Source organism: Hibiscus syriacus, unplaced genomic scaffold, assembly GCF_006381635.1.
Source record: "Hibiscus syriacus cultivar Baekdansim isolate YM2019G1 unplaced genomic scaffold, ASM638163v2 tig00111758_pilon, whole genome shotgun sequence".
Lineage (NCBI taxonomy): Eukaryota > Viridiplantae > Streptophyta > Magnoliopsida > Malvales > Malvaceae > Hibiscus > Hibiscus syriacus.
In genome coordinates this window covers 1645261-1717349 of record NW_024063170.1, presented here as the reverse complement: position 1 = coordinate 1717349, position 72089 = coordinate 1645261, and the positions used below count along the sequence as shown (strand labels likewise).

At 34.2% G+C, this 72089-nt stretch overlaps 6 protein-coding genes and 2 pseudogenes across 8 annotated transcripts; 6 read left to right on the top strand and 2 right to left on the bottom strand.

Moving 5' to 3' along the window:
- The first annotated feature begins 12934 nt into the window (after positions 1-12934).
- On the top strand, positions 12935-14478 carry LOC120169281. The gene is made up of 3 exons (XM_039177468.1): positions 12935-13226; positions 13445-13679; positions 13765-14478. The coding sequence occupies exons 2-3, from the start codon at positions 13617-13619 to the stop codon at positions 14113-14115; spliced, it is 414 nt and encodes a 137-aa protein (XP_039033399.1). The 5' UTR covers positions 12935-13226; positions 13445-13616; the 3' UTR covers positions 14116-14478.
- A 4942-nt stretch (positions 14479-19420) lies between these two features.
- Positions 19421-20926, top strand: LOC120169346. The gene is made up of 2 exons (XM_039177509.1): positions 19421-20207; positions 20289-20926. Exons 1-2 carry the CDS (start codon positions 19421-19423, stop codon positions 20924-20926), a joined length of 1425 nt encoding a protein of 474 aa, XP_039033440.1.
- A 14234-nt stretch (positions 20927-35160) lies between these two features.
- Positions 35161-37897, top strand: LOC120169370 (methylthioribose-1-phosphate isomerase). The gene is made up of 9 exons (XM_039177523.1): positions 35161-35317; positions 35470-35525; positions 35610-35768; positions 36133-36232; positions 36341-36483; positions 36626-36731; positions 37084-37222; positions 37307-37575; positions 37673-37897. The coding sequence occupies exons 1-9, from the start codon at positions 35222-35224 to the stop codon at positions 37754-37756; spliced, it is 1152 nt and encodes a 383-aa protein (XP_039033454.1). The 5' UTR covers positions 35161-35221; the 3' UTR covers positions 37757-37897.
- Positions 37898-39241: 1344 nt separating this feature from the next.
- On the top strand, positions 39242-42129 carry LOC120169372 (proteasome subunit alpha type-6-like). Of its 3 annotated transcripts, XM_039177525.1 has the most exons (10): positions 39242-39422; positions 39513-39607; positions 39716-39797; positions 40018-40114; positions 40548-40606; positions 40797-40879; positions 41147-41242; positions 41356-41391; positions 41632-41655; positions 41897-42129. In XM_039177525.1, the coding sequence occupies exons 1-10, from the start codon at positions 39347-39349 to the stop codon at positions 41987-41989; spliced, it is 741 nt and encodes a 246-aa protein (XP_039033456.1). In that variant the 5' UTR covers positions 39242-39346; the 3' UTR covers positions 41990-42129. The 3 variants fall into 3 exon arrangements, with proteins under 3 accessions (XP_039033456.1, XP_039033457.1, XP_039033455.1); XM_039177524.1 differs by lacking the exon at positions 41356-41391 and having other exon boundaries at positions 39243-39422; positions 41596-41655; XM_039177526.1 differs by lacking the exons at positions 41356-41391; positions 41632-41655.
- Positions 42130-42238: 109 nt separating this feature from the next.
- LOC120169371 lies at positions 42239-43784 on the bottom strand (annotated as a pseudogene).
- A 591-nt stretch (positions 43785-44375) lies between these two features.
- On the top strand, positions 44376-46898 carry LOC120169345 (annotated as a pseudogene).
- Positions 46899-50810: 3912 nt separating this feature from the next.
- Positions 50811-52900, top strand: LOC120169262 (guanine nucleotide-binding protein subunit gamma 3-like). Its single transcript, XM_039177455.1, has 5 exons — positions 50811-51310; positions 51701-51753; positions 51852-51896; positions 51992-52036; positions 52171-52900. The coding sequence occupies exons 1-5, from the start codon at positions 51161-51163 to the stop codon at positions 52769-52771; spliced, it is 894 nt and encodes a 297-aa protein (XP_039033386.1). The 5' UTR covers positions 50811-51160; the 3' UTR covers positions 52772-52900.
- Positions 52901-53364: 464 nt separating this feature from the next.
- Positions 53365-56119, bottom strand: LOC120169300 (subtilisin-like protease SBT1.8). The gene is made up of 2 exons (XM_039177477.1): positions 54420-56119; positions 53365-54215 (listed from the first exon to the last, which is right to left on the bottom strand). Exons 1-2 carry the CDS (start codon positions 56035-56037, stop codon positions 53545-53547), a joined length of 2289 nt encoding a protein of 762 aa, XP_039033408.1. The 5' UTR covers positions 56038-56119; the 3' UTR covers positions 53365-53544.
- Positions 56120-72089: the final 15970 nt, after the last annotated feature.

Genomic DNA, 72089 nt, shown 5'->3' with positions numbered 1-72089 from the left:
AGCGGAAATGTTTCGTTTGGAGATGATTCCACAATAGCAGTGAAAGGGAGAGGTAACATTCTTATTCGTTTGAAAGATGAGAGACATCAATTTATTTCAAATGTCTACTATGTGCCCAATATGAAAAGTAACATCTTAAGTTTAGGGCAACTGGTAGAGAAAGGTTATGATATTCATATGAATAATTATAATCTTTCTATAAAAGATGATAAGAATAACTTCATTGCTAAAGTACCGATGTCAAATAATAGAATGTTCTTGATCAACATACAAAATGATGTTGCAAAGTGCCTGAAATCTTGCTACAAAGATGCATCATAGCTTTGGCATCTTCGATTTGGGCATCTCAATTTTGGAGGTCTATAGCTGTTATCTAAGAAGGAGATGGTGAAAGGACTACCTCGCATCAACCATCCTGACCAGCTCTGTGAAGGGTGTCTAGTCGGGAAACAATTCAGGAAAAGCTTTCCAAAGGATTCAGAGACAAGAGCCAAGAAGCCACTTGAGCTCATCCATACCGATGTGTGTGGACCGATCAAGCCAAGCTCTCTCGGTAGCAGTAACTATTTTCTTCTCTTCATTGATGATTTTTCAAGAAAAACCTGGGTATATTTCTTGAAACAGAAGTCATAAGTTTTTGAAGTCTTCAAGAAGTTCAAAGCAGTAGTGGAGAGAGAAAGCAGTAGAAAGATCAAAGCCATGAGATCTGATCGAGGTGGAGAATTTACTTCTAGGGAGTTTCAAGAGTTCTGTGAAGAAAATGGAATTTTTCGACCAATGACAGTTCCTAGATCCCCCTAGCAAAATGGTGTGGCAGAAAGAAAGAACAGAACAATCCTCGACATGGCACGAAGCATGCTCAAAAGCAAGAAACTACCCAAAGAATTTTGGGCGGAAGCAGTATCGTGTGCAGTATACTTGTCAAACCGATCTCCAACAAGAAGTGTATGGGGAAAGACACCGCAAGAGACATGGAGTGGAAGAAAGCCTGGCATTTCCCACTTGAGAACCTTTGGAAGTATAGCCCATGTTCACGTACCAGACGAGAGAAGAACGAAGCTTTATGATAAAAGCGAGAGTTTTATCTTCATCGGCTATGATGCTAATTCGAAGGGCTACAAGTTGTATAATCCAAACAATAAGAAGTTTGTGATTAGTCGATATGTGGTCTTCAACGAAGAAGGAGAATGGGATTTTAACTCTCATACAGATGACTTCAATTTCTTTCCTCAGTTTGAAGAAGATGAGCAGACAATGAGGGAACAACTAGATGAATCTCAACAAGAGCTTGCAACTCCACCCACTTCACCAACATCAACCACTCAAGGAGACTCATCACCTTCTTCATCGTCAAGTGGGAGTCAAAGTAAAAGAGTTGTGCAACGTACAAGAAGCCTTAGAGATCTCTATGAGGTAACTGAACGACAAGATAATTTTACATTATTTTGTCTGTTTGCTGATTGTGAACCAGTGAGCTTTCATGAAGAGGTACAAGAAAAGAAATGGAGAGATGCGATGGACGAAGAAATCAAGGCCATCGAGAAGAATGACACATGGGAACTTACCTCACTTCCCAAGGGACATAAGGCGATAGGTGTCAAATGGGTGTACAAAACAAAGCAAAACGCCAAAGGAGAGATTGAAAGGCACAAGACGAGGCTAGTTGCTAAAGGCTATTGTCAAAAGGCTAGAATTGACTATGATGAGGTATTTGCTCCTGTTGCTCGATTGGAGACTATCAGACTAATCATTTCTTTGGCAGCTCAAAACAAGTGGAAGATACAGCAGATGGATGTAAAGTCTGCCTTCTTAAATGGAGTTTTTGAAGAGGAAGTTTACATTCAACAACCATTAGGCTACGAAGTCAAAGGGCACGAAGATAAGGTGTTGAAGTTGAAGAAGGCTCTTTACGGGATAAAACAAGCACCAAGAGCATGGAATAGTCGAATCGACAAGTACTTCCAAGAGAATGGCTTCAATAAATGTCTCTACGAGCACGCTCTATATATCAAGATCAAAGATGGAAATATTTTGATCGTGTGCCGCTACGTGGATGATTTGATCTTCACCGGAAGTAACCCAAACATGTTTAAAGAATTCAAAGATGTGATGATGAAGGAATTCGAGATGACAGACATGGGACTCATGGCATACTACCTTGGCATTGAAGTTAAGCAACAAAATGATGGAATTTTTATTTCACATGAAAGCTATGCAAATGAGATACTGAAGAAGTTCAAGATGGAGAACTGTAAGCAAATAAGCACACCGACAGAATACGAGATCAAGGTGTCCAAACATGAAGAAGGCAAAAGTGTAGATCCAACATTCTTCAAAAGTTTGGTGGGAAGTCTACGCTATCTAACTTGCACGAGGCCTGATATTCTTCACGCAGTTGGATTGTGTTGAGTTAATCGATTGACGAATATGGCCAAGAGGGGGGTGAACTGGCAATTAAAAAATTTGGTGGAAGCTTTTGCAGAAAATTGAAAGAAATTGCACAGCGATTTAGAGTGGTTCGACTTTATCAACCAAAGTCTACGTCCACTACCTTAGCTATCCACACTAAGGATTTTCCAACAAATTCACTAATTTGTTCTTTCTTTTGAGGCCAAAGAGATAACTTTACAACTCCCTCAAGAATATACCCCAATTCTTGAGAACACTCTTTTATCAAAGAGAAATACAAATTTGCAAACTTACAGGAAAAACCTCACAAGGTAAGATGTTTGCACAATTCTAGAACAAGAAAAGAACACTCAAAGATAATTACAAATGAGCACAAATGGTGTTCTTGAAAGCAAAATAAATATTGAAAGGAAAATTGGCTTGATTTGCACAAACTTGGTGTTTGATGCTTTCTCTCTTGTTTCTCTATGATTTCTTGTTGATCAAGGGCTTCAGAACTTGTTTAAATACACCTTGAATCACTTCTGAACGTTGGGGATGATTAGTGAAGATCATATAGCCGTTTTAGTGTGAAAACAATTAATAAAACAGCTTGGAGCGTGGGGGGAATCAGTACCCCCTATGGGGAATCGGTTCCCTAAGTGTAAAATTTAAATATTTCGACCGTTATACAATGGGGGAATCGGTACCCCCTGGGGGGGAATCGGTTCCCTCCGAGCATACTGGAATTCTCAGAGCCAAACCATTCAGGGGGGAATCGGTACCCCCTTAGGGGGGAATCGGTTCCCTCTGAGCAATCTATAATTTTTGGCTTTGAAATGGTTCGAAATACTTTGTAAAATTGTTTTGAAATTGTTTTAAGATTAAAACTTAATTTTACACTTTGAGTAAGAATTAAAAATGATCTTTGAAAGATTTGGAGTAATGTTTTGATATTCGAATAATTCTATCGAATATACTTAGAAAATCATTTGGAAAATCTTAAAATTCATTTAACTTAATTTGTTATATCGAAATATCAAAATGTTTACAACAATCTCCCCCTTTTTGATATAACAAAACATTTTAGTAATTTTAAGATTTTGAAATCAAGTTTTGAAATTACTCCCCCTTACTTTAACACTTCTCCCATTTATCATTTAAAAACACTTTTAACACTTCTCCACCTTTTTATTAAATCAAAAAGACATTTTAAAGAATTTAAACAAGGTTTTGAAATCATTTAGTCAATTGATTATATATAATATAAACTGCTAAGATCACAAGCAAGTGAAACGTTAGCCATTATTTTCATAATCAATATTCATAATTAATGTGAAATGGCAAAATTGGTCATATATCTAATCATGAAGTAAATGATGCAATAATGAATAAATTTAATCACACCAAATAGATAATTTCTAACCATTAATGAATCCAAACAAATTCAAAGTCAATCAATCCACAAATTCAAACATTCCAAAATATTCAAAATGTTAAAACAACAAGTTTGGAGTTCAAAGCAAAACATTGAATCACATATCCGGATTAGGAGGAGGAAAACGAGCTCGCATAGCGGCCATTTCGTTAGTGAGGTCATTAATACGTGCGTTGGTTGCTTCATTATTTGCACGCATTTCCCGAAGAATTTCTAATTGTTTAGCTCTCATTGTGGATAAATGGGACTCTATAGAAGTAAAGCGCGAATCCATAGTAACGTATCAAAAATTGAATGTCTCCATAAAGGATTGGAAATATGGAGGCATTGGATGCGTTTGTTGTGCTTGCTCTTCGGGCTGCTCCTCGGGCTGCTCAGGTTCATCTTCAGCTTCATCGATGTCTCGCATTAATTGCTCAAGCTCGAGATCTTTGTCAGCTTCGGGTGGAGCTTGTGAAGAACTAGCTCCCGGAGTATTTGTAGAAGATCGAACCTATTCATCGGTTTCCTTATCCTTAATCCATCCCGCTCTCGTTAAGGAAAGAAGGTTAATTTGTTTCTTAAGGGGAAAAACGGCATCTAGACCGACTCTAAGCCCAGCTTTGGAAAACAGATTACTCAAAATGAAACCGTAAACAAGAGATGAACATAGTTTTTTTGTTAGGAACAAGATTTACGGTTTCAATAATTTCAGCAAAAATAATCTGAGGAAGGTTGATTTTAATATTGTTTTCGAAACAATGTAACCACCAAAGATCTAAGGCTCTAAGAGTAGAATAACGACCTCCGGATGGTCAAAACCACCAAGAAATCATTAGATGAAGAAAACGTTCATGAAGGTCTAGGACACTTGCACTATCCCTTCTTTTATGACGAGATCCTAAAACCTATTTTTCATTTGAAATCCCATCATTATCTAATCCGAATGTATTGGCTATGTAAGCCGAGTCAATATATAAGAATTATCCTAGAAGGTAGGAACGAATTCCTATGGTTTCGGTTTCAGTTTGGTTTTTAACACAAACGGCATTAGAATAGAAAATACGAACAAGTTGATGGTAAACGATGGGTTCAAGGTCAAAGAGTTTATCAAATTTCCACTCTTGTAAAAGAGGAAGATATTTAAAATTGATAGCTAACATAGCTTGATGAGAAGGAATACGTTCTTCCCGGATTTTGTAAGAGTCGAAATATTGATAATACCAAAAATGATGATTTCTAGGACCATGATGATTGAAACACGAATTTTGGATAGTCAAATTAGGATCAATAGGATTAGGATTAGAAATTGGAATAGGTGGAGGATTTGGAGGTGGATTTGGTTGACGGTGTGAACGACTAGATGAAGACCTAGCACGTTTAGGATTGGACATGGTTTAGGAAATCGAAATAGAATTGATAACCTGCAATTTAGAAAACACATGTATGCAATTCAATCAATCCAAAACTCAAATGAGTTCTCAATATTTCAAGGTTCTCTAAATCAATCCTAATGGGCAAAGTTTTTTGAAAAACTTTTGAAAAATATGGTTTTGAGAAACAATATATGTATAGTTTTCATAACAACAACATAATTTAATCAAAACACAATAATTTGAAAATTAACATTTTTTTAAAAAAAATTTGGAAAATTCTTGTGTTTTTGATGAAATTGGTTGTAATATCTAGTTTCTAATCACTAAACAATCAATGTCCGATCTAAAGTTCATCCTAGAACTAATTAAAACAAGTCCTATGTTCAAAATCAATAAAATAGGGAGTTTAGAAAATTTTACCTTGAAGGATGAGATTGAGTGGATTTTGATGTTGTTTGCACGATTTTAATGATGATTGCAAGTTTAGGAGATGATATTTGAAGTGAATTCCGATTAAAATCGATGATTTGAGGCAATAATGGAGATATGGAGAGAGTTGAGAGGGAACGGCGGAAGAGAGAAAAATAAGAGAGGTTTGAGCAAATATTGGGTTCTGCCCGTGTTAAAACCAGAACCCTAGGGGGTATCGATTCCCCTGTGGGGGGAATCGGTTCCCCTTAAAAGGGGGAATCAGTTCCCTCAAGGGGGGATCGATTCCCTCTGCACCAAAATGCTAAAATCCGATTTTAAACACCCAAAATGCTAAATTAATTTCCTCTAGTGGTATTGGCAACTCATATATTGAAAATTAATCATGTTCAAACAATTCAATTAATCTTTAAACGATATTTGAACATAAAATTAATTTTTTATCAAGAATCATAAACTCCCCCTAACTAATAGTGATGAATGCAATCAAAAATTACTATTATAAGCATTTTTCATTTATTATTAAAAGTGCTAAAATTATTTTAAACACTCAGTGAAGATAGATTGGTCAAACCTAATTCTCTCCTAAGTGTCCAAAATCGTTCCTTGTCTAAAGGTTTTGTAAAGATATCCGCTAATTGGTGCAAGGTATCAACAAATTCTAGAACTACATCTTCCTTAGTGACATGGTCTCTAATGAAGTGATGTCTTATTTCAATATGCTTAGTTCTAGAGTGTTGGATGGGATTTTTAGTGATACAAATAGCACTAGTATTGTCACACTTGATAGGAATGGTACCTACTTCAATTCCATAATCAAAAAGTTGTTGTTTCATCCATAAAACTTGTGCACAGCAACTACCAACTGAAATGTATTCAGCTTCGGTGGTAGATAATGCAACACAATTTTGTTTCTTTGAAAACCAAGAAATTAGCATATTTCCAAGGAATTGGCAAGTACCGTAGGTGCTTTTCCTATCTAATTTGCATCCTCTATAATCCGCATCAGAAAAAGCATGCAAGCTAAAGCCAGCTAGGATACCAAAGTCCTAAACTAGGAGTGTCCTTAAGGTATCTAAAGATTCTCTTAACAGCTAGTAAATGTGATTCCTTAGGGCATGATTGAAATATAGCACATAAGCAAACACTAAACATAATGTCCGGTCTACTTGCAATTAGATAAAGTAGAGATCCAATCATTGACCTATATAATTTAACATCTACACATTTACCTCCTTCATCTAAGTCAAGCTTTGTTGAAGAGCTCATTGGAGTGTCATGAGGTTTCCCATTTTCCAGTCCAAACTTCTTGAGCATATCTTTGACGTACTTAGCTTGATTGATGAAGATGCCATCTTTTCTTTGCTTGATTTGGAGTCCCAAGAAAAATGAGAGCTCCCCCATCATGCTCATCTCAAACTCACTTTGCATTAGCTTAGAAAAATCTTGGCAAAGAACATCATTAGTAGAACCAAATATTATATCATCAACATAAATTTGAACTACTAATAAATCTTTACCTTTATGCTTCAAAAACAATGTAGTGTCAACCTTCCCTTTTGAAAAACCTTTTTCAATTAAAAAATTTGGCAATCTTTCATACCAAGCTCTAGGAGCTTGCTTTAAACCATAAAGTGCTTTTGTCAATTTTAAAACATGATCCGGAAAATTTGAATCTTCAAAACCTGGAGGTTGTTCCACATACACTTCTTCTTTTATAAAACCATTTAAAAAAGCACTTTTAACATCCATTTGATATAATTTAAATTCATTGAAACATGCAAATACTAATAACATTCTAATTGCTTCCATCCTAGCTACGGGAGCGTATGTTTCATCATAGTTTATGCCCTCTTCTTGAGTATACCCTTGAGCAACAAGTCTAGCCTTGTTTCTCACTATATTACCACTCTCATCAAGCTTATTCCTAAATACTCATCTAGTACCTACAGTAGATTTATTACTAGGCCTTTCAACTAATGTCCATACTTTACTTCTCTCAAATTGATTTAACTCTTCTTGCATAGCCATAATCTAATGTTCATCATTTAATGCTTCTTTAATATTCTTAGGCTCTATGCATGAGATAAATGCAACATAATTACAAATATTTCTAAGAGAAGATCGAGTTGTTACCCCTTTTGATGGATCACCTATAATTTCACCATCCTTGACATAGTTGTACTCTCTTGGATAAGATACTTCCCTTTCTTCAATGGTTGGATTCTCAAGAGGATCATGAGTTTCCTCATTTTTCATTTCTTTCTTTGATGATGGTTCTCCAACGTCATGTCTAACATCATTTGTATTTATAACACCTACATCATCATTCACACAAGAATCCTTCCTCGGAAGGGGATTATCATCGAAAACAACATGTATAGACTCTTCTACAACTAAAGTTCTTTTATTAAATACACGATAGGCTTTAGAATTTAAGGAATAACCCAGAAAAATTCCTTCATCACTTTTAGCATCAAATTTGCCAAGGTTTTCTTTACCGTTGTTTAAAACAAAACATTTACATCCAAAAGGATGAAAATAACTAATGTTAGGCTTTTTATTTTTGAAAATTTCATATGGAGTTTTCTTTAAAATTGGCCTAATCATTACTCAATTTACAACATAACAAGCGGTATTTGTGGCTTCCGCCTAAAAATATTTTGGTAAATTATTTTCACAAAGCATGGTTCTAGCCATTTCTTCTAAAGTTTGATTTTTCCTCTCAACAACTCCATTTTTTTGAGGGGTTCTAGGTGCTGAAAAATTATGGCTAATACCGTTAGAGTTACAAAATTCAGTAAATCCAAGATTTTCAAATTCAGTTCCATGATCACTCCTAACACTAGTTATAGAGTAACCTTTTTCATTTTGGATTACTTTTGAAAATGTGATGAATTGTTCTAATGCTTCATCTTTAGTATTTAAAAATAGAACCCAAGTATATCTAGAATAGTCATCTACCAAGACAAATGCATATTGTTTTCCACCCAAGCTAGTAGTTCTAGTTGGCCCAAAAAGATCTAAATGGATCAATTGTAAAACTCTACTAGTTGATACATCATTAATGGATTTAAAAGAAACTCACTTTTGTTTTCCTTTAGCACAAGCATCACAGATTTTATCATTTTCAAATTTAAGCTTAGGCAACCCTCTTACTAGGTCTCCTTGAATTAACCGTTGCAAAACACTCATACTAGCATGTCCTAGTCTCCTATGCCATAACCAACTATCATGTTCATCCTTAGCAACTAGGCATAAATTAGTCATATCAAAAGAATCTAAATGCACCATGTATATGTTCCCTATTCTATGACCAACAAGCATAATCCGATTAGATGCAATGCCAATGACTTTACAACCATTAATTTAAAATAAGACATTGATTCCTTTATCGCATAATTGACTAATACTCAATAGATTATGCTTTAATCCATTCACATATAAATATTTTTAATTTGTATGGAAGAGGTATTACCTATTGTACCAATACCTTCAATGTGACCTTTTGAATTGTCTCCAAAAGTCACTTCTCCTCCATTTTTGGCGTCAATGAACCGGCTTTTGTCTCCGGTCATGTGTCTTGAGCATCCACTATCAAGGTACCATGAATTTGAATTTGTTTCCTGTGCCTTGTAGCAATGCTCATTTCCCTACAAACATAGATTAATTTTTTATTTTTGGTACCCAAATTCTTTTGGGTCCATATTCATTAGTTTCCAAAATCCTAATCCCCTTAGGTATCCATTTGTGTAGGATATTTTTATCTTTAGTAGTAATGAGTTCTTTAGGAACCCACATACTCCTAACAATTTTTTCATTAGAGGTTCTTTGGGGACCTCTATGATTGTAGTTTCTAAAACTTTTTCTAACAAAGTTGGATTTTGAATTTCCACCTTTTTCAAAATGTTTTGTTCCAACTTTATCAAAAGAAGTTTTAAGATCATCAATTTTCTTTTGATGATCATCATTGATCTTTGAAAGTAAATTTTGCAAATCTAAATTTTTCTTTTCAAACTCTTCTAGTTTGATTTGCAAATCTTTGATTTTACTTTCAAGATCGTTGCTGGTTTTGGATATGAGTTTGTTTTCATTTTTCAATTTTGAAACATCATTTTTATATTTTAAAAATAATTTCTCATAATCCGAAGGCAACCCATTATATTCCTCTAATAACTCATCATAGGATAAATCATCAAAATCGGATGCGTTAGAGGTTACCTTAGAATCTTCCCCAAATGCCATCAAGCACAAGTTAGCTACTTCTTGTTCCTCTTCATCGAAACCTTCTTCATCGAAACTTTCTTCATCGCTCCATGTAGCCACATGAGCCTTGTGCTTATTCTTTGATTGACAATTTTTCTTCAATTGTGGGCAATCATATTTAACATGCCCTGGCTTTTTGCATTCGTAGCAAATGATTGGGTCCTTCTCTTTCGGTTCATTTTTGAGGTCTTCATTTCATTTGAATTTTCTTCCTCGATAAGGTCTCATCATTTTTCTGAACCGTTTGGCAAACAATGCCATTTCCTCGTCATCGTCATCGTTATTCGAATCACTCTCATCTTTTGTGGATTTGAGAGCAACTCCAATGTTTTTCTTCTTCTCCTTCTCCTTTGGTGTCTCGTCAATCTTGTCGAGGTCCACCTTATCTTCGAGCATCGTTTCATGAGGTAGGAGTGACCCAATTAGCTCTTCAAGAGTTAAGGACGTTAAGTCCTTAGACTCGATGATTGCCGTCTTCTTTGATTGCCACGATTTTTGGAATGGAGTAGACTAACTTCCTCACAAGCTTTTCATTTGAAATGATCTCTCCATATGATTTGAGACCATTGACAATCGTTGAAAATCTATCCGTCATAGCTTTGATATCTTCATTTGGTTTCATCCTGAAATTTTCATAGCTATGCGTTAGAATACTAATTTTAGATTTCTTTACCTCATCGGTACCTTCATGAGTGACTTGAAGTTTGTCCCATATTTTTTTGGCGGTTGTACACGATGAAACTCTTCCGTATTCATCTGGTCCAAGAGCACAAAAAATGATATGGATGACTTTGAAGTTGAGCTGGAACATTCTTGTCTCTCCTTCACTCCACAACCTTGGATGAGTGAGAGGTTTGATGTATCCTTCTTCTACAGCATTCCATGCTCCCATGTCACTTGCTTGAATGAAGTACATCATTCTATTCTTCCAATAGGCATAGTTAGCTCCATTGAAGAAATGAGGCTTGTTGACGGGCATCGAGTCGAGACCGGAGTCGAAGTTTGAAGCGGAGGCCATTGATGACTTTGATTATCGATATAACTCTTCCCGAATTGACTCAAGAGGCGATTAAACCTTCAAATGAGTTAGGCTCTGATACCAATTGTTGAGTTAATCGATTGACGAATATGGCCAAGAGGGGGTGAATTGGCAATTAAAAAATTTGGTGGAAGCTTTTGCAGAAAATTGAAAGAAATTGCACAGCGATTTAGAGTGGTTCGACTTTATCAACCAAAGTCTACGTCCACTACCTTAGCTATCCACACTAAGGATTTTCCAACAAAATCACTAATTTGTTCTTTCTTTTGAGGCAAAGAGATAACCTTACAACTCCCTCAAGAATATACCTCAATTCTTGAGAACACTATTTTCTCAAAGAGAAATACAAATTTGCAAACTTACAAGAAAAACCTCACAAGGTAAGATGTTTGCACAATTCTATAACAAGAAAAGAACACTCAAAGATAATTAAAAATGAGCACAAATGGTGTTCTTAAAAGCAAAATGAATATTGAAAGGAAAATTGGCTTGATTTGCACAAACTTGGTGTTTGATGCTTTCTCTCTTGTTTCTCTATGATTTCTTGTTGATCAAGGGCTTCAGAACTTGTTTAAATACACCTTGAATCACTTCTGAACGTTGGGGATGATTAGTGAAGATCATATAGTCGTTTTAGTGTGAAAATAATTAATAAAACAGCTTGGAGCGTGGGGGGAATCGGTACCCCCTATGGGGAATCGGTTCCCTAAGTGTAAAATTCAAATATTTCGACTGTTATACAAGGGGGAATCGGTACCCCCTGGGGAGGAATCGGTTCCCTCCGAGCATACTGGAATTCTCGGAGCCAAACCATTCAGGGGGAATCGGTACCCCCTTAGGGGGGGAATCGGTTCCCTCTGAGCAATCTGTAATTTTTGGCTTTGAAATGGTTCGAAATACTTTGTAAAATTATTTTGAAATTGTTTTAAGATTAAAACTTAATTTTACACTTTGAGTAAGGATTAAAAATGATCTTTGAAAGATTTGGAGTAATGTTTTGATATTCGAATAATTATATCGAATATACTTAGAAAATCATTTGGAAAATCTTAAAATTCATTTAACTTAATTTGTTATATCGAAATATCAAAATGTTTACAACAGATTGGTTAGTCGCTACATGGAATCTCCAACAACCACCCATTTTAAAGCTGCAAAGATAATTCTTCGCTATCTGAAAGGTACAATTGACTTCGGCTTGTTCTATTCAGTTTCTAATGATTACAAGCTTGTTGGATATAACGACAGTGATTGGGGTGGAGACATAGATAATCGAAGGAGCACTACTGGATTCGTATTTTTCATGGGAGATATTGCTTTCACATGGATGTCAAAGAAACAACCGATTGTCACATTGTCCACTTGTGAAGCAGAATATGTTGTTGCTACCTCATGCGTTTGTCATGCAATTTGGCTTAGAAATCTATTGAAGGAGATAGGTTTGATACAAGAAGAGCCTACCAAGGTTTGTGTGGAGAACAAGTCAGCCATTGCCTCAGCAAAGAATCCAGTATTCCATGATCGAAGCAAGCACATCGACATTCGCTACCACTATATAAAGGAGTGTGTTGCAAGAAACGATGTGGAAGTTGAATACGTGAAGTCACAAGATCAAGTTGCCGATATTTTTACCAAGCCACTGAAAAGTGAAGACTTCAAAAGATTAAGGAACTTATTAGGGGTCACAAGATCAAGTTTAAGGGGGGGTGTTGGATCATAAACTTGATCCATTATGGGAGCCTAAACCCAAACCCAAACTAAATTGATGTCATTGCTTACATCATTTAAGTAAAGATGTCATTGCTTACATCATTTAAGTAATGATGTTATTGCTTACATCAATTTAGTTAGGTGAGAGTTATGTATTTGTTGAATTTGTAATGGTTTTGTGTGGTGTAAGATTGTTCTTGAGTAGTATAAATACCCCTCCCCATTTTAGTTTTAAGCATAAAGAAAAATTAAGAGCTTCTAAGTGAGTGAAAAAGCAAAGTCTTATAAGAGTGAGTTGTAGTTCTTGTTTTGAGTGAGAGCGCTCTTGTAATATTTGTTTGAGTTTCAATAAAAGTTGTTTGTGTGAGTGTTTTATTTCCAACAACAATTTCAAGGTCGAGTTGCTCTCCTCGTTGGCGTGACTTATCAAAGGCGTGGCGTTCTCTCCGGAAATGCCTTGCGTGGTCAGTTGGTAATGACACCCTTATCAATTTCTGGGATGACGTTTGGCTACCCTCTCTTGGATCTCTCAGACCTTATGCTCTGTCGCAAAATAGCATCGATACTTCTTTGAAAACCAGCCACATGGTGACTCTTGATGGTAATTGGGATTTTGAATTACTCTCAAACTTATTACTGCCTACTGCAATCCCACACATTATGAACATTAAACCACCTAATGTGTCTGATTGCCTTGATATTTGTAATTGGAGATGGACCCCCACTGGAACTGTTGCCACAAATTCTTCCTATCAATGGCTGCTTGAACAAAAATGGGATGATGAGAATAAAAGTTGGAATTTTATTTGGAAATTGCAGATTCCTCAAAGGATTCGCTTCTTCCTATGGCTTGCGCTTAAAAAGAGAAACTTATGACCAACTTAGAGAGATGTAAACGATCCCTCACTGACGACCCTTCTTGTCGCATTTGTGGTTGCACCGAGGAAAGCATTCTCCATATTCTCCGTGACTGGAATATGGCACGCTCTTTATGGAGTCAAGTGTTTCCTTTATCATCGCAGCAGGATTTCTTTTCTTTGGATCTACCAAATTGGTAATTATCCAACGTCTCCAAGTCAGGTACAAATGTCGTTTTTAATACACAACGGTTTTTTCTATTTGCTTCTTTGGTTTGGCAGATAGGGAAGCAGAGGAATGAGATGGTGTTTACCGGTGATTCAAATTCGAGAGAAGTTGTCCTTCATTGCAGCATAGCTTGGGCCCGTCATTTTGATTCTTCTTCTACCATCAACACCCCTGTGCATCAAAACACACATGACCAAGGCCATTGGAAACCACCCCCTGCGGGATGGAACTGCTTTAACACCGATGGCGGTGTTGAAACCCATTCTGGAAATGGCTCCATTGGAGGTGTGCTTCGTGACTCATCTGGTAGCTGGTTGGGTGGTTTCGCAAAAAACATTGGTGTATCCACTGTTCTTATGGGCGCTTTATGTCGGACTTCAAGTAGCATGGGATTATGGCCTTGAGATCCTTCAATCCAAACTGACAACAAACAAGTAGTACACCTTCTCGACGATCACAATACTATTACCCACCCTCTCTTGCTCGTTCGTGCAATAACAAACATAAGGAAACGCGTTTGGATAACGAACATCATTTGGATTCCACGTGAGGAGAATCAAGTCGCAGACAAGCTAACCAAGACTGCTCCACCTCATCATTTTCAATTAGTGATTCACGATACCCCACCTGCAGAACTGGAAAGCATTTTAGCCAGTGACCTCCCAGAAAACTATTTTCATGATAGTTAAACTTTAGCCTTCTTGTTTAGGCTTCTTTCAATTCAAAAAAAAAATGAAGGAAACATACAATACAAGTTTATAGTTTCGTTAAATAAGAGTCTTCAAAATTTAAAGTAGATTAGTCATAAAAAATTAATGGAATTACTTGAAAAAATATAAATAAATATTTCTATTAACAGTGAAAGATAAATATTATCAACACTAATATCATAATGATAATTGACTTCTATATGTAGGTGACACTTAACTCTTTTAAGGCCCTCCCTAAAACCCAATAAGGATAAGAGGATAAAATTTTAAGCATTCCAAGGCGTTTTTAACCCAAAAATATAGTAACGCATATAGGATGGCATATGGGTATAATTTTGTAGATTTCACATCGTACCCGTCTTAATTGAGGAGGGGATGGATATAAATTTAGAAGATAGTGGGTGAGTGTGAGTGTGGATGTAAAATGGCATACCCATCGTGGGCAGTGGGTAGTGAGTAGGTGATAGGTCAGATGAGTATAATTTTGTGGATTTCACACCGTACTCATCTTAATTGAGGAGGGGATGGGTATAAATAAAGTAGATAGTGGGTGAGTGTGGATGTAAAATGACATACTCTTCGTGGATAGTGGGTAGGTGATGGGGTTGAGACATTACCCACACTGCATCCGCCCGCTCTACATCCATCCGCTCACTAACTATCCACCATATAAATTTTGGATCATTATAAATTTAGATATGATTTTAGTGATTATTCTGTAAATCTAAAGATTTTATAAGATATAACTTGTAATTTAACCAAATGTTAGGGTCTAAACATTTTTAGAATTGAAGATCGTTATTTCTTCTATTTCAAATTACTGGGCATGTACGATACAAATGAGTATGAGATGGTGGTGGGTATCTAGTTAGATAGTAGGTGTGGGGATAGTTTGAGAAAGTACTCGTGTGGGCGGGTGAGGATTTAAAAAATTTACCCGTTATTGGTGGTGGGTAGGTAGTGGATATAAAAATATTATGTGGGATGCAGATGGAGGAAGGGATATCCACACTCGCCCCACCCGTTTGGCATCCCTAAACACATAATTGAGGAAGATTTCAATGGACCGTAAATCAAAAGTTCCTTCAATAAAAATCTAAACATAGTATTTATATACGATAAGATTTAAACCACATCATTAAGGATGGCAACGGATCTTGAACTCGACCTGAATTCGTAGATCCAAATCTGTTTTATAAGGTATGGATCATGAGATTTTAGACACGATAGATTCGAACCGAATTTGGATCTGGGTCTGGATCTGACACTGAAATACTGGTTTGGACCCGTTTATAGAAGAGCACACCTTCGATTTTAAAATATATATATATAAATGACATAATAAGTTTTAAAATATATAAAAATAATTTTATAGAAGGAGACACTTAAGTTCTTATAGGGTTGTTTTTTATACTTATTAGTAGTTATATTATTTCCCTTCCTTCACCTTAATTTTATATTTCACATTATTTTGTAATGTGATTTTTATTTATTTATGACAAGACACTTTTAAAGGAACACATGCTTGTTCTACTATAAATGAAGATTGTGATGATGAAGTGGAGGATATTATTGAAATAGTATATAAGAAAGTTATTATATTACATAACCTTAATATTAATATTTAAATTTCACAAATACTATTTTCATTAAACAAATTTTTCTTTTCAGTTGGTTGTTGTTTGCTTTAGGATGTTGATGATTTAAGTAGTGATGAAGACTAACACTCTAAGGAGGTAGAAGTACAATACTCAACTTGCGACAATAAAAAGTTTCATGATCTACATTTTTTAATGTTTGTGTTATTCAAAAGAAATTTGTGTAATTGTATTGGAGTTTTTTTTTTTTTTGAGACTTTAGTTTATCATTTTTTATTATGTTACTAGTTGTATTGAAATTAATGTTTCCTCCATTGGAAATATGATGTGAAATTAGTCAATGATAATTTTATTGCATTAAAAAGTAGGTCGAATGGTCATTTTTTTAATAGACCCGTTTTGGACTCGGAACATGAGATCCATTGGATCTGGATCTAGGTCCAAATTTTCTAGACCAGTAGATCTGAGGCGGGTCTGGATCCAGGATGTGAAAATGGATCTAGATCTGGGTCTAGTTAGATCCGATCCAGATCCAGCCAATTGTCATCCCTACATATCATTTAGATACTAATACTTAATTTTGTCAATACATCTAACTTTTCGAGATTGACTCGACCAAGCTCGATAAATAACTGATTCTAATTTTTAACGAGTCAAAACGAGCTATTTGATACTCAATTCGAAAAGCTCGTGAGCAACTCGAAAATATAATATATTAATAATTTACTTTAAAAAAACAAATAATTAATAATATTAACATTTATGTGTTGATTTTCTAAATGCAATATAACGTTTTCATGTTCAGGTTTGAGTTTGAGGCTTAAATCGAGTTAAGTTTAAGATTTTTTTTCATTTCTAGCTTTTACGAGCTTCAATTCATGATTTCAAGTTTGAGTCGAGCTTAAAACTTTTAGGCTCATGAGATTTCAAATCGAGTCGAAGTGTCAGGGACGGACGTAGGATTTAATGTTAGGAGAGGCGTTGAACTTATAAAATTCTATGAGGGGTGAAAATAGATTTTCAATTGAAAAATACATAAAAAACCTAAAGTATATAGTAAATTTAAATTTTTAGGGTGCGACTGCCCCCGCCTAGGTCCATCCCTGAGTCGAACTCCATTTTAAAGTTTTGAGTCCAATCAAACTCGACTTGATTCGTTTAAGCCCTACATCCAATTTCTCATTAGCAACGCAAGATACTTTTACACGTATAGATAAATATTCCGTTTCAATTTTATTACACATAGGGTTGTAAACGATTCGAGTCAAGCTCGAGTATTACTGAACTCGACTTGACTCAAAAATTATGAAATGGAGTTAGACTCGACTTGAACTCGAAATCATGAAATGAAGCTCGTAAAAGCTCGAAAAGACTCAAAATAAAAAAATCTTAAATTTAACTCAATTGAAGCCTCAAACTTGAACGTAAACCTTAAATACATGAAAACCTTATACTATTGTTTTTAAAAAAAAATCAACACATAAATGTTAATATTATTAATAATTTATTTTTTAAAAAATAATTGATAATATATTATATTTTATAACTGCTCACGAGCTTTTCGAGTCGAGTATCAAGTAACTCGTTTCGAATCGTTAAGAGCTTGAGTCGAATTCATTCAAATCAAGTATTTATTGAACTTTGATATAATCGATATCGAATAACTCGCAATCTTTCTCGTCTCACGATGCTAATTACACATTTCGTTTTCAACTTTCTCTTTCGCCCCCATCATCAATCACAATCACTAAATCATTACAACTAATGAAATTATCACCGAAAGGAATGTGGGGGAATCTTACGGTTTGAAATTATGTAGTATTTTGAAGTGCATGGAGTTGAAAATTTTGGAAAATTGATGGACTAAATCGTCCAAAATATCTACAACAACCAAACCATGGATTTGAAAAGACAAGTTTAGAGTGTAACATCAAATTTGCCAACGCTAGAAAATTACAGGGATATTAGTATTGGCCAAATTGGCCCATTACGGCATTCAGGTAAATTATTTAGCCCTTTAGGGCATCCAAACATTTAACTTGAGATCTACGGTAAATTGAATAGTCTTCGTTCCATGAGATATAATTTTTTAATGGATTGTGTCAGGTGGACCCCACAGTCGGATTAAAAATTTTAAAAATATTTTTTTCTTTAAAAGAAAATAAAAATATATTATTTTATGGCCATGAAACTTGTCATGCCGGTGTGACGAGTTCTAACGGGTATAATTTTCAAATTTTTGACTGTTGATAAACGATCGATTTTTTTAAAATTTCAATTGAATTCGTCACGTCGGTGTAACGAGTTCTAACGGGAAAAATATGTCTTCCCTTTAAGTTGTGGACATCATCTTCAATCTCTTACATTAGACACTCCTTTCATCTTCAATCTCCTACGCAAAAAACTCCTTTCATCTAACCAAAAATGTTTCAAACAATGGGCAACAAATTCTTCACAGTTGTCCATTGTAATGGCAAAATTCTACAAACTGATGTTGGTGTTGTGTTTAAGTCAGACAGGTCGATCAATATGATGTTCCCTATAGATGTATCGTATCGCCAAATGAAGCAAAAAATTGAGAGAAAACTTGGAGCTTCCGTTTCATGTTTAAGTTATCAGCACTTGATCTCCTCAAATCCAATGACATATGGAAAAGTTCAGCTTCATGATGACGACGATATTGCTGTTATGGTTGGACTTCATCAATCATCAGATAATAATATGGTGGAGATGTCCGTTGAAACAATGAATGCAACTGATATTCTGACGTCATCAGTACCAACTCGAATAACAGAAGAAACATGACCCTCTCAACCACATGGAAGTTATGGTGATGAGAACCTTGTTAGACTCTTCGATGAAAGCCTTGCTGAATTTAGCGAGGATGATGAAGACATTGTTCCGCTGGTAGACGATGACGACACAACATTAGTTGATGAGTCTGATATTGTTGAGGTTGCTTCAGAGGGAAATGTTTGGATGTTGAGGCAGATGTATGAGAGCCAGCTATTTCACGATGTCAAGGATTGCAGAATGCATCAAATGTTTGGACAATGACAGACCCTCAACTTGAATTCAATCATCATGATTTGCCTCGGTATCATCATGCAGTTACAATGCATGAAATTAACTACGATGTTATGCGGAATCCTGAAATATTTGATATGCTAGAGTTATGTGATGCCCACTGGGGTTCTTCAGACGAGTGGTCATCTGAGTTGGCTATTAGGTCTCAGTTTGAAACAAAAAAAGAGGCACAACTAGCAATCAAGGAGTGTTGTATCAAAGATCATCTTCAATTCTATGTCACGTAGTCGAATCAAAAAACTTATTTCGTAAGGTGTATACACCATGATGTTGGCTGAAAATGGTGGATACGAGTATCATACCTACAACGGAAGATGTCGTGGGAAGTCATAAGGTTCAATGTAGAGCACGCATGTACAATGACCTCCTTGAAACAAAACCACAAACATTTAGATTCGGATGTCATATGCTCTTATGTGAAGCTAGTGGTGGAAAAAAATCCAAGAGTATTCGTTTTTGTGTTAGTGGCATCCATTCGGAATACATTTGGTTATATTACGACTTATTACAAGGCATGGATGGCTAAACGGAAAGCAATGACCTTGTGGTATGGCAATTGGGATCAGTCATATAATGAGCTACCACGTCTGCTGCAAGCAATGAAATTTTTCATCCCTGGAACCATTGTTAGGTACTATACTCATACTGCAATCACACTTGAGGGAGACGTTATCCCCAAGAATAGAATTTTTGATGGCTTACTCTGGGCATTTAAGCCAGCTATCGAAAGGTTTAGATTTTGTAAACAAATGATTCAAGTCGATGGCACTTTTCTGTATGGGCTCTACAGAAACGTCTTGATGATAGTCGTTGCACAAGATGGAGACAGAAATATTTTCCCCATTGCTTTCGCTATTGTTAAAAAAGAATCGGAGGAAACTTGGAATTTCATTATCTCCAACTTGTGTTCCCATGTTGTCACTCAAGCAGGGGTTTGCATGATCTCAGATCGGTCATCTGGGTTGTTAAGCACAATTGGTAGACCCGAAAATAGATGGACGCCACCTCACGGATATCTTGCATATTCTATACGTCATATCGCGTCAAATGCAATGAAGAGGTTTAAGCAGAAAAATATCAAAAAGGAGATTATCAACATGGGTAAGTACCTTAGCATTTGTCATTAATTATTTTTGCTTCATTAATGTTTGTTTTGAATAACATTTAAGTTATTGTTTTTAGGGTATGCTTTACTCCAACCAAACTTCCGTGCACGACTTGAAAATTTGAGAAGATACGAAGATGATGTGTATGAGTTTGCAGCTGAAATACCAATAGAGATATGGTCACAAGCATATGATGTTAAGGGTCGACGTTACGACCATATGACTACCAACCTTGCTGAATGTATCAACTCAGTGCTGAAAATGACTCGACGTCTCCCGATAGCAAGTATTGTTAGGGAGACTTACTTTAGGTTAGGTAAAGTATGGGCAGAAAAAAGTTCACAAATTGATGTCATGATCAGCGATGAGAGAAATTGGGCTCTAGATTTAGAGAAGGCAATGCAAAAGAATCAAACACATGCGACATCAATTTTTGTCCACAATTTTGCCAGACTTGATTCTGATTTCGTTGTCCAAGCTCTAGTTCGACCACATGAGGGAGGTAATTCTACAACATACACTAGTAATCTGAATAGAAGATGGTGTGATCGTGGTCGATTTCAAGCTTTTAAATTCCCATGTGCTCACGCTGTTGTTACATGTATGCACATCAATGTTGACCCATACTTTTATGTTGATTACTGTTATAGCTTGCACACTATGCGTAACATTTACAGTTGTGACTTCAAGTACCTCCCAAATGAAGCATATTGACCTACGTGCATAATTTATGAGGAATGGTTGCCAAATCCTCGATTGCGTAGGAAGTTATGGGGTCGACCTGAATCTAGCCGAATTCATACCGATATGGATGATCCTCAAAGAGAGCCAAGTCAACCCAAACTTTGTGACCACTATAGAGGTCAAGGTAATAACAGAAAACATTATCCACATCTTCCAAAATATCGTATTGGACATTAAAATAGGAGTTACAAAATATTGAACTATATTTTGATATAACAATTAAGACATAATGTTTTTGGACTTTAATTGAATTTGTTCAAGGTTTTCAAAAAAAAATCAAAGTTCATTTTACTTTGAATTGAGCACAAAATATGATTTTGTACATGTAGTACCGATATTGTCATACCTCATACACAATATATATATTGTTCATATGGTACAGACACCAAAGGTAATGGAAGTATCGATACTCACAAGGTAGTATCGATATCGATACTACCAGCATTGCTCAAATTCCAGAATGAAAAAATGGTATTGATACTAGAAGGGGTACCGATACTACTTTGTATAGTTGTATCGATACCATAGACATAGTATCGATACCATTAGACCCTAACAGCTAGTTGATTTAAAAATAACAAAGGTAGTACCGATACTTCCTTTAGGATTGCTATTACCCTTTGTACAAGTTTTTTTTCTAATTTGGGAAATTTTCCTGCAAGTTCCGTATAATTTTTAACCTCAAAATTTTAAATTTTTTAACTTCGAAATTTTAAAAAAAAATAATATTTTTTCAATTTTATTAATTACAATAAATATCAATGAAATTTAAACAATTCTAAAGTTTTTATAATTTTGCAAAAGTACACTTTATTTAATTATAATTTAAAAAATAAACAAATTTATTACTTAAAATTATTTTTTGATACAATTAAATATTGACTACAAAAATTTAAATAAACAAATTTATTACTTATATTTAAGCAAATCTTACCGATGTCGAGGCGTGGTAGAATAGTAATGACGCGGTGCTCGTCGATTTCATCGTGGTCGTCCACTTTCTTCATTTTCCTCTTATTTCGGTTTCGATGTTCCGAACACTACTCCACCACTTTGATATACATCTTCGGGTGAAAATGATGGAGTACTCAAGGTATTTGATGTCATCATTGACGTCATCGCCTCAAATTGAGATTGTCCGTGATGAAGAAAATGATCCCATGGACCTCTTTCTTCCGGTTCTGAGGAAAATTGTTGTGAAGGTGGCCCTTGATCCCACCCACCTCCTTCCCACGCCGCTCGACTCTTCATTGATGGTTGATATGCACTATATCCACCATAAATTTCTTGCGATGGATAATAATTAGCAGAAGCATAAGATGAAGATGTTGACGAAGATGATGATGATTTTCCTATATTTTTCCTTCATTATTTCCCACTCGGATCACTCCTCCGACGTTGTCAAGTATGGTTTCCCATTTGCTTCATAATTTTGGAGGTAGGTAGAAACATTGAAATCAAAATCTTCAGCTTGTACCTCGGAACGATTTGGCAATCGTAAATGTCTATTTTGCCAATCATATATGAATGTAGCATGCTTCCTCGGCTAATCTTTGCTATGCTTCCCACACACATCTACTTTATGCAAATCGTCAATGTTATGTATTGACATTTATATGGGTTGGTGAAACCCAAATTTTCGCAAAACTCTATCAGCGATATGGATCTCAACAATTGTGAAATGGAGCAATGGTGTTATGGCACACCATGTGTCCGCTCCTTCAAAGAACATTGGCGATAGACACTATTGGATTTCCAACTCATAATAAGACATCCAATTAAACTATCAAAAGTATTATGTTAGTATAATTAAACAATTAATATTACAATTTAAAAGTTAATGCAAAAAATACGAAAATTTATCGCATGTCTACTGGTGATATCAATTCTCATCCGAATATCTCCTTGGTTGCACCCGACAACTTCATATCGATTATTCGGTGTCGCCATCAAAAATAATTACGTTATTTATTGTCATTTTCAAAATATTTAAATAAATATTATAAAATATGAAAACTTTAAATATATTAATTTATGTAATAGGCGTCATAAACGGGAGACGATACCACGCCCATGATTGGAGCAAAACTAAACAACCCGCTACATCTGTTTTTTTCCTCTAACGACTACGGTCGCCTTACATAGTTGACGATACAAAAACACCAAAATTACAGAACCCCAACTATATTGATGACATAAAACAAAATCCTCCATTACCGAAAGATATTGGGTGTGCACAAAATTGCCCTATTTATCCAGTAGCAAGATCCATCCAATCAATGTCAAAAGATATGCTCGAGCTGCATATATCACCTCTTGCTCCATTGATTGTTCATCAACTCTAAATTCTCTTTCCAACCACGTCATCCGTACCCACAACCCATCAATGACATCGGTTGGAGTCTCCTTTCCCAATAAATTTGAAATAACATTATTTACCTTATAAGTGTTGCGAAGCACCAATGGCATACCATTAATCGGAATGCCAAATTGATACGCGACATCTTCCAAAGTTAACGACACTTCACCACAAGGTAAATGAAACGTATGTGTTTTGGGCCTCCAACGCTCAATCAACGCCGATATCAGTTCCGACATCACCTTAAATCCGCGAAGAAACGTTGCTCTATTTAATCCGGATTATGAAAGATATATCACCATCCACTGATATGGCTCTTCATTCGTTATTCCTCGATGATGAATGATTCGTTCTTCTCGCTACAATTTGAAAATAAATTATTTAATGCAATTACATAAAATAATTATTATTAATACTATAATTTAATCAAAACTAAAATGAAATAAAATAAATTAAACTTACCGTTGTCAGCTCGATCGACAAAATATGAACTTCATCAAGATGTAACATTTCATCTCTTGATGTCATTTCAACACTTATTCTTCAACATAAAATATTTTGCTCTCAGTAGAATGTTTGATTACAAGTGAAAAATCTATCCAACTCAAACCTCTATTTATACTACTCTACCCAACGACTAGTTTTTTCAAACTGAAAATAGCGTTGGAACTCGTCACACCAGCGTGACGAGTTCCATTGAAATTTTAAAAAAGATTCGACCTTTTACCAACTGTCAATCCGACGGTTAAAAATTTAAAAATTATACCCGTTGGAACTCGTCACGCCGACGTGACAAGTTCCATGACCATAAAATATTATTATTTTTTATTTTCTTTTAAAAAATAAAAAAAATTAATGGGACTCGTCACGTCAAGATATATTTTTTTATTCCAGCTATGGGGTTCACCTGACACGGCCCATTAAAAAATTATATCCCATGAAATTCGTCACTCCGACGTGACGAGTTCCATGGGGACTGTTCAATTTACCGTAGATCCCAAATTACATGTTTGGGTGCCCTAACGGGCTAAATAATTTACCCTGGTGCGGTAATGGGCCAATTTTGCCTATTAGTGTCTCTATCCATTACTGTTTCAAAGGCTGCTTTCACACCGGCACCAACAAAGACCAAAGTTTGGCCAAATTTTGACCCAAATTTGGAGGAATCAAGGACAATTGATCTAAATTTAGGCCATTGTTTACCGAAATTCAGACAAAGGTTCGTTAATTTCAAAAGCAAACGATGACAATTCATTTCAGTTTTGATACATTAATTTTACATAATTTTGGTTCATACAATAATAATTTGAGTCTTCAAAATTTGTAAATTATGTCAATTTAATATCAATTAAAAAAATTAGCATATAATTTTTACAGTTATATTACTTTTTTTTAGAATTATGATCAGAACATAATGTATAAAAATAAAATTGTATTTATTAACATATCAATCAAAATTAGATAAAATAGATGAAAATATTGACGTTGGAATTAGTTGTCCTTAATTGTTTGTTTTAAAAATTAACATGACATAAACTGTTCTACTTTCTAAAAGGACTAATTTATTTAATTTTAAATTTAAAAGAGATTTAGAAAATATTCTTACTAATAATAAATCAACTAAAATGGCCATTTCAGTAATATTATATCAAATTTATATTCATATATTTTATATGTAATTTCGATATTCACATAAAAATTAAAATAAAACAGGTTCTTCATTCATTTGAAATTTTCATTAAAAAAAATAAAATGTCGCGAGATATATACCTTTTTTTTAATAATTGAAGAGCACGAGATGTATATGCTTGAAATTATCATTGTAGTTAATATGTTTATATAATTGTAACAATAATCAATTAGTACAATCAATAAAAAAAACAATCAACACATGATAAGTTGTGTAATCTGTCTTTATTTTGTGATATTTCCTCGTGTTTTTGTTAATTAAATGCTTAATTTGTAGAATTTATATTTGTATAACTTTAATAAAAAAAAATTGAAGAAACTTTGGCATATTTGGAAAAAAATGAGCTTAAATATAAACTTTGGCATGGATTTGCCTTTTGGAGTAAAATAAGGCGTGAATGAGGTTGATTAAAACTCGATAAATATATAAACAATCAGACGGTTTAGTGGGATGATACATTAATATTTTTCAACAAGGTCAGGGGTTCAAACCCTGACGTTTATGAATGGAATAAATTAGGTTAGGAGGGTCGTCATTGTTTCTACAGTACTCGATCTGGATTAATCGATCAATAAATCATATATCAATGATTAATTAAAAAAAACTCGTTCTACTACTAAAAAACAAATACTTTAATATAATTAGACAAACTGAAAGATCTGGTCGTAAAATTTATTACACATTTCGTTTTCGTCTTCCTTTCTCAGCTCATTTTCAATCACTATCTATAAATCATTGCAATTATCATATAAAAAAGTAATAGAAAAAAATAGAAAAAATATAAATCCTTACTATTAATATATAAATTTCCATTCTGACATATTCATGCATAGGACAAGTCGAATACACCAAGAAAATGAATGGACAAAATGGAACATTAGAGATATATTTTTATAAAATTTTATGTAGTCATTAAATTTAGTTTTGATAATACTAATATTTCATTCTAATGTGATTTATAATCTTTTATCTACATTAATTTTTGAATTAAAATTCCATTGAGAATGGCTTACTTTGAATAATAAATAGAGATAAGTCATATTTTAATTTTTAAAAATGAATGTTTTTCCAATGTTGGTATTTATTTATTTAGTTGATGGATAAATCTGTCACATTCGACAAGCATTGTTGAGCTCCAATGCTGAGCACTATTAATTTAATTTATAAAATTTAATATTTTAAAAGACTCAACTTATAATTACAAAATAGTTAAAAATTTAATGGTAAATTATTTAAAGTAAAATATTTAAGGTTTTTTTAATCTATGGGTTGGTATTTGATCCAATTATTATTAAAAAGATTATGGAAAATAATGTATTTAATATTTTATTTTAAATAATTTACCTTTAAATTTTTAATTAATTTATAATTATACATTGAGTCCTTTAGAATTTTTATTTTTTATAAATTAAATTAATGGTGCTCAGCGGTGTTTATCATTGGTGGCGTTTAACGGTACTCGTCGAACGTTGTAGAATTTTTATTTAGTTAATTCTAGTTAGTTTATATTTGTGCACAAAATTATTCTTTTATAACATTTGTATTTAATTCTTTTTATGATGCTGGTATTTGAATTTGTTTATCTTGTCCACATTAGTATTTTTTATGGATTTTGATTTCAATGCTTTTTATAAATATCTAAAATTTAAATTATTATAATAATTTTTTAATTTTAGATAATGATGCTACATAATCTCAAAATGTTACATCACCTCTTTTGGCATCACTACAATATTAGAATAAAATCGTAATTTATATTACATAATTCAAAATTCAAGAACTCTTGTGTCAAAAGAAGCACACTAGTTATTTAAGGGTGGAAGTACGTAGACACCCCTATATTTTATGGATTTTATCAATTTAGTCCCTCAACTCTTAAAAATCAATGTAATTCCTCTATTATAAAAACTGTTTAAAACTATCCCCAATATTATATGGATCAATTTAGTCCATGTAATAATAAAAATTAAATAAGATAATTTTTTTACATATTTATCATTTATTATTTTACAATTCACGTCATTTCTTTAATTCGCAATCGAATTAAAAAAAAGGATGATGCTTAGTGTGTGTTTAAATAAATAAATAAATAACATTTTCTTATTTTATATATTTTATATTTTAGTCATCAAGTCATTTTGTTTTTGGTAAAAACATACTAAAATTATTTTTCATTGGTAGTTAAAATTTGGGTAAAATACATAAATGGTCACCTAATTATAGGATGATGCTTTGTTGAGTCATTCGACTATCAAAAGTTACAAAATAGTCTCACGATTATAGAATGTTGCTTTGTTGAGTCCTTCGACTATCAAAAGTTACAAAATGGACCTTCGACTATAGGATATTGCTTTATTGAGTTCTCTAACTATTAAAAGTTATAAAATGGTCACCCAACTATTCATTTTATTCTAAATTCATCTTTTTCCATTAAAAAATTGACGACAACCTAAGTTGAATGTTAATATATTGTCTGAGATATGATAAAATATTATCTCAAAATTTCAAACGACTATAATATCTCATACAATAGATCAACGTCCAGCTAAGAAAGTTTTAAACGGTGGGTTACTAATATGAAATAAAAACTAAACATTAAGTATGATTTTGAAAAAAAAATAAAAGTTTAAATACTAAAACGGAACAAAATTAATAATTTAAGGGTAAAGTATAGTAATGGTCATTGAACTTTTCTAAAGCTTTCATTTAGGCCCCCAACTTTTAAAACTTGCAATATAGTCCTCCAACATTTAGTCCGTTTGCAATATGGTCCCCGACCGTTACACTACCGTTATTACTTTTGCAATATGGTCACTGAACTTTTTAGGTGCTTGCATTTAGGTCCCCCAACTTTTAAAACTTACAACACAGTCCTCAATTTTATTCTAAACCCTAAATTTCAAAAATAATTTAATTATATTTTAAACTCTAAATTTTAAAATACTTTAATTTAGGGTTTAGAATACAATTAAAGTATTTTGGAATTTAGGGTTTAGAATGTAATTGAAGTGTTTTGTAATTTTGAACATGACTTTGCTATTTGATAGTGTTTACTTTAATATAAATTTGAGGTTTATTACATGCACATCCAGCGACTACCGCACTTTGAACATGAAAAGTGCATCTATCACGTTTATTGCATAAACCGTTGAAGTAAAAATAACAAGGTCAATTTGTCTTGTCCGTGGCTGCCGCACTTTGGTATGACAATCCAATAGGTTTGGATGGAACTTGAGCATGCACATCCAACGACTGCAAAAATATTAAAGAGTTTTAGTTCATAGGACTACAACATACAACCAAGCAATAACTAAAATAAACCAAGAATATCAATTAATAACTTATTCAAAAGGAGGACTTAATAAATAAAGGGAAAGAGATTCGGTCATAGTCACTCCAAAAGCCAAGGCGTCAAATGGGTTGTTTAAGATATACATTAGATGCCAAATACAATATTATCAGTTGCAAATGCATTAATAGCCTACCCTTTTAACATATGATTGTTTCTAATGCTCCATGTTTAATGTTCCTCAATAGTCAAACATGATGAGAATCGAAAGCAGATAGTGGAACTAAAATCATAGAACCTCATAATTCTTGTAAATTTATGGCATGTCAGCAATAAAGAAATTGTAAAAACATAGAGGACACTACAACAAACATATATTTAGTTCATAGGACCACAAACCCTTTTCGAGTTGTGTGCATGCAGAATTGTCTTTTAAAGTTATAATTCAATACATATTCAATTGTAAAATTTCCAAAACATGTAAAAAATCAAATTCGTTCACAATATATCAATCTCATAATCAACATGAACTTATTAAAAAGAATACGAGCTCATAGGAAGCCGAAAACCACAGGTCGGATCAATACAATTCCCAGTAAACTAGTATCAGCAATCTCTCGGATTGAGCCTAGCAATTTCACTATGTCGATACTCACAACCAATTTCCTGATTTAAAGAAAAATCAAACAAGAAGATAAAAAAAAATAGCCTAGGACCCTCTTTCACTTCTATTCTGATGAACTAAATATCTTTCATAAGGAGTACTAAAAGTTTTGATTAAGAAGAAGGAAAGAAAATTAGATTGTTTGGTTCAAAACTAACATTGAATATCCAGATCCTTGACATGCAGTTCTAGAAACATAAAAATTTCAACAACAAAAAAAACACAATGCGAGCTGAAAATGGGAAAGTACGAAAGAGGAAAAGCTTACTTCTGGATAGCCCAAAAGAGAAAATAAATACCTTCTTGCAAGTGAGGGGAGAGGCTAAGAAATAAACGCAATCGGTGTTACGTTCCAACAATTCTTCCTTTATTTTTTCTTTGTAAATAAAAAAACTGAAAGACATAGCACTGCTTGGGTTTACAATTTTACATGATGGAAAATTGAAGAACAAAAACCAAACGAGAGTGCATGTAAGCGAAAGAGACTGAGAGGTGGATGCGCTGTTTGAGATTTCATTATATTTGATCATCTGTTGGAAAATCTTTAACCACAAGGATTAAACTAAAAAATTATTATATGTCATTTATACAAAAAAATCCAGCTTTGTGGGTGACTTTCAACAATGATACTTAGTTCATCTTAGTAGTATTTGACAACTCTGCATTTCTGTTAGGATTTTCGGAAGCTCGAATAGACAACCGGAACTGTTTGTAAAGAGGAGTCGGAACGGTTTTGCATTTAGGGAGTAAGGAGATTGAAAGATAGAAAATTGCACAGCGATTTAGAGTGGTTCGACTTTCTCAACCAAAGTCTACACCCACTACCTTAGCTCCTCACCAAGGATTTTCCAACAAATTCACTAATTTTTTCTTTCTTTTGAGGACAAAGAGATAACCTTACAACTCCCTAGTTTTTCCGGGATAAACTAGAACCTTTCCCTAGCTTTTACACGAGATAAGCTAGAACCTTTCCCCTTTACAAAAGGATAAAAGATGTAAACAAGAAAACCTCTCTAAGGTAGGTGTTTACAAGATTGAGCTCACAAGAACAAAATAATTACAAGAGAAAGATGAAATAAGAATGAAAAACTCTTCTCTTGTGTTTGATTGCTTGGATGGTTGTTCTCTCTATCTTTAAGTGTCCTTGGCTTGTATTTATAGCCTGGAATGTGTTTGATGTTGTATATAGTCGTTGGGGATGTTTTGGAGCCGTTTGGGGATGATTTTTCTACTCAAAAAGACTGCCCATAACATGGTGCATCGGTGCACTATCATGGTGCATCGATACCCCTTCATTAAATTCAAATAAACTAGCCGTTGCAGCCTTCGTGCATGGATGCACAACCTTGATGCATCTATGCACAGAAGGATGCATCGATGCACTAATTGCATTTGGTGTTTGAGTGCATGGATGCATTGCATGGTGCATCGATGCACTAGTGCATGTGCATGGATGCACTGTAGGGATGCATGGATGCACTTTGACACCCTTTAGCATTTTGGCTCAAATCTGAATTTAATGGACTTTGAATTATTTTTGAAACCTTTTAAAACTTTGAATAAATTCAATTAACTCCAAAAACATTTTGTAAATTCAATTCAAGTCAAAAAGTTATTTTGCCTTAAATTGTTATATCAAAACATAGTTCAACAATCTCCCCCTTTTTGATATAACAAAAAATTTGAAAAATTGTTTTTGGCAAAACTCCCCTTAATAAATTGTTTAATGAAAAAGATATCAATTGTTAACAATTGTTGGAAAATATATGACAATGTTAAGCTCCCTTTTTTCATTTAGAAATTGAATTTTTTAAACCAAACTTCTCCTCCTTTTTGTTATATCAAAAATAATTCGATCTTTGAAGTTCAAAATAACTTTGGAGAGTAAGTGATAAATTTGACATTTAAAAATCATTTGAAAAATCAAAGCTCCCCCTCAATAAATGCATTCCAATCAAAATTTAGCTTTAAGAACTTGACACTTAAAAGGAAATTGAATTTCTAGAAAGAATAACAAATATGTTAGTAGCACATGAAATTTAATATATCCAAGACTAAAATAATTTATGCAATACCAATTGTTGAAAATTGATATCAATACCATTTGTTAAAATTAAGTGCATATGCATAAAGTTTTCCAAAAATGTTATGCATTTTGAAAATTTTGATATCAATTGTTAGAGAGATATCATTTTCATTTAAACCACATGCATAAACATTCAAATTTAGGTCAAAAATTTAAAATTTGTAAAATCAAAGTTTTTAAAAAAAAAATTGATATCAATTATTAGAGAGATATCATTTGCATTAAAACCAATTTTGACCAAAATTTTATTATGATGAACTAAAAATTTTGAAAAATTATTAAAAATTTAAAATTGTTCATCATACCAATTGTTTTCAACATACATGAGATTAAAACAAAACATAATCATTTAATATAACAACTCATGCATGCTTAAAATCAAATGAGCAACCAAATAACCAAAATTAAATCATTAAACTTAGAGGTTACCCATTCCTTTTTCATGTGTGGCTAGAGCATCTTGAATATCATCACTTTCATCACCATTGCTCTCACACACCTACAAGAGACATTTATTTCGATTTTGGTATCCAATTTGCTTTGGATCCTTCAACGTTAGTTTCAATGCCTCTTGTTCCTTTCGGAATCCATACTTGTTTAATTTTAAAACGTTTTCCTTTCTTCAAATGACAAGTATGTTCCTTGTGACCATGATAATGACAATGTAAGCATATTGTCATTATTGAACTAAATGAATTATTTAAAATGATTTCTTTTTCTTTTGTTAAGTATTCAAGCTTAACTTTTAAATCAAAATTTTCTTTTTCAAAACTTTCAATTTTTATTTTTGAAAGCTCTAAATCCTTTTTCAAAATTTCATTTTGGCTTTCAAAATCTATTTTTGTTTTAAAAAAAATCGTTTTCGATTTTAAATTTTGAAATCATTTTCTTATATTTGGCGTTCATGGTCTCAAACTTCGAATATAACCTATTAAAAGCATCTTGTAACTCATCAAACGTATATGAATTAAATTCATTTAAGTTAGAAGATACCTCGGGCTCTTCATGAGCCATTAGAGACACCACCTTTATTGGTTCTTCTTTCTTGTTTCCATGGATTTCCTCAAGCTTATTCCAAAGCTCCTTGGCACTTGAACATGAAGAAACCCCTTCATAGATTTCAGGACCAAATGCATAAAATAACATGTGCATGGCCTTGGCATTAAGCTGAGATTTCTTCCGTTCTTTGTCACTCATCTTCTTCTCCTTCTTCTTTGGAGAAGAGTAGTCGTTCTTGATTATCTCCCATGCATCAATATCATTGGATTGGATGAATACCTTCATTAATTTCTTCCAATGATGATAGTTGACTCCATTGAAGTATGGAGGTTTGTCGGTTGGTAGGGAGTCTTCCATGTGGAACGAGCCTGAGGTGGAAGCCATCTTCTCGGTTGTGTCGGGAATTGGTAGAGCTTCTTCGAGGATCATCTCAAGGTGGTTAAACCTTCTTAACGAGTTAGGCTCTGATGCCAATTATTGGGATTTTCAGAACCTCGAATCGACAACTGAAACTGTTTGCAAAGAGGGGTCGGAACGGTTTTGCGTTTAGGGAGTAAGGAGATTGAAAGATAGAAAATTGCACAGTGATTTAGAGTGGTTCGACTTTCTCAACCAAAGTCTACATCCACTACCTTAGCTCCTCACCAAGGATTTTCCAACAAATTCACTAATTTGTTCTTTCTTTTGAGGACAAAGAGATAACCTTACAACTCCCTAGTTTTTCCGGGCAAAACTAGAACCTTTCCTTAGCTTTTAAATGGGATAAGCTAGAATCTTTCTCCTTTACAAAAGGATAAAAGATGTAAACAAGAAAACCTCTCTAAGGTAGGTGTTTACAAGATTGAGCTCACAAGAACAAAATATTTACAAGAGAAAGATGAAATAAGAATGAAAAACTCTTCTATTGTGTTTGATTGCTTGGATAGTTGTTCTCTTTATTCTTCAAGTGTCCTTAGCTTGTATTTATAGCTTGGAATGTGTTTGATGTTGTATATAGCCGTTGGGGATGTTTTGGAGCCGTTTGGGGATGATTTTTCTACTCAAAAAGACTGCCCATAACATGGTGCATCGGTGCACTATCATGGTGCATCGATACCCCTTCATTAAATTCAAATAAACTAGCTGTTATAGCCTTCGTGCATGGATGCACAGCCTTGATGCATCGATGCACAAAAGGATGCATCGATGCACTAATTGCATTCGGTGTTTGAGTGCATGGATGCACTGCATGTGCATCGATGCACTAGTGCAGGTGCATTGATGCACTGCAGGGATGCATGGATGCACTGCAGGGGTGCATGGATGCACTTTGACACCCTTTAGCATTTTGGCTCAAATCCGAATTTAATGGACTTTGAATTATTTTTGAAACCTTTTAAAACTTTGAATAAATTCAATTAAGTCCAAAAACATTTTGTAAATTCAATTCAAGTCCAAAAGCTATTTTGCCTTAAATTGTTATATCAAAACATAGTTCAACAATTTTTAACCCCATTTTTTTCTCACAAGCATTTCATCGAACATCTATGCTTCCCTTGAGATGACTTGTATCTAACATTACACATTGAATCGTTGATGGTCCCAATAGTCCCTTGATCGAGTCCTCTCTCAATGGACCCTTATTCAAGTCAACACCTCCACATAATTCAAAGTTAGATTAGAATTTCTCATGCATCCCCAGTTGAAAAGTTACGCTGGAAATGAGAAGATAGAAGCAAAAAAGGAAATTCGAGATTTAAAAAGAATTTGGGGTTTAGAATAAAATTAAGGATTATGTTGTAAGTTTTAAAAGTTGGGGACCTAAATGCAAGCGCCTAAAAAGTTCAGTGACCATATTGCAAACGTACTAACGATAGTGTAACGGTCAGGGACCATATTGCAAATGTCCTAAATGTTGGAGGATTGTATTGCAAGTTTTAAAAGTTAGAGGACCTAAATAAAAGCTTTAAAAAAGTTTAGTGACCATTACTACACTTTACCCATAATTTAAATATTAAACTCGTTGTTTACCCTATATTAAATGAGTTTTCTGGACTCCGATAAGAAAGGGCTACAGATATTGCATTATTGGTACTCTCATACTTGCATGATGTCACTTGTATCAACATCAAATACGACTTCCTTTCTGAAGTCCAAGAAGGATGAGAACGATATAAGACCAAATAACAGAACCTATCATGCCTAACAAATGCTACATAGATATAAGTAAGAATTTTATGTTAGAATTTATAAAATTTAAGGGGTGAAATTGATTATTAACCAAAAAAATACAGAAAATATCTAGAATATTTGAGAATATGAAAATTTGAGACATTCATCCCCTGTCACTCTGTCAGTCCAGGGAAAAGATCAATAAAGAACAAGTCTCTTTGATAGTAATCATGAAAATACCATGGCATCGCAAGTTCAAGTAAAACTTCAGCCATTTCATGTTTCAGGAAACAATTTGTAATTTAAGTTATCCAGCAATTGAATTTAATGATAATTTTCTCTTGTAGCATGAACACTAAAACGTAATATAATCAATTTAAGAGTATTAGTTTTAAATTTGCTACAATTTAATATATGTTTTTTGATGAGATAATTAACATTAAAAAAATTGTTAGAACTTTACCAACAACATGTTGGTCTAGTGGGACGAGACACTAGATCCCTTAAGCAAAGTCAGGAATTCGAATCTTGGAGTTTGCGAATGAAGCAAACTAGGTTGGGAGGGTTGCCCTCGCCTCTGCAGTACCCGATCTGGATTAGTCGGTCAATAGATCGATTTCCAGTAATTAATTAAAAACAATTGTTGACCTTTACTAACGGAGTTGGTTCAAGTGGTAAGTATCTTGATATCTCTTAAGTACTTTGGTCGTTCCAGATTAGTCAGGGCAAAGCCTTGAAATTGGAGGGCAACAAAAAAAATTGTTGACCTTTTTCATAAATTCTTAAATGATATAAATTTAACTGAAAAAGGATCACAATAGAAAGAGTCACAAAGCCAGGAGCTTTAATGAAAAAAATATATAAAGTAGGGACCAAAATCCAATTGTACGAATCTCGAGGCCGTAGAGAAGCCGCCAGTAACAAAAAACACAAGTAGCATTAAAAAGCTTAAAAGGCATCTTCATTCCGTTCATTTCATAATCCCCAGAATTCATCGAATATTCCCGTTTCAGGAAATTTTCAATCTATGGCGCCCGACTCTAAGTCGATTGACGGAATCGCAGTCGACAACACTCTCCAAGCTATCTGCTACAAACGTGGTTCCCTTCAGTTGCTTGATCAGGTCTATTTTTTTATTTCGTATTTTTCTTTTGATGGAGATCTTTCACTTTGATTGTTTCGAATTTCGATACCTTATTATAAGGAGCTTTATGGACTGGGTTTAGGGTTTCTTTTTTATTTACTTAACTGTTATGGGTTGTTGAACTTGAACAGAGAAAACTTCCTTTGGAAACCGTGTACTTAGATATTCAAGGTTCGATTGATGGATGGTAATGGAGTAGTTCAGTTCTTCCTTTTTGAATTTCATTGGGTTTGAAGATCTCAACTTGAATAAACTAATTGATGGCTTTTAGGAACGCAATCCGAGATATGGTGGTTCGAGGGGCACCTGCTATTGCCATAGCGGCTGCCCTTTCACTGGCGGTTGAAGTTGCCAACTTAAAGGACTTTAATGGGACATCTAAGGATGCTGCGTCTTTCCTTGAAACCAAATTAGAATATCTTGTCTCAAGGTTTATATTTTACCTTTATTATCTCTGGTCTTGGTTAGATTTCAAGTCACTTCCTATATGCAAAAGTGCAGATCACTGTATTTTTTTTGGTTATGTTACTACGATTCAAGTATGATGTTGAATATGTTCACTTTTCAAATATGTATTGCATATGATCATATGTGCACATGTTGACATGTATATGTTTGATTTTTAAAATATTTTTTCATGTATTTGATACTCTGAGTGTCGAATCTTCGTACTAAGTTTGAAAAATGTGTTAAGAGCAAGATATTTTTGCCTGTTTTTATAGACTGAAATTAGTTGCACCTTCTGTTTTCGAAGTATAGCTGATACTTTATCGTCATTTATGTCCTTTTTCCAGCCGACCTACGGCGGTGAATCTTTCCGATGCTGCTATAAAGCTTAAAGAAACTATATCAAAGGCTACTTCTACCGCAACAGTGCCTGAGAGTGTTTTCCTGGTCAGTTTTCATGTTTATTGACTTGTATCAATTTGGATTTGTTTCTGGATTTTTAAGAATGGTTTATTTTGTTCTTGCTATATATTTAACTTTTCTCGATCTTTATAGGCTTACATAGAAGCTGCTGAGATTATGCTTCTTGACGATGTTGCTACAAACAAAGCAATTGGGACTCATGGCGCGAGTTTTCTCCGGCAGCAACGAAATAATTCGAAGGGATTTTCAGTTTTGACCCACTGCAACACTGGAAGGTTTGTTAGTCTTCTCCCTGCTGTTCATTTTGTTGTACTGATGTCTAATGGTAATATTGGCAAGAAGCCATTGGAACTCATATACATGGACACTAAATTGCCATATGATGGTTTTCTAACCGTGATTTACTTTGTCTTGCAGTCTTGCCACAGCTGGATATGGTACTGCTCTAGGTGTAATCCGCGCACTTCATGCTGAAGGAGTGTTAGAAAGGGCATATTGTACCGAAACTCGGCCCTTCAACCAGGTGACTATTTTTAAAAAAGTTGTTTCGCATTGGGATCAGAATGAATGGATTCTGCTTTGAAAGAAGTGTTTTGTTATCGAACCTTACTGGGAATGTAATGGAAACTGCCTCAAATATGTCCATACTAACCAGCATAAGGGCATGTATGCTGCAATTAACTGAACTAGTGCGAAAAATGTCCTAAGTTCGTTAACGTGCTGAAATACCTTTTCTTATTTTTCATATGATGAATAAATTTGTGATTAAGATCATGCTTTTTTTAAACCTGAATATGGCACTGAGCTTCCTGATAATACTTTGAACTCCCTTTACTTGAAGCTGTCATTTCTCATATATTCGGCCCGGACTGTAGGGATCCAGACTCACGGCTTTCGAGCTGGTGCATGAAAAGATACCTGCTACACTAATAGCAGACTCCGCTGCAGCTGCTTTAATGAAAGAGGGTCGTGTCAGTGCGGTTATTGTTGGAGCGGACCGTGTGGCTGCAAATGGTACTCCATGGCTGTTAATGATGCATTTCACTTTGATTCTGTGATGAAGTAAATATAACCGAAACACATTGAATCGAATTGCAGGCGACACTGCTAACAAGATTGGAACATATAGCCTTGCTTTATGTGCAATGTATCATGGTATTCCATTTTACGTTGCGGCACCGGTTACTTCCATTGATTTGTCGCTTCCTTCTGGGAATGAAATCGTTATCGAGGAAAGATCGGCAAAGGAGTTATTGCACTCAAGGGGAGGACTGGGTGAGCAAGTGGCTGCTTCCGGGATCTCAGTCTGGAACCCGGCTTTCGATGTCACCCCCGCCAATCTAATAGCCGGTATCATAACGGAAAAGGTCTCGCCTTCTCTTCCTCTCTCTGTTTTTGAAATTACTACTATTTCATTTCGCATTTGTTGTTACATTCTGACGATTAATTGTTAATATTAAGCAGGGTGTGATTACAAAGAATGAAATGAAGGATGGTTTTGACATCAAGGGTTTCATAGAGAATGCGACGGGCAAATCTACGGTGTGAAGTTGCATCTTTAGCTATACTGTTCAACACTTGAATAAAATGTTAGTTTTCCCAACATATTTGAAGGTTGTATTTTAATGTTGTGGGGTTTAAATTGACACCCTTCAAATGGATAATGTAACCTCAAATATCAGCTTGGGAGTGCAAAATGACTCGATTAGAATAAAATTTCATTTAAATATTTGTTCATTGAGTATTCATTTTTTAAAAAAGAAAAAAGAGAACTCGTTATTTAAGAAAAAGGGACCTCATTAAAATTCCTATCTAGAACCTATAAGGAGGAAAGAGTGCTCTGGAGCCTTGTATTACTAGAATAAAAACCATTGGATACAACACACATAATAATATCGGGACAAATTGAGTCAAAACACAAGGTATTTCTAGAATGGAGAGCTCACTTGGCCAAATTATGTGCCACAATATTATAAGCTCTAAGAATAAAACACACTTTGTAATTTAAATTAGCTTTCAAAATCCTACGAGCTTTGTAATTTAAATTAGCATCCAAAATTCTACGAGCTTCCCGACGATGATAACCCAACGTGGACAAGTCTTCTTTCGATCGAGACATCTTATTGACTACAAGCGTTGATTCTGATTCAAAGATTACATGCTTCCATCGATTCTCACTTGCCAAAAAAAATGTCGCATTCATGGCATGAATCTCCGAAAGCCCAGCTTCGACACAACTTGGTGATGATGCAACCATGCCGTCAAGTACTTGGCCAACGACATCTCGGGCAATAACCCCGCAACCGATATACGTCCAATAGACTTAAAAGCACCATCCATATTGATCTTCATGTAACTTGGAGGTGGAGGTTGTCAGTTCGCCCGAGTAATACACGAAGCTGCTCCTGTAGAAGATCGCAAAATCCTCGCTCTCCCTGATGCTTGCTTCCTGGTCAATAGGTAGTCGTGCTAAAGGGAGGCAGCATTGATGGTCAATATCCATGGAGGTTGAATTTTGTTATAATTCACTTTGGAATTCCTCCCGTTCTAGAGGTTCTAAAGTAATCCCGCAAAATATGAATTACCATCAAGCGGCACATTGGACAGAGACCGTCACTTAAGCCAACATCATGTAAACGCTTACCAATTGGCAACCCACCATGTGTCACTCTTCAAACAAAGATCTTAATCTTAGGTCGTATCTAAAGTTTATCAACTATTTTCCAAACTCTAAAAGCAAATGTCTGAGAATGATTGGGATGTTGATTGAGTATTTATTAACGTTAGAATTAAAACTTACATCTTATTGACATTTACCTATTTAAAATGTCATTCAAATAAAATAATTAACGTTATGAAATGGAAATACACTTTAATCAAATATATATTTGTCCTACCAAAAATCGAAATTTATGAAAATTAAATCAAAATCGAAGACAAGTCAAAATTCGAATTTCTCGAAGGGAGAAAAGAAAATCGAAAAAAAAAAAAAGAAGGGCATTGTTGGAAGTAGGCAATTTTTCTTCTTCAGCGAGTTTACTTGAAAAAGAGTCATAAATCTGTAGGAGAAAACAGCTTTCTCTTTGCTTATCAATTCGCTGAATTAGAATCCCCAAAAAAAGAAGGGGAAAAAAAAAGATGAGCCGAGGAAGTGGAGGCGGCTACGATCGCCATATCACAATCTTCTCTCCCGAAGGTCGTCTTTTCCAAGTCGGTATGTGTATTAACTTCATTATTCTGGAAGAACTTTATTATTATTATTATTACTTGTTTCAAAATTTTGATTTTGGAATAAATTGAGCAGAGTATGCGTTTAAGGCAGTGAAAGCAGCTGGGATCACATCCATTGGTGTTCGAGGAAAAGATTCTGTCTGTGTTGTTACCCAGAAGAAAGTTCCCGTCCGTACTCTCCCATTTACATTTCCTTTACTTCTTTATTTTTGGGATTAAAGTGATTTTAAGGGTTTTCTTCGATTTGGGTATTTAATTTTGAATAATGATATGCAGGACAAGCTATTGGATCAGGCTAGTGTCACTCATCTTTTCCCTATTACCAAGTTCCTTGGATTATTGGCTACTGGCATGACAGGTTTATTTTTTGCTAAATACCATTTTTTTTTGTTAAAATATTTTCTTAGATATTATTTGTTCGAATTGCCAATATCTTTGTTTTGTTGACTAGTTTTTTTTTTTTTTTGAATAATTGTTTTGTTGACTAGTGAATCAGGGTTTTGGGGATGTTAGGGATTTTGGGCTATAATGATATATCACTTTTCACATTGATGATAATTGGCATTTCCACTCTTCAGCTGATGCAAGGACCTTGGTCCAACAAGCAAGGAATGAAGCAGCTGAGTTTCGGTTCAGATATGGATATGAGATGCCTGTGGATGTATTATCCAAATGGTATTGTTCCTTGTATCATATTCTCTTGAACTTGACAATATTTAGTTGTTTTAAAAAATTTGGCTTTTGTATTTTCTGTACATCTCATCTAGATAATGTTTGATCAAGCTTAATGACTTCAAGAGACCAGTCATTTGGATACACACTGGATATAAATTTATGGGCTTTTACTTCAGCTAGTAGATATTTGAAAAATATATATTAAGACCCTGCTCGTTTTAACATCAAAGTTGAAGCGGCATTATCATCCTTATTTACTGGCTCATGGGTATAGTCTTGGTTCCAAAAATTAATACACACGACCAACCACATTTTAACTGTTATCTTGAATTCCTTTTTTGAAAATTTATCTATCTTTGATGTTTATGGTTCTTGTGCATTTTGATGATCATACACCTAACCTAGTTTAGCCTCTCATGCTCTATTGGTATAGGATTGCAGACAAATCACAGGTTTATACTCAACATGCTTATATGAGACCTCTTGGAGTTGGTAAATCTATGATTTCTTCAACATCCTACAACTATAATTTTGTTTTAAATTTTTTTTCTATCTTTATTGTTTCCATGGGAGATTTGCAATTTTTGAGTTCTTAATACACATGCAAGCAGATATATGCTTATGTTTAATTGTGTGTTCTAGGTAACTTACTCTGCTGTGTTCTGTTTCCTTTTATGTGAAGTTGCCATGGTTTTGGGTATTGACGAAGAAAAGGGACCCCAACTCTACAAGTGTGATCCAGCAGGTCATTTTTATGGTCACAAGGTAGTTTGCAAGTTGATTTTATTGCTCATCATGATTGGATTCTTGATTTTGGTTCAAAATGCCTGGTTCCAGAAGCCATATATTATTACTATGGTTATGATTCATAACTGTTTTTCTCTACTAGGTCTCTTTGACTATATTCTATATGGGAGTTTTGTTTTTGTTGAGAGTGTAGTACAAGAGGCGACCACATAATTTGGTTAAATTTCAGTTGGTTTAGGGTTTACATTGTGCATTTAGATTGTATTTTTGACTGATGTTCTGCAGGCAACCAGTGCTGGATCGAAAGAACAAGAGGCAATTAATTTCTTGGAAAAGAAGATGAAGAATGACCCTGCCTTTACTTATGAGGAAACAGTGCAGGTATGTTATTTTATCCTTTATGTATGGTAAAGGAAGTTGTTAAAGGCCACAGGTTTAACATTTGCTAACACTATCGCATTTGTCTAATGTTTTCTATTCCTACTATCGTACAGACTGCTATTTCGGCTCTGCAATCTGTTCTTCAAGAGGATTTCAAACCAGTGCTGGATCGAAAAACAGGCAATTAATTTCTTGGAAAAGAAGATGAAGAATGCCCTGCCTTTACTTATGGAAACAGTGCAGGTATGTTATTTTATCCTTTATGTATGGTAAAGGAAGTTGTTAAAGCCACAGGTTACATTTGCTAACACTATCGCATTTGTCTAATGTTTTCTATTCCTACTATCGTACAGACTGCTATTTCGGCTCTGCAATCTGTTCTTCAAGAGGATTTCAAGGCTACCGAGATAGAGGTATAACGAGTCAGCCGATCATCTTTGTTTTTAGTGATTTTATCGCTATGTTGAGTCTGCAACTATCTAAATGTGTGAATGGATTATATATCCTTCGTGTATTCTCTCACTCTAATCCAATTGCGGTTGTTTCTCTAATATAATTACATACGTATAACCGCATTCATTGTGGAAACTGAAATTATTCTTGTTTACCCTCTTTTTGAACTGTGGTTGACAATAATCCTTTGATTCTTGGCAGGTGGGAGTGGTGAAAGCTGATAATCCAGTTTTCCAAGTGTTGTCAACCGAGGAAATCGATGAACATTTGACAGCAATTAGTGAGCGTGACTAGTAAGCATGGACTAAATCGTGCTTTAGTTGATCATTATGCTTTAGTTTGGGAGATAATAGAAAAAAGGGTTCGTAGTTTTAAACTTTATATTGTCTCCTAATACTCTGCTTGAATTAAAGTTCATGTTATTTCTGGAATTTGAATTTCATAATAATTGGATCACTCATCAGAACCAAAAAAGGAGTCAATGTGAATCATTCTTTTGGAGATTTTATTAGCCATATGCATCTATATATATGCAATCACTCCCCATATCTGTTTCTCCCTCCTGGCCCTTGGCATCCCACTGGGAATTCATTTGAGTGGCAAATTTCCTACAAAGTTGGTGTTGAGACTGCCGAGGTAAAGATGGTCCTCGAACTCTACTGCAGATGTCACAAACGTTATAACGGTTCCATTAGGATCATCAAACCTCTTGAGCATGTCGCAATCGGCCGCCACATTGATCACTTTTGCCTTTCTCTTCTCTCCACCCACAACAAGTTCTATCAGTTTAGGGAAATTCAATATAACCCGTTTCAGTGCCCTGGAGGTGTGCACCAGCTCCGTCTCCTCAGGAACCAACTGCACCAAAAATTCAGTATAATCCATTGCAATGGTTGTTGAACTTTTAGATATTGTTGTTTTTGAGTACCTGAAGTAGGGCAATCCAGAAGGAACCATCCGGAGCTAAGTTGATGTTATCGGGTCCTCCTAGAAGGTTTTTGATGAAAATCTCGTCTTTCCTTTACTCTCACCTTTCAACCAATATTTCAGGCACCTGAATCTAAAGACGAAGGTCAAACATGACGACATATTTAGAAATTCTGGCAGTGGCAATGATGGCTTGAATGTGTTACCTCATTGTTTCACAAACAATAAGAAAATCTTCGTCTTTGGAGAGTGCAACGCCGTTTGCAAAATAGAGGCCATCCAACAAAATCGAGGTCTGCTCCGTCGATGGGTCGTATTTAAGAAGCTGGCCGAATGGTTTGGCCTCCAGCAAGTCGAGATGCCAGTTATGGAGTTCAAATTTGGTGCTTGCTACACTAAAATATATACTTCCATCCGATGCTTCGATCACATCATCTGCAAATCTGTTCAAAATTAGCAACACTAGTGCTACAAGTCAAATATCCATCAACAGGATCTGATTTGAAGTTTTACCTGATTTCAGATCCATGGACATGCGATGCAAGAACTCTGACACCATCATCTGTAAATTTAAGCAAACCCTGAGAATTTAACAACATGGCAGTTCAAGTTGTAAAATCATGCATGGTTAATGGTTTCAAACCTAATTTAGGGTAAAAAAATATTTTTAATTTACCATTTTGCAATCACAAACAAAAAGGCCACATCGTTTAGATGTTGCAAATCCGAGCAGAGTATTACTTTCCAATTTCATCCAATCCTCCCATGAACCTTCGGATGCAATTTTCTGATCCACCCGTCTCTAGTTGCGGTATACAAAGTACCTTTTTCATCCACCGCAACATCCACCGGACCAATCAACAATCCTTCTCCAAGATTAGTCACTTTCTACGACGAAGCAAAACAAGCTAAACATGTACATTCATTAAAGACAGAGTAACGACAAGTTGTCGTTCAAAATGTAATATAGTGTTACCTGTAACTGGCTGTTTGATGGAGGGACTGAAACCGTAGAAGATGGCAATGGCAGTTGGAGTATCTCTGGAGATATGGGCGAGAAGAAGATGATTTGAAGTACAAAGGCTATTACAATAACTAAGACAAGTACCCAACGATGTTTGATGAGAGCCATGGAAACTGGAAATTATTGCCGCTTCAGATAGAAAGGTGCCTGTGTGGTGGATACTGGAGGAGAGAAACCTCGGAGTAGAGATAATGTTACGTAAACTGTAAATTATTCCTTTTGTTGGCTTTTTTTTTTAGTTGGATACACTCCTTTTAGTGGAAATTATTTTATCCTAATCACGTTATTTATGACGTTAATTCTATAAAAGTCATCTATCTTATTTTTTTTCTAAGTTATTGTTCCATTCATAATTAACTTTCAAATAATCATTCATTTTCATATTTACATGAAAAAGTGAAGATTCACAAAGAGGAAAAATAGAGTGGATAATTTTTATTGGTTGGGATCATAAATGATATAGCGAGGAGGGTTCATATAATAGTTTTTTTAAAAAATTTCAGGTGTTAGCAAGAAAGCAGATTGATGAACACACAGCTCGGTCTTGGTTTTGACAAAATAAACATCTTGAGAAGAAGGTTAGCGTAAAACTGCAAAGAATCGAATTAGGCAGTATTTTGGCATCGAAAGAACTGCTACAGATTTTTTTTTATTACATTATTATTGTTTGAACACAATCGAGGCTTGTTTTAAATGTCTCATAGGAACTAAATCCTTCCATGTCTTGATATGATTGTTAATGTAGCCGATGACACTTTACTGCTTGTCTTAATCGTGCATAAGTTGGCAGGAAAAGATTTGATAGAAAAGAGAATCTTACAACATGTGAACTTGTATGAGAACTGGGTAGCGTTTTCTGTGGTGGTTTCTGGGTCGAATTTCATCTGAAAAAACGGGATATGTATACATAAACGGCAGCATATCAAAGAAGATGATGACAGAAAGAACCTGCAAGGAAAATTCCTAGAAACACTGTGGCAGATTACTTCTGCTCTTCTTTGGAAAAGCTTTTCGAGTTTATTGAAGATGTCGCCGACAGTTACCGGTGTTACATTTTTCGGGTAAGAATTCAGGTGAAGTGGGGAATAGTAGTGTGTTAGGAGGGGCTGTGTTTGTGACTTGTGTTGTTCTTGGGATTACTTCTCTTTGTATAGCTGATAAAAGGGTTCAAATTGAAAGGAATTCCTTTGTTAGGGACATTAGTTGCTAGGACCAACATTAGGGTGTTTAAGTTGGGGTATGTATCACCTTTGTTGCCTATTAAAGTGGGTTCATCCTCTAGTGGAGATAAGGAAGGGGGTTCTATCTATGTGTTGCTGCTCGAACCGGACTTGAAAACAGGGGTTACCTCACTGGATGTGGGCATCTCAGGTGGCATTATTTTCTGGTGACTGAGTAGAGGAAACTGACATGGGGTTGGAACGATGAGGAAACATCGAAGGAACAGTCTTCATTCTTGTGTTGTAAGTTTCTTCGATTGCTGGAGTTGTCATTGATGCTTCCGATGCGTTAACGATCCCTACGGTGGAAGAGAGAATGAGAGATTGTTGAAGGGTTATGCTGTGGCTAGTGCTACATTGGAACAGAAACTTCTCGCTTTCTTGTGGAACACGTAAGATGATGACGCAACTCCATGAAATTGTGTACTTCATTGGAACACGTTAGATGATGAGACTCGGAGTCCCCTGCATATCTATTCACTAAATCCGATCATCCGCCTTGTCGGTATCCGGCTTTTCGCTTCCATGGGTTTCAGGAGGATTTATCACAAGTATAGTCTGGTCTTACATGATCACGAGCGAGCTCGTTGCGTTGTTGGTGGCATTAGGTGTGATCCTTTGTATCAAACCTTCGATACTTGGTCTAACCGCATCGGCATGGGGCAACTCGATGGTCGATTTGATTTCGGACATTGCCCTCACAATGAACGGGGGGAATAGCGTGCAAATTGCCATGTGGGGTGCTATGCCGGACCGGAATGTTATGCGGACGAACAAGACATTGGGGATGGGCCTTATAATGATCTACTTCATAGTTGTCACTCTGCAGGTGAGTGCCCTTTGTGTTTTAACCATAGGTTTAGTTTGAAAAAAGATATGGCCTTAATATAATTAAAGATGACAGAAGAGATGGCTTGTGGCATGTTGATGTCCCCATTAAAGACTTTGATTCCAAGCTTGGTGTATCCTACAAAGGGCTTGATCGTAAATCAAAACTCCATTGTTAGAGCCAGATGGTTTCATATGAGATCAGAATTCCCGACCAAACCAAAGTCGATCTATCAAAATCTTAAAAGATTTTTGTGTTGGATGTATATGACTTTATATAGGGGAAAAGATTTGATTCTGCTCATTGATTCATGGCCGAGTTATCTCCCCACTCTACTAGCTTGTTTCATCTTCTCTTCGTTTTACCAGTACATGGAAGACCGTCGCCTCCGTTTTGGATCCCTCGGCTCTTCCACTTCGTCCCTAGCTTCCGCCGCCGCCGTTCCTATCGTCGCAAAATACCGACGCTCCTCTGAATTCGTGACGGCCGTGCTATTCGGAGTCAACTCGGCAATTGGGTGTCTCCTGATGTTGGCTATCGTGTCGTTCAACGGTGGCGTTTTATGGGCGTCGTTTCGGGGCTCGCCGGGGGTTACTTGTTTTTCAGGTATTCCTACGAGGATCCCAAGGTGGTCGACAACGCCTGCGCTTGACCCTTTTCCTTTTCCGCAAAGTAATTTTCTTCTCTGTATAATTTACACATATTTCCTTTACGAATCATGGCAGTCATGAAATGAATTTTCCATCATTTTAATTCCTAAATCCTTTGATTTTGCTGAGGAAATGTAAAATGAAGTTGCGTTTGATTGAAAGAAAACAAAGAAATGAACCGTGATACTGTCAAAACACGTTGCTTTCTTCTTTCCTTTTTCTGCAATTAAAGATGAAGACGACAACCTTTGCTCTGTTTCGTAACTTGAAAAGTCAACTTTTTCCGTGGATTACATGCTTAACTTCCATCTTAAGCTACATAATCAATTTGATATTAAATTTTTAAGTTCTATTTATTATATATATAAAATTCTCATTTATATATTAAAATTAAGTGTATAAGAGTAAAATAATAAGGAAAAAAAACTGAAGGTGTAATCTTTTAAGTACCCTTAAAACAGGCTACCGGCTACAATATGGTCGTAGCCCATGCAATGCAAGAAGTGCATGCCAAACCGTTGGGCTTATCGAATATACCAGCAAATACCCATAAGAAAAAACTAAAACTTTATATTATAAAATCACAAATCAATTATTAATTAATGAGATATAAGATTTGGTTATTGTTGAATGTGAAGGAGGAGGAGGACAATGATTGTTGACTGTCTGTCCATTTATAGACATGGTCGCATCAGCTCAAGTTGGGAAAGAGTTTAGCACTGGAAGTTAGGTCCATTGACTTGTCTTCTCATATGCCTTTCGCCACCCCCACACTGCTCGTGCAAATAGAATATTAAAATAGTATAAATGATGATAAATTCTAGGGTAAAGTATACAATAAGATATTGTTTTTTTAGTTACTTGATTATTTAAAAGTATAAAATGATCATTTAATTATAGAAAGTTATTTTGTTGAGTTTATTGACTATTAAAAGTTATAAAAGAATCACTTGATTATTTATTATGTTTCAAACTCGTCATTTTCCATTAAAAAATTGACGATCGTCTGAGCCGAACATTAACATGTTAACTGAGATATGATAACCATTTGAGAATATGAGATCATAATTTATTATATCTCAATAAGCAAGTTAGCGTATAGCTCAGAGTACCGCCAAAATTTTAATGAAAAATGACGAGTTTATAACATAATGAATAGTCGGTGACCATTTTGTAATTTTTAATAATCGATGGACTCAACAAAACAACTCCTTATAATCGAATGATCATTTTATAACTTTTAATAGTTAAAAGACTCAATAAGACAATATCCTATAATCAGGGGTTCTTTTGTATACTTTACCAAAGTTATATTAATACAGTAGTATTAAATTTGAGTTCATGTTATCAAGACCCTTACGTGAAAATTAAAATATATATATATATAAATTCCCTTACGTGAAACATTGATTTGCTATTTGTAGTTTGTGTTACAAAAGCAAAGACTTCTGCAGTTACATGACATCATTTGCACAACATAAAAATTAAATTAGGGTAAATTATATTCAGTAGTCATTGAATTGTAAGTTTTGTATTAATTTATCATTAAATTTTAAAATATTTCAATATTAACATTAAACTTCGATTTTGGGTTCAATTAAAGTAGTCAATATTAAATTTGAATGTAATAATTTTAAGGGTAAATGACGTATTTAGTACCTAAACTTTCAATTTTTCAAAATCATACCTAAAGTTTAGTTTTTGTTTCATTTTAGTATTTTCGTTCAAAATTTGAACGGTAAGTTCTGAAAAAATTGAAAGTTTAGGTACTAAACACGTTAAGTTTTTATGGTGGGTACTAAAATGAAATGAAAACTAAACAATAGGTATGATTTAAAAAAAAATAAAAGTTTATGTACTAAAATGAACCAAAACTAATAGTCTAGATAGTAAATACTAGTTCAACCTAATTTTAATGTTAATGCAGAAGTTAATTAAGTGAATCAAATGACTTTTGAGTGTAATTAAGTTCTGTTTGAGTTAAAAAATACTATATGTGTTATCTATAACATATTTAATCAAATCAGTTATAAATTTCATTAATAAGAAAATCAACATTTTAGCTGATTTCATCATATGAATTATAAACTGATCTCAAACTATTTAAATGAAGAATCAAAATTGATGAGAAATTCAGAATAATTGTACCAAAAAATAAAATTTGGAATTTAGCATCATTATCTAATTCCTTTGAAGTTTAGTCACAGAGAGTTACCCTCCCTCTCGTTTGAAGTAATTCAAAGGTTAAAGGTAACTTTCCCATGAATGACCAAACATCAAACTTTTTTACAATTTACATCATATTCTTTTACCTCTCATATATTGATATTGCTTCTTCTTTTTTTACCGTGTGATTTTATAAAATATTTTTTTATATGGTTATATTTTAGTATTCAGTTATTAGTTTTATAAACTATTTTTGTTAGATCATTATATATATTTTTTCTTTATTTAATAAAACTAATAGTTATTATTAGTTGAAAACATAATTACTAATCAAATAATTGTTAAAAATAAGATTAACTGGAATAATAGTCAAATATTATTTAAATTAATGTTTAAAAATAAAAAAAAATTAAAAAATTAAATTCAAATCGATTGTTGCTGTATGAACTTGAATTATTAAATGAATAAAAATCAGTATGTAGTTGAGTCCGTGAGTTTATTGAATGCTACAAAATCACAACTTCAACTCGAACTCGATAAATGACCGTATCAAACTCAGTTTTTTTTAATCGAGTTCGTCTCATTTACGTCCATATTGTTCCTCAACTTTCTTCTTCTCAAAGTGAGGGATGGTTCGTCGTTGAAGAAAACATGGTTTTCAGAACCGGACCGGTTAGCGAATCGATCATGCTACCGGTTTACTGGTTCAACTGATCGAACCGGTTCAACCGGTCGGAAGAACCGGACGACATCATAATTATTTAAAAAATTAAATAAAAATATCAAAAATATTTAATAAAAATAATTTTTTATATCACAAGTCATATTCAAATCAATTCATAACATATATAAGTTAAAAACCATAAAATCAAGTGAAACAAAATGATTCAAATTAACTACCACATAATATTTAAGGTAAAACATATTAAATAATAAATATAATTATATAACTATAATTACAAAATAAATTTGGGGTTAAAAAATCATAACAAAATGATATTGTTTGGTTTAATTTTTTTTTAAACAATCCCACGTGGCTAAGAAACATAAAAGAGCATCCCAAAAGTCTAAAGAGTAAAAATATGAGAACAAAACAATCTCACATTGCTAAGAAATATAGAAGCGCATCACAACTAACTTCTATAAATAATAGAAGTAATTTGGCATTCAAAATCATGGAGCCTTTTGGTGAGCATTGAGTGAACTATTTTCACTTCAATCAAACTCGAATTTTAGGCTTCAATCGAGCTTCTAAATTTTTTTTGAGTTAAGTTTTAATATTATATTTTGAGTTTGAGTTGAACTTGATAATTTTTAGCTTGTGAGTTTGAGTTGAGTTGAGCTTACTTTTAAAGTTTTCAAGTTCGAGTCGAGCTCAGCAATACTCGAGTTCGACTTGGCTCGTTTAACAAACGACGTTGTTTGGTTTAATTTTTTTAAAAAACAAAAATCCCGGTTTTTTCCGATTTTCGGCCGGTCCGGTTCGAACGGTTCAACGGTTCTGACCGGTTCACTAAAAACGGTTCAACAGATTTAGATTAAATCAGACTAAACAACGGTACCCGATTGAACCGGTTAAACCAACCGATCCGGTTCGAGTTTCAAAACAGAGAGAAAATGCAACAAATAACCCCAAAAATCACACCTTTTTTCTTTAAAAAAGTAATGTTTAATATGTCTCTCTCTTTCCTACGCAGATCGGCAGATGTCACGTGCGATCTGAGGTAGTACATCGTGCTGCTCGTTTCTCTGCCTTCTTCTGCAACTCTGCATCCCCAGCCCACCGCATAGATTCACAGACCCCAAATTAAATTTTAACCATCCTAATCACTATTTCCATGTGTTTAAAACTGCTAAAATCTAGCTTTTAAGTGTTAAATCCTCATAAAAGTTAATTTTAAGCCTTAATCCATGCGGTATTTGGTATTTGCCTGTCATTTGTGCAAGAAAAACTGGGAAATTTTCACTACCCAAACCCCAAAAAGTTCAAAAAATTCTGGGAAATTTACTTAAAATACTGAAACGTTAGCTTAAAATGCGTTCGTACAAGAAAGTTGCAGCCTTTCTTGGACAGCCGTCTTTACCAATTATTCCTATTATCATTATTACCATGCACAAAGGTTATTGTGTTTGTCAATCCAGAAAGATCATCAGATCATTGTTATCTTCTTCCTCTCTCCGCCACTCGCTCTATTTGATTTCTTCTATTAATGATGACTCACTGTTTGCCCTCATTACGTCATTAGTCTCCCCTTTGATTATCTCTTACTCCGACTTTAAATACAAATTGCACCAATTCGCATTCATTGCTTTGTACCACCCCTGTTTTGCTGTTTTCAGCTTCTGGTTAATCTTTTAAGCTCTGGGTCGTAACTATCCCTGTCAGACACGCTTAATTACTGCCTCTGCCACTGTCATACACTCCAGAAAAGGGCCACTTTCTTTCAACACTTACATTTACTTGCCGCTTCCTTCTTCTTCTTCCTCTTTTATTTCATTGGTTTTAAAGGGTTCCTTTGTTTACTCGCCATTTCTGGGTACTTCGCTGTTTTTTGTTTCGTTTTCTTGGTGGACTGAGTTACGTAAAGAACACCAAAGCCATCGGTTTTTCGTTTTGTCCTGTGGTGACCGGAGATTCAGAGGACAGCAATGGCTATCAGGTCGGGTGGTTCTACTTCGTCTCTCCGGTCTCTGCCTCCACCACGTCCAAATTCTCCACCGGAGTATCCTGATTTGTATGGGAAACGAAGGGAAACGGCTAAGATTCAGATGCTTGAGAGAGAGATCAGTTTCCTTGAGGTGTGTTTAAATTGCCTTGGTGTTTTTCAGTTTCAATATTATTATTGTGCTTAACTTGCATAAAATTTTATGTTTTTTATAAATGGATTAGGATAAAAATGTATACTTTATATGTTCCTGTTAGTGCAAATTGAAAGTTAATATTCACAATCGAACTACTACTACTACAGGATGGAAAATTTTATTATTAATTCATTCGAACCGATTGACACATTCGGATATGGTTAAAAATCAAATCTTTTATAAAAATCTGAACATAATTCTTGCTCATGCTTGAATTTGTAAATTATGATCTGAATGAACGGACCTTGGTTTTATCAGTGGAAAACAACATCCTTTGTGCCCTTTATTTGCATTGTAAAATGTTGCTGATGATTTCACTCGGAGCAGGAAGAGTTAAAATCCGTCCAAGGTCTCCAACCGGCTTCGAGATACTGCAAAGAGTATGTGAAGTTTTTCAGGCAACTAGTTCATCTGTAGGTAAAGTTGAGCATTAGCTGAAGAATTTATACATGACAAAGATTTTTCTTCTTCATTTCAGGGTTACAGATTTTGTGATGGCAAAATCTGATCCTCTAGCACCTACGTAAGAGTTAAAAATGTTGCTAGTTTTCAACAATTTTCATGTAATATGTTGAGGATTTAAGCCCTTACGGTTTATATTTATGTTCTTTGAAGCAGAAGCCGGAAGAATCGAAAGTCATGTCGGTTTTGGAAGTGGCTTTGGTACCAATTTCTTGTGCTTCTGGTTTATGTTTATTCTTTTTATTAGTTGGTATTTATATATACACCATGGCTACTTCTAACTTGTGGTTTCTCTACTTATCCCACTTTATGACATTAATTCCGTTATTTTGCAGCCGAATTCCCTGCTTTAACTTGTCATGGATCTGCTGTTGCTGCTATTCCGGGTACTCTTCCCATCTGAAGTGTTCGCAATGCTGTGACGGTGATTTATGCAACTGCGGCTCATGCATTTGCAACTTATGTAAATGCAGGCCCTGCAAATGCACCTCATCTGACCCGAGTTCATGCAAGTGCCACTCATTGGACTGCAGCTCCTGTAAATGTAGCTCGTGCGACTGCAGTTCATGTAAATGCAGCACATTCTGCAATTGCAGTTCGCGTAAATGCAACCTGTGTGACTGCAGTTCGTGTAAGTGCAGCACTTGCGACTGCTGTTCATGTTCAAGCTGCTGGCCAATCCCGAAATCACGATGTAAGTGCAGCTCAAGCGACTGCTGTTCGTGCCCGAAATCACGATGTAAGTGCAGCTCATGCAACTGCTGTTCGTGTTCAAGCTGTTGCACAATCCCGAAATGTCAATGTAAGTGCAGCTCATGCAGCTGCTGTTCATGTTCGAGCTGTTGCACGATCCCGAAATGGCAATGCTTCTCGTGTCCTAAATCCAGTTTATGCAGAAAGGTCTCATGCAGCAGCCAAAGCTGCTGCATTTTTTAACTCCATGCACAGATTGTTTTTGCTGCAGATGCAAATGGTCTCCCAAATGTCCAAAGGTAATCCTTTGCTGCAACTGTACAAAAACCTGCTGTAATCCTTGCTGCCTATTATTCTAATATATTTCTGCATTTTCGATTTCATATTATGGTATGAATTATTGAATCAATCCCAAAATTTGTTGGGACTTCAAAAACCCATATTTAATCTGGAATTGCAGGAGCAGACTACTGTTCTAATGTCATTTTAGGATCACGATGTTGGGTGACAGTGAGAGAGTATGATGAACCTCTTTTTCAGGTCCCTTAAATTCAAACCAGTGGAGGCAATTTCATCATGGATGATGCAAATGGATTGAATTTGTAAATGGTTTCCATGGATTGAAACAATTTCAGTTGCTGAAAAAGAAAAGATCTCTGCTAGGGGTCCCCCATCGTTTGTCCCCCTCTTTTCTTTTCGTTGTATTGTGTGCTGCTTTGTCGAAATCCGCAATGAACCTTGAATGTACTTATTGATGGTGGATGTTCATTTGTAGGGAAATCTGTTACCATCAGCTTCATCAAGCAATCTCCATAAAATAAACTCAAGTAAACAAATATTACAAACGACCCTTTTTTTGAATTGAGGGGCCTTGTTTACAACAAGTCAAATCTCAATCTTAAAAATGACATTTTCAGGACTAGAGGGGTCCTTCTGCACACCAGATTTCCTGGATGGAAACTAGTGCTGAGCGAGGCTTGTTAATGGGTGACAAGAAGCCAGAATTAATGAACTTGTCAATCGCTCAATTCTGTCCACGAGAAGGAAACTGGGCTTTTAACTTGGTTTCGTGCATTGCCCCACACTATTGAACCAAATTCAGGTTTAGCCATTGGGCTTGTCCCTCTCTTGGCTACAAAAGTGACGGTATATCTCTTCTTTTCCCCCACGGTTCTAAAAGTGAGTGCCCTCGGCCTAACTGAGATCCCAACTGTCGATGGTCCATTGACTGTGACTTTGTATACGGACCGTGCAGCGCCAACGTTTGTTAATTCGCGAGTGTATCGAACAACCCTTTTGTCCCCGAACAAGACTGAGAACGATGGGTAGTTGAGTTCACCGGGATCATTGAATTTCCTCGAACATGTAATGTTGGGGTGCTTCACTATGGTCTTGACATGATCGATGGTGTAGCCGAGTGAGCACAAAAATGTAATGTATTCATCGATGGAGATATCGTACACTAGGCCGGGTGAAAGAGCTTTCTGGGGATCAACATGGCCAGCACCACGAGCCCATGGGTTCGAAAATGAACCATCGGCAGCATCGTGGAGAGACGAGTTGGTGTTGTCTTGGGTGTAGGCCGTGGTAATAAGAGCCGATTTTATCGCACTTGGGCTCCATTCCGGATGAGCTGCCTTGATCAATGCTGCTAGCCCACTGATGTGTGGGCACGACATTGATGTGCCTAAAGCAACAAACAGAAGCATGATAAATAACTAAACAAAATAATAGAAGTCGAATGCGAATTATACGAGTATATCTAAATATTTATAGAAATATTGTCGGATTATTCCTACTAATGGTATTTTGTTTATGAAAATAACTCTGTTGGACATAAAGACGAGCAGATTATGGGCAAAAAGCAAGAGATATAGCCGTTAGGCAATACCTGACATGATGTTGAACATGGTCTTCCTCGTGTCCTTGGCCAGGCCGGTGGGACCAATGGCCTCGGACCAAGCAGCCAATATGTTGACTCCCGGTCCAATCACGTCCGGTTTCAAGATCTGCGGAGTCACCATATTGGGTCCGCGGGAACTAAATGCCGCAACAACTGGTGACGGCTTAACATCCAACACCGTGCCACCGAACTCAAGGGCGACCGTCGGCTTGCGATCGGACCGTGCGTATTCTCTAATCAAGTCGCCGAGTTTCCTCCCCACCGCCACGGCAGGTAACAAGTGACTGTCCGCCACCAGTTCTTCACCACTAACCGCCGTGTTCGCTAATATCATCCCAACGCCGCCTGCGTCGCGCACGACTGCTCCCTTTTCAACTCGGGCGTTTGTTCCCCTATCGCAGATCACTACCTTCCCACGTACCAAAGCCGGATCAAGTGAGCCGGTCAGACATAAATTACTCGAACTTTTATCTTTGCTGTAAACCAAACCGACCGGTTTATTTCCCATTCCTTGACCGCTGTAAAGCGAGACACCGTTATAACGGACTTTATTTCCTAAAACTGCGTAGGCGGGGAAGTCTCGATCTAATGTCCCGGCGCCAACCGTCATAATCCATGGCGCCACGTTGGCAAGACTGGCCTTAGTGGGCCCGCTGTTTCCGGCGGAGCAAGAGACGAAAATACCCTTCTCCATCGCCGTGAAAGCTCCGATGGCGATGGTGTCACGGTAATACGGAGCGGATCCGCCACCGAGGGACATGGAGAGAACATCGACACCGTCTTGGATAGCCCGATCCATACCGGCCAGAATGTCGGACCCGAAACAACCCGTTTCCCAGCAAACCTTGTAAGCGGCGACTCGAGCGTGGGTAGCCATCCCGCGAGCTGTTCCGCTTGCGTAACCGAGGAGGCTAGCGTTGCCCACGTGAGATCCAGCTGCGGTGCTGGCAGTGTGGGTACCATGACCGTCTTTATCACGTGGGGACTCGATCTCTCTGGGCTTTTTGTAAATTCCACCACCACCAGTGGCCATATGGTAGCCCTTCGAAAAGCTTCGGGCTCCGATGAGTTTCTTGTTGCAAAGCTTGGGATTGAAATCAGGAGCCGATTCACACGCACCACGCCACTTAGAAGGAATCTCCGGCAAGCCGGAATCGTCAAAGCTTTTAGATTCCGGCCAAATCCCGGTGTCAAGGACTCCAATAATGACATCCCGAGAAGCTTGTTCGAGTTGCTGAGTGTTATGGCCTTCCCAGAGCCCGAACTCAGAATCAAGGCCTAAAAATTGCGGGGTACGAGTCGTATGAAGATTATAAACAGTATCTTCAAAAACACCCAAAACAGAGTCCGATTTGTTAAGAGCTTCAGCTTGCTCTGGATCAAGTGAAGCAGCGAAGCCATTAAACGCAGTGTTATAAGAATAGAGAAGGGACTCAGCTGGGGTGGCAGAGAGTGATTGCAAGCTTGAACTGTACCAATCATGGTGGGTTTCAAAAGACAGTGGCTTGTCTTGATGTTTCATGTGGACAATGTAAGTCTTTTTTGCGGTAACTGTGAGACAAAGTACGAGGAAGATGAAGCTGGAGAAGAATGTAGATGAAGCCATGGCTGTAAACCAGGGATTATCAGTACTATCAGTAAGTACTATTAATGAGCTAATACTAATATTGTAAAAAGGGAGGAGACAAAGAACAGGATAGCAGCAATGCAATAGACTGACGACGGATTTATAACGAACTTGTGTTTCTAATTGGGCTTCCCATTTTGCTTTATTTACTTTCTCGGTGTCATTCGTGATTAAAGAATTTATTATTATCTTTAGAAATTTTAAATTTAAACGTTAATAATTATAATATGATGATTGAACGTTATTGTTAAATAATTGAGAGTATATTTAAAATAAATACTACTGTAATCACCTTAATTTATCTAAAAAAATTATAAAGAGGGCATATTAATAAAAAAATAGAGAGAGAGAGAGATTTATCTTATAAAAATTAAAAAAATAAATAAATATTAATTTATAATTCCATACTAATTAAAAATAATTTTATAAAATAAAATTATTATAAGTGAGTTTTGTTAATATGTAATTTAGTTTAAACTGAAATATATTTTTAATTGTGAATTATGTCGTTTATGAGTAGGGATGGCAATGGGTCGGGTCGGGTCGGGTTTTGGGCCACCCGACCCGACCCGAGAAGAAAGGATTTTTCACCCGTGACCCGACCCGACCCGACAAATTAAGGTTTCACCCGACCCGACCAATATATGACTTAGAAACCCGACCCGACCCGAAATAATAATAAAAAAAATTTTATTCAATGAAAACAGTGACTTAATTGAAAAAAATTATATATGGAGGGACATTATTGTAATTATCCCTAAATATATAGGATAAAATTATATATATTTTTCGGGTCGGGTCGGGTCGGGTCAGATTTTTTTCACCCTAAACCCGACCCGACCCGAACAGTACATTTAAAAAAAACCCGACCCGACCCGACCCGAACCCGAAATTTTTTTAAAAAAATCCGACCCGATCGGGTCGGGTCGGGTCGGAACCCGTCGGATTCGGGTTGAGTTGCCATCCCTATTTATGAGTAAATATATAAAATCATATATTACGGTATTATTTTAAACTATTAAATATCTAAATAAATAAGATATATTTAATTAGATATTTCCCATTTTACGAAGCTAATGCTCCACATCTATAACGGTCGACCCATGTCTATAGTGTTAAGAGTGACAGATATTTGTCTTTATAAAAAACAAATAAGGGATGAGGTAGGACAGACAGCTGTAGACACGTCAATGCAACCTAATGTCTATTTTTGTCTTATTATATATATTGGTAAGTATTTATATATCGTATACTTATAAAGAGAAATTATACGATGTATCATGTATCCAACAATCTCAAATCTACCTTATTAGTGAATCTAAATAGTGATTCTAGCATAATTCGGTTTTTGTGATTAAAAATATTATTTTTTTTTTAAAATAAAAACCACATGTTATGTTTTATGTAATTCAAATTTAAGTAGTTTTGTTTATCATTTTTAAAAAAAAAATTATTTTTGTTAGTTAAATTAGGGAGATAATTGAAAAATACATAGATGTATTATTATAATTATCATTATATATATAATATATTATTATTTTAGATCGAGTTGAAGATTTCCTACTCTAAATTTAGATTCGATTCTATCCTAAAAAAATCTAATCTGATTGAAACCTAATTTTTTTAATAAAATGATTTAACCCTATAAAATCATATTAGATTAAAATTTATCAAATGAAAATTTTATACTAATTTTTAACTTTATATGTATGATGCTCGTGAATTTATTTAAAAAAAACTATATTACCCTATGATTAAGGCTCTCATTGGTAATATTGTCTAAAATCACTTTTAGTTTAAAATTTCGTTTTTACTGTAAATCAATGTTAAATGGATAAAAACTAAAAAAATAATGTGATGGAAACGGTGGTTTCAAATCAATCGCATAAACCAGAAGTTCTAGCCTTTTCATTCCAAGTTTCCAACTTTGCGTTTAGAAGCAAAAATATATTTTTTACTCTTACTAATGGATGGACTCTAATCAATTATGTATTTATATTTTATTTTAACAATTTAATACTAACATCCTTAAAAAATAATTTATTGATTTTAATAAATTATTTTAACTAACTTAAAAATGAATAGAATTCATGATTGTATATTAAAATATTAATAATGATTTATTTTAAAATACATTTTTATGATAATTATATTTTTTATTTATATTTTTATTATAATTTAAATTGATCTAATTTATATATAATAATATTTATTAAAAAAATTGATTATAGTTTAAATTGATATAATTCATATATAATTTAAATGCTATATTTTTAATTTACAAAATAATATTTATAATGTATCTTATCTTTTCAAACTTACTTTTTAACATAAATTTCAAACAGTTAAATTTTAAATTGTACTTTTATAAAATACTTTTAAAAGTTCGTTTCTGCAACACTTTTGAAAGTCATTTTTCAAAAACAATGTCAAACTTATGTAAGAGAAAAAAATCTATATGTTTCATATTATAAGTTCTTGCAATATTTATTCCTTCCCAATGTGCATTTAGGGTAGTATGATCCATTATTTTGTTCGTTATTTACTTATTTTCGCAAAAAGAAAAGTCGATATTATAAGGAAGAAAATTGTTATATTTTAATATTAAATATTATCTTTTGATTTTTGAATGAAGTGGGGTCATGATATTTTCGATACTGTATTAAAATTGTATATCTTAAATTTAAAGTCCTTTATGATACCATCTAATATTTGCTCATTTTAAAGCCGATATAATTTAGTAGCCGGAAAAAAAAATAGGTGAGTTTGAAAATGAAATTAACCTAAAACGGGCAGCTTTTAAATTACTACTTTTAAAAAATTAGGTGAGTTGGAAAATGAATTAGTAGCTTTAGGGGTAGAAATTTCGAGCATCTGTATTAAATGGTACGCATTTAAATTATTATTATTTCATTTTTAATTAAGATTGTTTTATGCCTATTCGGATAAGACAAAAATTATTTAAGCTTATAAATTGGAAAACTTGGATTAAAGCCAACAGCATAACAAACAATTAAATTAAAACTTACAATGTTACTGTAGTCTGCAATGAACATGTTCCAGATATGTTTCTTATGCAAACAATTATATAGGTAAAATTATAGTTAGATCAAGAGTATATCATAAAAAATATTAGAATCGATTATTCATATTTTTTATCTTATGTGATATAAATAGATGTTACTTCTGTAAACAGTTTTTAAATATTATTCTATTAAATAAATAAAAATAAGAAGGGGATAAAGCACATTTAGAAATTGCTCTGGTAACACGTTAGTGGGTCTTTCGTTTCTTGGGTTTATTCTACTTCCTTTCCCCTTTTCTTCTTTCAATCTTTGTTTCCTGAGTCTTTGTTGGCTGGGTTGTTCATGAATCAAAGTGACAAGGGTGCTGGTGCGAGTCCGATGAACAGGAGGCAATTGTTTACAGCTAGTGAAGATCAATCGTTACAGCTCTTTCCTCCTCAGATTGTCAATGAGAATGTCACGATTAAACCACTGGTAGAGGTTTTTGATGCTGGTATAAGTGTTTGGAAGCATTCGATTGTGGCGCAAATTTTGGGTAAGCGTCCAAATCTGAGCTCTTTGCATCATTTGGTTAATTTGCTTTCGGGCAGCTCTGGTGAGATTGAAGTTAATTTCGTGGGGAAAAACCTTTTTTGTTTCAATTTCTCAATTTAGAAGCTAGTGAGTGGGTTTTGGCGAATGACCCTTGGCACATTCAAAATAAACCGTTAATTTTGAGAAAATTGGAACCGAATCTTAAGTCTTTAGAATTTAGTTCAGATAGACTCCCTATAACACCTTAATCTAATCTGACCCAAAGATTCATGGATTACAATATTACACGTGACTACCAAAATAGTGACTCAAAATTTTTCTTTAAAAATTGGTTGTAAAACAATTGGTAATCGTTCATCCATAGAAATCAAGATAAAACATAATATAATATGAGTTTACAAAATATGGAGAGCTCCCAAAATATATCCAAAATAATGCAAATACTGATTGAAAATAAAAGTTACGATTGAATACACATAAGGGTTCATAAATCGTACACGCCCTCTAAGAATGACTCAAGACGTACTCTGGTAGTCTCTGGAAATCTAATTTACTGCACAGGAATGTCTGACGACGATAACTCCCCACAAACTGTCCCCTTAAGAACCTGCACACGGAAACACATTCCGAACGCTGAGCTTACAAGCTCAGTACCTCACTAATAATTATACTATACTACATTCATTCATTAAATGAACTGGCTAGTGGCACAATTATGTAACATGCAAATACTGATATCAATATGTGGCTGGCATCATGGTACGACTAAAGGTTCTGCATCTCGGAGCTCACGCACCCCTCTAACCTGCTAGAATACCTTTGGGGTACCTGGGTGAGGTCCATAATTGTATCGAAAACGTATACCCAGCCCCTTAGGTATATAGGGTGAGATCCGGAGCTACATCGAAAACGTACACCCCACCAACTTACTACATCAAGTCTTAGGGCATCTACGCCCAGTCGGCTGTTGAAGTGACTTGGCACTGACTTAGATATCCACTAACTGTCGTATTCTGCTAAAGAGGAACTCGAGTGTCCTGAATGTTTTTCGAGTGTCAAATAAGGTTAGTTTTATGTAAACTCAATTGTTACTGTTTCTACTATTATGATATTAATTATTGTTTTTGCTTAAAGTCTTATTTGTTGTTATTCTGATGTATTTGGGGTACCTCAGGTCTCTTCTATAATTCTTTGGACTATTTATCCAAAACTGCCTGTTAGTATCGATATTGATCCTACAATATCGATTCTGAACCTTTGGTATCTATACCCATATGTTGGTATCAATACCCTCTATTTGGCATAGGCTGATTGGGTGAGGAAGTATTGATACTCCTGGCTGAGTATCGATACTCTGGTACTGGATATCGATACTGGTTTAAGTATCGATACCAATTTTAGCTTCAATGTTTTGAAAATACTCCCAATATCGATACTTCCTTTGGAGTATCGATACTCTATGTGAGTATCAGTACCATAATTATACATTGGATTATTGGTTTCGATACCAACCTGATCAGTCTCAAAACCATGGCCCTAATATCGATACTCTTTGAATGAGTATCAATATTCCCCTTTTAAAATCCCTCATTTTTGCCTAAATGAAGAATAATAGCGATATTGTTCTTACAATATCGATACCACTGCTACAGGGTGCCCTTTTTTGGCACAAAAAATCCTATCTTTCAACCCTAAAAACCTTATAGAGATCCCCAACTGATGTTTAAGTATTTTATCTGATATTAGGGTTCATAAAGAGTCTATAAAACATGTTGAAAACACCCAAACAATAAAATCTACCATCGCATACTTCAATCTTAGGCAACCTACCAAATCTCTCCTAAATGAGCTACATATGGTATAGTTTAGTTAGAAGTGAGTTACCTGATATTTTAAACTGTTGGAAGCTCTCAAGAACTCAACCAAGAGTGAACTTCTCATTTCCCTTGCTTTGGAGTTTTCTCTAACCTCTTTCACTAAACAAGAAGTAAAAGTTATAATTACTAATTGAATTTATGGCTGATAAAGGTTTAGAAATACTTCTTATGGCCTAAACGTCCTGAAAAGGGGATTAAACTCAAGGTTCTTTAAACCCTCACAGAACCCATTTGTGGCCACAATGGCCTAACCTTGTAAGAAAAGGCTTGAATTGAATCTTAGGAGGTGATAGTTATGATTCTTACCTTTAAACTGCTTACTAAGGTCTAAAATGCTATAAAGATTCCATATTTACTTGAATTCTAAGGGAGGAATGAGATGAATGGGAAAATAAAAAGACAATGGAGAGTTGAGAAAAAGAGGGAGAAGACAACTTGATATTACCTATAATTAAATATTTTTAGCTTTTGAAATTCCAATGGTGAAATTACTTACTTGGTCCTCCTGATTTTGGTTGCAAACAAAAAAATGCCCTTTTTATCCATTATTAAGCTCAATCCAAGCCTAATTTCACTTATTCTTGGGTTAAGGATTCCTACAAGCTATGGGTTTTATGAAAGCCTAAATCGAAATAACCCAAAACTCCTAACACAAAATTTAGGGCGTGCGTTACACTCTCTGTTTGAATTCACATGGGTATAGTTACATTGGAACTGTTTAATATGATAGGGTTGATTTACGTGGCCAGTGCTATCAGTTTGCCCTTGTACATAGATGAGGTTACTACTAGTATGAAATAACTTGTTTATACAAAAGTGTATGTTGAGGTCGCAACTGATTGTAAGATCTTAAAGACTATTCAAGTGCATCTGAGGGATGGATTGTATATGGCTGTTGGTGTTAAGGAGTCTTCGATGCCTCCTCGTTGCGTCTACTACAAGGTTTTTGGTCATTCTGACAGTAATTGTGAGAGGCACAAGGCTCCTAAATAGGTTGGGATACCAAAAAAGCTTGAATCTATGATTGATGTTACTCAGGTTGATACAAGAAGTGTGGTTGGTTGCATTATGGTTAGTGTTGAGAATTGTGGTGTTGTAAGGTCTTGAAGGCTTCTATGATGAAAGGGGATTTTAATAAGGTCATTCCTTATAGAAAGTGGAAGGAATCAATGATTGAAGAGGCTTCCTTAGTTTTAAATGTGGATGTTACTTCCTATTCAGGTATTCAATTGACTAAAAATTATAAGGAACCTAGCGAGGTTGCTAAGGGTGTTGTTGTTTTGGTCTATAATTTGAAAAATAATAAGTGCAACACTTAGAAGAATAAAAAACAACATAATAAGGGTTCTTCGCCCATATAAATGTATTGTTTTGGAATACTAGAGGGTTGAATAACCCTATGAAACAAAAACATGTTTTAGATAGAATTCATTCATTCTATATTAATTTGGTTTGTTTGATAGAAATTAGAGTTAGGGAGAATAACTTTTCTGCTATATGGGAGTAATCTAGGGAGTGAGAGACAGTTGCTTTGGAGTCATTTGGCTGGGCTCAATGCTCTTATTGGGGATATTCCTTGGTTGGTAGCGAGGAACTTCAATATTATCTCTTGTTTGGATGAGAGCTCTGGGGCTGTGAGCAGGGATTCAAATAGCGGAACAAAAACGCTATAGCGATCGCTATTTTGCGGTAGTGCCACCTCCTGAAATCGATATTCATGAATTTTACGATGGGTAGCAGATTCACATCAATAGCAGTCCATTGTGCCCACAATTTTGTAATCTAAATTTCTACAATTTAAATTTTATACTTTTATTTTAATTCTATTTAATTTAGTAATCTTATCCTATAACCGGGTTTTTTAAGTTTTCTATTTGATTAAATATATTATATATATGTCATTTTCACTTAGAAAATATTCTAAAAAGTCATTAAAAGTGACACTTTATAATTATAATTATTATGTTTAGGATAAGTAGTGCAAAATTAAAAAAAATTACAACAACGACACCCGCAGTGACCGCAATAGCATCCATTTTATTCGCAACCACAACAAACGTGACACGACTGAAAATACGAACGTAATGCTATTTAAATCACTAGTTGTGAGTGTTTCTTTGGTTCAAGGTATTCTTGATTTTACGAACTGTACTGGTAATTTGAGTCTTATGGATTATGCTTTTAGGGGACCTACTTTCACTTGGTCTAACAAAGAGGATGAGGCTTTTTTAGTAAGGAAGTTGGACCGTGTTCTTGTGAACTATTCCTGGATATTGGCGTTTCCATTAGCTCATATGATTTTTTAGCCTTGGGGATGTCTAACCATTGTCCTGGAATGGTGTGGACTGAGAGGGGTCGTGAGTCTTTGCCTAAGCCCTTTTGTTTCTTTAATTTTTGGATGAGGGACTCTTATTTTATGAGCATTATAGAGGAGTCCTGATAGAGGCCTTTGGAAGCTATCAATCCTTTGAGTGGTCTGTTTTTCAAGCTTAAGCTTTGAAACATGTTCTTAAGAGCTTTAATATGAGTAGATATGGGGACATTACCTTGAGGACCAAAGAGAAGATGACTGATTTGGAAAAAGTGCAACGTGAGTTGCTTAATAAAGGGCATAGGGGGAGTTGGTTGCCAGGGAGCTCATTGTTGGTGAGGAGTTGGAGACGTTATTGAATGTTGAAGAGAGTTTCTTCAGGCGAAAATCAAGGTTAGTTGAATTCATGAAGGCAATTAGAATTCCAAAATTTTTCACTCTTTGGAGGTTGTTAAGCAGAACTATCAAACCATTCGTACTCTTACTAATGATTAAAGGTATGTATTGGACTCTCAAAAGCAGATTGCTGATGAGATTATTGGGTATTGTAATGTTATGTTGGGTACTCCAAACTTGGAGGTTGTTGTCCAAATTGTTGAGATGATTAAAGAGTTGTTGGGATGTACTTTCTCTAACATTGCCAATGAGGTATTTAGTGGTAGAATGACCAATAAGAAAATTAAGGTTTTTATGTCTAACTAACCCTTTGATAAGGCATCAAGCCCTGATGGGTTTACTTCCTATTTTTTCAAGTTTGTTTGGTCTATTGTGGGGGAAGATATAGTTTGGGTTATTAGCTTCTTTTTTTTATCACTCTCAATTGTTGCCAGCTTTCAATTCTATTACGTTGGTTTTGGTTCCTAAAAAGTTAAATCCTAATCATGTTAAAGATTTTCAATCTATTTCTTACTGCAATGTTGTGTACAAGTGTATTACTCTTATCATCGTAAATAGGTTGAAGGCTTTTCTACCTTAGGTCATCTCTAGAAGCCAGAGTGCATTTATTCCTGGCAGATCCATCATTAATAACACTTTTATGGCTCAAGAGCTCATCTAGGGTTATTCTAGGTTCTCTATGTTGCCTAGGTGTATGCTTAAACTTGACTTATAGAAAGCGTTTGATTCGGTGGACTGGGTTTTTTGTTGGTTGTCCTTGAAGCGTTAGAAATGCCATGCATTATGATTAGTTGGATAAAAAAGTGTGTTATTACTCCTAAGTTTTCCATTTTGTTGAATGGAGGCTTAGTGGGCTACTTCAGTGGGGCTAAAGGAGTCCGTTAGGGGGACCCTTTGCCCCCTATCTTTTTGTAATTGTCATAAATTACCTTTCATGTGTTCTCGATCATGATGCATTCATGGTGCTTTTAGTTTCTATCCCAAATGTAAAAGGGTTCAACTTACCAATCTATGTTTCATTGATGATTTACTTGTCTTCACCAATGGGACGCTTGACTCTGTGGTTGGAGTGTGAGAGATATTGGAGTTATTTTATAAGTTTTCTGGGCTGAGGCTTAATCCTACCAAGTCTGAAATATTTTCTGCTGAGATCGATGATGTTACTTTGGCGAACATTAAAGAAGTTACTGGTATTTTTCATAGAAAGTTGCCTGTTAGGTATTTAGGCATCCCATTAACGGCGAGAAGGTTATCGGTTTATGACTGTGCTCGTCTGATTAATGCAATTACTGTGAGGCTTCAAGTCTGAAAGGATGATGCATTTTCTTATGCATGTAGACTTCAGTTGATACGTTCAGTGATCTATAGGATTCAGAATTACTGGAGCTGTCAGGTAGCCCATCCTAGTGTTATTATTGATAGAATTAACCAGATTTGCTTGCATTTTTTTTGAAAATGTGAGGATAGGTCTGCTAAAGGGGATCGTGTGGGCTGGCATGCTATATGTTATCCTAAGTCTGAATGTGGTTTAGGGTTAAAGGATCTTAAAAGTTAGAACCAAACATATTTCCTGTTTTTGATCAGGAAGATTGTGTTGAAGGATGACTCGATTTAGGTGGCTTGAGTGTACTCCTATATCATTAAACTGGGCTCGTGTGGGCTGGTGTGCTATCTATTATCTTTTGGCCTTACCATTGAGGGGGTGTGGGTTTTGCTAAAGAAATTTGGAGTCCATGGATAATCTTTTCTTTGATTGTGTGGTTTTTCGAGTTGTGTGGAGTTGTATTATACATTTCTTAGGTTTAGCATGCAGGTAATGAGTGCTTAATTGGCTTGTCACAATCTGAAGGGGAGGTCTTTGCGTTCTTGGTGATGAAGTTAGCTTGGAATAACCATATTGCGGTTATTTGGAAGGCGAGGAACCAAAAGGTGTTTAAGGGTATTGAATGGACTGTCTCTGAGATGGTTGAGCGTATAAAGGGTATGGTAAGAATGAAGTTGCGGAGTAAGCAAGTTAATGATGCATATGTTGTTATTATATATATATATATATATATATATATATATATATATATATCTTGGCTAGGTGTTTTTTTGTTGGTTTATTAGCAGGTTTGATTGTTTGTAGTTTGTTGGTAGGTTTTCTTTCTTTTGAAATAAAATGTAATTATTCATCTAAAAAATAAGAAATCATTTAAAAAAATTATCAAGGATTGTACATTTGTTTTATTGAAAGAAAGAAAAATACACATATAACACAAGGGAGACGAGTTTTTTTATCCAAATATCACCTAATAAATTATAATATAATAAAATAACACCTTTAGTGGAATATATATTAAAATACCATCCTTTCATAGTACAAGGTAAACGCGCCTTGCAAACGTAACAAGGATAAGCATCTTAGGAGAGCAGCTTGCACTGAGTGGCATATCAATTAGGAAATCCGTCTTGTGGGGCGAGACTTTCAAGTTTTCAGTAAAGCATAATTAAAAAAAGCTTAAAAAGTAAAAATAAAATCATAGGAACCAACTATGTAATTTGATATATATAAGTTCCATGAGTTAAAAAATCTAATGATGCTAGTTTTTATAGGCATAGTGGATTGTTTAGGCTATATTTATTAACAATGTGAGATAAAAGCTAAATTGAGTTATTCTATCTTTTTCTAATGTAATAATTAATTTTCTATTTTTACTTAATCCATTAAATTATAGTTTTTATCTTCACTATTAAAATATAAATTATAGTTTATATTAATTTAAATTAATTTTTTATATGTTAAATATTTATTTTTTAATTATGAATTAATTTTTTGTTAAAAATTATTTTTATGGAAGTATTTAAATTAAAATTAAAACCAAATAAATAATTACATATTTTAACATTTTTTTATAAAACATCATCAAATTCAATTCGAGATATATATATATATATATATATATATAATTTAAGTTGAATCTTATATAAAAATATGAATGATTATATTGACACATAAATATAAAGAGACTTTTAATAAAATAAATAAATTTATCAGATCACTTATTTTTTTATTTTCAAATATTATTCTTAGTACCTAAAAACATAAAAAGTAAATAATTATATTGTAATAACTTATTATTGACTATGGAAGATTATAACAGTTAAATATTTATACAAAAATTTTTAATGAAATTTACTTCATAATTTATAAGATTAATTGTTTATATTTCAGAATATAAAAATATTTAATTTATATATATTCATAATTTAAATATTTAATTTTAATTTATATATATTAATAATAAATTTTAATAGATTAAGTAAAAGTAAAAAAATTAAAGATTACATGAGAAAAATGTAGAAAACTCCTTTTAACTTTTATTTCACATTATTAACAAATATAGTCTAAACAATCTACTATGCTTATATAAACTAACACATTAAGCTTTTTAACTCGTATAACTAATATGTATCAAATTACATTGTTGATCCCTATAGTTTTATTTTTTAAAAAAGTTTATGTGTATTTTTTTGAACATGTTTTACGTAAACCTGAGAAAGGCTCGTCCACTAGTAGGTGCGTTCAAATTCGGTCCCCTAGTTGGGGTATTCAAATTCGGGTACTTGATTTTTCAAGTTTTTTTTTATCATTTTCAAATTATTAATTTTTCTTTTTAAAAAATAAAACTTATATTATTAAAGAAATTATTAAATTAATTATTAAACATACAACTATTGGGTGGGTGATTTTTTTAATTTTATTAGTTTAATTTAATATATAAACTTATTAATAATTAAATATGCAATATTATAATATATAAAAATAAATAAATGTAATCGGGTAACTAAAAAAATGTAATTTTGTGACTCGAGCCTGACCTGGAAAATGTCGGGTCGAGTACCCAGCTTGGTGAGTTTTTTAAAAAAAATACCTAATTTTTTTATTCGGATCGACATGTCATATCATTAGAGTCGGGTATTTTTGAACACTAATATCCTAGGATGCGCTTCTTAACTGTTTTGCCACCTTAGCACAAGGTACTCCCCAAAGACACGACTTTTTGTTACGCCCGCAGGACGAGTTTTTCTAAACACACCTTTTTTTGTAAAGGATGCTATCTTGATATATATTTGACTAAGGGTACTATTTTAATGTATTATAATTTATTGAGTGATATTTTGATAAAAAAAATCGAGGGCAGGGCAATAAAAAGGTTAGTTGGATGGGTAAGTAGGGGTGTTCAAGCCGATATTATTATATAAACACCCCCAAAATTATTTGTTTTTGGAGAAATACTTCCCAAAGAATATTAATTAGAAAAATAGCCCCGAGACTGCCCACATAGGACTACTCCTCGTCCTATAAAACACTTTTAATGGAACTCATATTTTATAGGGTGCCAAACCCTTTAACTTTTTCAGATTAAATCATTTAATTTTTGATAAATACAATAATAAATCATGAAACTTACTTTTTCTAAAACGCGAGTTTCGATCTCACCGTTTGCAGAACACAAGATCATCATACGTGAGCAGTTTAGAGGTATTTTTTTAACAAATATGATTTGGGGGTATTTCTCAAGAAAAATATTTTTTTGGGTTTTTTTTATATAAAAATGCCGTCCAAATCTGCGTACCTTCATTTTCGGGTACCCAAAATGTGGGTATATGGGACTTTCGAGTCAAAAAAATTCAGCCATGACCCGACCCGTAAGAGGTGGGTACTCGTAAAACTCATAAAAATTTAAAATTTAGAAATTTATAATAAATAACATAAATATAAAATTTATAAATTCAAAATATATTATCTAAAAATAAAATATAACAAAATAAATAAAATAAAATAAAGTTACAACTAAAATTAAAATAATTTAAGATTAAAATAAATGATTTAAAGATAATTTAAATGTTAAGGTAAAATAATTTGAAAAATATAGATTTAAAATATTAGAGTAAAATAATTTTGAAATTAGAAATGAAAAATCTAATGTAAAGTAAAAATAGTAATAAAATAAAAAGTAAATCGAGTCGACAGGTAGACAGATACCTGGTTAAGAGTAATTTTGTGACTTGGATCTAATTTAAAAATGCGCCAAAAATAACGGGCTTAGTACCTGAGCCGCAAAATCAAATATTTACCCCTAAAATACCCTATAATTTTATACTTAATGAACGAATCAATGGGTGGAGTAGTTATGGTCGGATATTTTTAAACACTGGATGGAGTAGATCAAATGATGAGTGATGATTTTGTCTAGTGCGCTGAGTCCATTCCGAGCTTTTATAGCATTGTTGTTTGTGAGCAGACCGTCAGAGTTTGTTCTTCTTGCCACTTCTCTACCTATCTTATAAGATGCGTTTAATTCACGGAAAATAAAATTATTAATAAGAATGTAAGATTATCAGAGAATAAGATTATCGGGAATGCTATATTTTATGTTTGATTAGTTTAGCAGGAATGTAAGATTATCATGTTTGGTTAAAGGAATAAAAAATTATTGAAATATATATTTGACCAAATTGTCCTTATTATATATTTATTTTTTTAACAAATTGAAAAATATTTATATATTTTCTTTAAAAAATTTAAACTCATAAAATTTATATAATTTTTTTTACAAAATTAAAAATATAAAAAGGTTTAATGAAAGGGTAAAATTTTATTTTAACCCCTGAACTTCATATAAAATTTTAATTATAGATTTTTTTTTGTAAAACTAAAATAGTTTAAGGATAAATTTGTAATTTAACATTCGTATAATTTTTATTATTCAATGATAGAAGAATGATATTTTGAAAGAAAAAATTAAGGGCATTTTAGTCCAAAACGCCAGTAATCCAACAATACCTAAGGAAAGGGAAGTAATGACATTCCCGGTAATATACCCCTTAAGGTTAAGCACTCAAAAGAAATTAAGGCTTAATATAAAAGAAGTGTTTAAATTATATTTTTATTATTTAAATGCCTAAATTATTTATCAGTTAATTCAAGTATTTGATATTTTTAACGTTATATTTTCAAGTGTCTTGACTATTATTATCATTAAATGACACATGTTTTTATAGAATTTATATTTTAAAAAGTAATTTATTTCAAAATTATTCGAGCTTGACACATATCACTTAATTGCATAATGTAATACTCTTTATATCAAAACACTTAAATGTATAACCTTAGATGTTTAAATTGACCGAAAAATATTTATACACTTAAATAAAAGAAACAATATAATTTAGATACTTATTTTTATATTAAACTAAAAGTAAATTAAATAAGTTGATTTTTCATATTCCATAAGTTTAAACACATATAATAATTTAATTTAAAATTTCAAAAAGTAAAAGTAACTTTAAGAGTATTATTTGTTTAACAGGAGGGAGGAGCATATAAAGTGTAGGAGGTGGACCCTGTCTAGCGTAGGCGCAGATTAAGGCGTCAATCGAGGCATCAAAGACTCCAATGAAATCTGAACAAGATGTTTCTGCTTTGACACCGCACGCCCCCACGGCCTTTTCCTTTCTGTTCGTCAACCCCAATACACGCTTTCTACATTTTATTAAGGTTATCATATGATCAAGTCCCCGATCTTTTTTGTATTTGAAATGTAGTCTCTTACTTTCATTTCCAGGAATTTAATCTTCAATTCAAGCTTATTCATTAAAAACATTAAGATTCTCATACTAAATTTGATGGTGTAGCATTTTAAAATATAACAATACTAGCTCAATCGTCATCTAAAAATAGTGATTTCTTTCTAATATACTAAGAATATAAGGACTTAGAAGAGGTTTTAACCATATACCATCTTTTTGTTTTTGTTTTTGGTTCTTTTTCATTTTCTTTCACCGACTCATCTCATCAATCATAAAATTTGATCCCTACATGTTGAAAAACAACACTCCATCTGTCTTTCAAACAGTCAAAGTGTTTTTGTTTTTTACAACAAAGGTGTGTTTGATTGTTGTAATAGGAATAGTAATATGTTTGTTTCATGACTTGTATACCTCATGGCCAGCTTTTGTTCTATATTTTTCCTTTGTTGTTGCTTTCTCTTATGCTTTTATCCACTGTGGATCTAGAAATTTTTTGGGTGTATATACATATATATATTAGTTACATAAGAATTTTATACGATATGGACACAAATAGAATACACAACCATTAAAATATATAATTATTCGAAGAAAATTTAAATTTAAAAATAGCCACATGTCCATTCTAAACCATTAATGAATCCGCCACTAACTTTCATCGAGTGAAAATGAAAAGCTTAAAATTATTTTTACTTACTCCGAAAATTTTAATTAGATAATTGATTATGATCGATGTGATATGATTTAACATGACTTATTATTTTTTTTCACATAATTTGATATCAATTTATTCCCATAAAAAAGTAAAATAAACTCTAAATTAATATTATAATAACAGTACCTTAGTATATTAAGTGAGACGTGTGTGCCTAAATCGTAGTTTTGACATTTTGGCTTTGGAAAAATCCCGTGATAGCAAGGATTAAACAGCTTTGAAAAAGCCAAAAACTTTGATAAAAATAATGGAATTTAAGTAAAGGATTGATTGCAAGGGATCATGGGGGTAGGGGTGATAATTTCTATGCATGATGAAATTGAGAGTTTCCATAACAAAATTATATATGTAACGCATGGGACATAAAAGATGAATTACAGGCGAAGAAAAGTCGCAATAATGTTTCAAGGTTTGGAAACCAACTCAAAATCTAAATTATATTGACATGGTAATCCAACTTTTATAGCAATGCTCAACTCATTCTGAAGTAACAACGTTTAAGGTTTTAATGCGTTGAATCTTGAGACCAGTCGATATGAAAAGCTGAGTTATTATATTCAAATATTATATAAAAAAAATAGATGGATAATTAATGG

Excerpts from the sequence above, each read along its gene's own strand:
- LOC120169262 (XM_039177455.1), top strand. The coding sequence starts at position 51,161 with ATGGCTATCAGGTCGGGTGGTTCTACTTCGTCTCTCCGGTCTCTGCCT. Across the intron at positions 51,897-51,991 it reads TCTGATCCTCTAGCACCTAC|AAGCCGGAAGAATCGAAAGT; the intron begins GTAAGAGTTAAA and ends TCTTTGAAGCAG. Across the intron at positions 52,037-52,170 it reads CGGTTTTGGAAGTGGCTTTG|CCGAATTCCCTGCTTTAACT; the intron begins GTACCAATTTCT and ends GTTATTTTGCAG.
- LOC120169372 (XM_039177525.1), top strand. The coding sequence starts at position 39,347 with ATGAGCCGAGGAAGTGGAGGCGGCTACGATCGCCATATCACAATCTTC. Across the intron at positions 40,115-40,547 it reads GTGGATGTATTATCCAAATG|GATTGCAGACAAATCACAGG; the intron begins GTATTGTTCCTT and ends CTATTGGTATAG. Across the intron at positions 41,243-41,355 it reads CTTATGAGGAAACAGTGCAG|ACTGCTATTTCGGCTCTGCA; the intron begins GTATGTTATTTT and ends ACTATCGTACAG.
- LOC120169370 (XM_039177523.1), top strand. The coding sequence starts at position 35,222 with ATGGCGCCCGACTCTAAGTCGATTGACGGAATCGCAGTCGACAACACT. Across the intron at positions 36,233-36,340 it reads TGCCTGAGAGTGTTTTCCTG|GCTTACATAGAAGCTGCTGA; the intron begins GTCAGTTTTCAT and ends CGATCTTTATAG. Across the intron at positions 37,223-37,306 it reads GGACCGTGTGGCTGCAAATG|GCGACACTGCTAACAAGATT; the intron begins GTACTCCATGGC and ends ATCGAATTGCAG.
- LOC120169281 (XM_039177468.1), top strand. The coding sequence starts at position 13,617 with ATGGAGTCAAGTGTTTCCTTTATCATCGCAGCAGGATTTCTTTTCTTT. Across the intron at positions 13,680-13,764 it reads TCTTTGGATCTACCAAATTG|ATAGGGAAGCAGAGGAATGA; the intron begins GTAATTATCCAA and ends TTGGTTTGGCAG.
- LOC120169300 (XM_039177477.1), bottom strand. The coding sequence starts at position 56,037 with ATGGCTTCATCTACATTCTTCTCCAGCTTCATCTTCCTCGTACTTTGT. Across the intron at positions 54,216-54,419 it reads CATGTTCAACATCATGTCAG|GCACATCAATGTCGTGCCCA; the intron begins GTATTGCCTAAC and ends TTGTTGCTTTAG.
- LOC120169346 (XM_039177509.1), top strand. The coding sequence starts at position 19,421 with ATGTCGTGGGAAGTCATAAGGTTCAATGTAGAGCACGCATGTACAATG. Across the intron at positions 20,208-20,288 it reads AAAGGAGATTATCAACATGG|GGTATGCTTTACTCCAACCA; the intron begins GTAAGTACCTTA and ends TATTGTTTTTAG.